The 72,089-nt window shown below is 45.5% G+C and overlaps 1 protein-coding gene across 1 annotated transcript; it reads right to left on the bottom strand.

Annotated features, from left to right (window-relative positions):
* Positions 1-21,804: 21,804 nt before the first annotated feature.
* LOC129187244 (alpha-tectorin-like) lies at positions 21,805-24,755 on the bottom strand. Its single transcript, XM_054786213.1, has 11 exons — positions 24,746-24,755; positions 24,216-24,324; positions 24,064-24,126; positions 23,780-23,982; positions 23,502-23,633; positions 23,247-23,431; positions 23,020-23,168; positions 22,693-22,938; positions 22,400-22,562; positions 22,020-22,118; positions 21,805-21,943 (listed from the first exon to the last, which is right to left on the bottom strand). Exons 1-10 carry the CDS (start codon positions 24,753-24,755, stop codon positions 22,020-22,022), a joined length of 1,359 nt encoding a protein of 452 aa, XP_054642188.1. The 3' UTR covers positions 21,805-21,943.
* Between the last annotated feature and the right edge of the window lie 47,334 nt (positions 24,756-72,089).

The raw sequence follows: 72,089 nt of genomic DNA on the forward strand, positions 1-72,089 counted from the left end.
AAACACCGAGTATAACCCTCATTGTGCCGCCGGGCTGATAGACTGTTACGCAGGATGTGTATGCATAATGTGTGTGCACCGCAGCCAATGATGGAGCCATCCGTCACATTTGTGCACCTCTGAAATGACGATGGTCTTCTCTTTAAGCTGGAAAATTCTGAGGTCTTGCACCCTTGTCTCGGTACGGTCCATCGCCTTTTTCATTTGTGCAATCCATGTGTTTTGTTATCCAATCCAATCCACCTTATTTATATACTGTAGCACGTTTTATAAACACTGGGCCTCATTCACGAAAGCCTTCTTACGAAGATTTTTGGCATTCATGAAACGTGTTCTGAACTCCCAGTTCTTAGATCTAAGAACAAATTCCACGAACGCTCAGGAGGACTCTTACGCACAAGCAAAGCTTGCACTTTCAATGCGCAATCGCCCTCATGATGGATTTTGCAACCTGATCCCAAAAAATGTAGTGCAAATAAAATATCCCAACAATTATTTATCATCAAAACAACTAAAATATACTCCATGGATAAATATATATTCAAATCCCAATTCATCAAAAAAAAAAAAAGTCTGGCTGGACGTGCGCTGCGCAGAGAGAGAATGTAAAGGGACCATTAGATTTATTTGCTGAAAGCCACCAATATTTGATGTCCCGCTTCAGGCTTCAGGCTTCCCTCTCTGTTCTTGCAGGTGTGCAGGATCATCAGAATAACATCGCAATGAAACGTGGTGTGCCTATTGCGCACGTAGCACCCCCAGATAACGACATGCGCCCCCAGCCGCGTCTTGAGCCAGAGCACGGGGCTGCTGTATTAATTAGGCAGCGTCTAATCAAATGTAACCACAGAAAAAATACATTGTCACACACAAACTATGTATTTTGACTTTATTTTTCCATCATGATTGTGTAAATATTTTCTAGAGTTTCCGAAATGGTTTGGTTTCTGATTGATGGCCCACCTCCCGTTTCCTCCAGATCCCTCCGGTGCAGTCCAATCTTTTTTTTTTTTGAGTCTATTTTAAGTCAAAACACTTCTTTTTAACCTCTGCGGTGGTGCGTTTCTCCGTGGAAACGGCATTTATGTTTCCTGCAATGGTGCTCCATGCCGACTCTTTTTGGATGGCCTGATGACCGGTGGATACACGTGAAAATAAGGTGGTCTTGTGTTCGCTCACTCCTTGTAAAAGCACCTCTATTTCTGTACAATTGAAGTTTTTCTTCTGTTTGTTGTCCAGCTGCTCCTCAGTCTTGCCCTTGCGCGTTGCCATCTCCGCCTCCAGCTGCCCGTTGTGCACGGCACATTTTTGACCTTATATAGGAAATAATAGGCGGTGCAAATTAGAGCTCACATGCACGGGCATTGCAGTTGGCATTCATCAACCTAAGAACACCGGTGCCAACGATTATCCCTACTTAAGAACGTGTCGTGAATGTGGCGCAGTTTCTTAAGAAGACTTTTAAGAAGATGTTCGTGAATGAGGCCCAATGTTTCCAAAGTGCTGCACAGACTAGCAAAACCATAAATAATAAGTAAAAGTAAAAATTACTACAGTAAAAACTAAAAGATCAAATAAAAACAAAGAAACATACAACAGTAAAATATTTAAAACAAGAAGTAAAAACAATAAAAGCAAAAAATCCAAGAAGTAGGTAAAAACATAAGTAAATTAAATTAAAAAACAAAAATAAATAAAACCACTAAAAATACAAAAAAGAAGAATAAAAGACACAGAGGACCACACGACTCACGCCGAGTTAAAAGCCAGAGAATAAAAGTGGGTTTTAAGACGAGACTTAAAGCTTTCGATTGTGGGGGCCGTTTTTACATGAGGGGGGAGAGTGTTCCACAGCTTTGGGCCGACTACAGAAAAGGCCCGGTCTCCCCTGGTCTTAAGTCTGGTCTTAGGCACCACCAGTTGGAGCTGGCCTTCGGACCTCAAAGTGGCGCTGGAGTGTAAATTTGGATGAGGTCTGAGATGTACTGGGGGGCCAGCCCATTCAAGGCCTTAAAAACAAACAATAAAATCTTAAAATCAATTCTAAAATGCACAGGCAACCAGTGCAGGGAAGCTAAAATTGGGGTAATATGCTCCCTCTTTTTGGTTGCTGTTAAAAGCCGTGCTGCAGAGTTCTGGACTAACTGGAAGCCAGAGAGTAATTTATGGCTTATTCCAGAGTAAAGGGCATTACAGTAGTCCAGACGTGACGAGATAAAAGCGTGCATGGCTTGTTCGAAATGTCGCAATGATAAAAATGATTTGACTTTGGATAAAAGCCGAAGATGATAAAAACAAGATTTTACAACGGCATTGATTTGTTTATTAAGTTTAAAATCACCATCAATGATGACGCCAAGGCTGGTGGCTGTGGGACTGACATGGTTTTTCATGGGGCCCAAGTCCAAGTGGGGGTCATTATTATTAAGGATGATAACTTCTGTCTTCCCCTCATTGAGCTTTAAAAAATGTTGAGCCAACCAGACCTTGACGTCACTAAAGCACTCAAGAAGGGGAGTCAGGGGGGCATGGTCATTTCTTGTAATTGGTAAATAGATCTGGCAGTCATCTGCATAAAAGTGATAGGAGATGCCATGCTTTCTAAAAATTGTGCTAAGTGGGATTAGGTACAGAACAAATAGGATGGGCCCCAGGATTGATCCCTGGGGGACTCCACATTCAAGGGGGGCAGTAGATGAGGTGGAGTCACCAAGTCCCGCAGTAAGGCATCTCCCTGACAAGTAAGACCTAAACCAATCAAGGGCAGCCCCCCTGACACCCACACAGTTTTCCAAGCGAGATAAAAGAATAGTGTGGTCCACTGTGTCAAAGGCAGCAGTCAGGTCTAAAAGCACTAAAATGGCTGAACCACCAGTATCAGTCATTAAAAACAGGTCATTAAAAACCTTTAAAAGTGCAGACTCAGTGCTATGAAAGGCCCTGTAACCTGACTGGATGGTGTCTATAATCCCATTTTCATCTAAAAAAGGCTGCATCTGTGCAAGAACACTTCTTTCTAAAATCTTTGAGATAAAAGGTAGTTTAGAAAATGGCCAATAATTTGATCAAATTGAAGGATCAAGACCTGTTTTTTTAAGCAAAGGTTCAACAGCAGCCTTTTTACAAAAGGAAGGAACAATACCAGAGGACAGGCTGCTGTTGATGATATTGCACACATAGGGACCAATAGTTGCCCACACCTCCCTAAAAAAGCGAGGGGGGAGTGGGTCAATGAGAGAGGAAGAAGGCTTAAGAGCATCAACTATCTTGGTAATAAAGGGTTCAAACTGATCAAAAACTTAAGAACACTGTGTCACTGTAGACAAATTAAAAGAGGGGGGTGATATATTGGCTATAGACGCAACCTTATTATTAAAAAAGTGCAGGAAATGTTCACAAGTGTCAGATGAGACTTCCAGTGTCGTGGATGGACTGGGGTTTAAAACAGAGTCAATAGTTTTAAAAAGAACACGTGGGTTGTTCATATTTTTTGATATCACATCTGAGAGGTATTTTCTTTTCTCAGCCTTCACTATGTTTTGATAACGCCTCCAACTGGCTTTGAGGGTTTCAAAGGAACCTTGCAGACCATCTTTCTTTCCACCTGCGCTCGGCCTTTCGGCATTCGCGGCGTGCTTCTCGTGTGACATCGTTGAGCCACACATCCTGTTTAGTTTTAGGGCGCATGGTCTTACGCGGGGCTAGACTGTCCAGGACATCAGCACAGGTACAAGTAAAGGAGTTCAATCGCTGCTCAGTATCAAGAGCAGCGTCTGGAGCCATTGCAACCCGAGATGCAGTGGCAAACAGAGAGGCAAAGGCAGAGGCCGTGTCAGGCTTGATGAAACGGCCAAGGCGAGCAGGAGCAGGCAGGGTGGCACTGCAGTGCCAACCAAAGGACTGGACTGTGGTCAGAGAACACTGCATCCCCTACAAAGACATTATCAACAGCCTGTCCATGAAACAATACAAGGTCTAAAGTGTGTCCATGTATTTGTGTAGCTCCTGTAACATTTTGTACTAAATAAAGCCTCCACCAACTCTAAAAAGTCTTTTGCCATAGGCGTAGAAGGGCAGCAGACATGAATATTAAAATCACCCACAATTAACATTCTGTCAAACTTTACCAACATTGCAGCAATAAAGTCAGAAAAATCCCGGATAAAATCATTGTTGTGTTTGGGTGGTCTGAAAATGACTGCGCACAACAGCGGCTCAGACTGTCGCAGTTCGAAGTAGCTCACCTCAAATGAGGAGAAAGACACCATAGACAATGGCTTATGGTGTAAGGACGTTTTTAAAATAGTAGCGATGCCTCCTCCACGGCCGGTAGTTCTTGGTGTGTTAATGAAGGTACAATCGTAAGGCAACAGCTCAGAGAAGGAAGCGGACTCACTGGCATGAATCCAGGTCTCAGTGATGAATAATAAATCCAAAGAATGCTCCTTAAAGAGGTCCTGGAGGATAAAAGTCTTATTTGAAACTGACCTCGCATTCACCAGTGCACACTTCGTTGCAACCTTAAGAGCCGCTGAAGCTGCCCGGTTCAGCGGCCAGTGGTTGCCGGGGTTCACACTGAAGCCTCAGGAGGGCGGCGAGGGCGCAGTGCAAAACGCTCGTCACGCCGCCCAACGATGTGCACCAGCCAGGCCCCAACAGAGGTGAGAAAACGCCAAGAGATGAAGCGGCGAAAACAATCCTCAAAGCTCCTCGGAACATTACGTGGGAACCTTACCACCTCGGGAGAAAGTGCCAGCCAAGTTTTGAGCTTCACCAGTTTTCCACCTCGTGCCCCCCGGCGTCTACGTTTCCTAGGAAGTGACGGCTCTGCCCGAAGCAGAAATTCTGGTTCGTCAGACTGGTACGAAGGATGCGGTTTATTTGGCCCCCATTGCTCTTGTTTCGCACAAGCGGCTACAATGTCCTGGATTTCAAGTAGTTCCTGACGGTTATACACCAGCAGAGAGTCGATGGTCCTCATGACAAATGAAAAAATAACAATAAAACCGATCACAGTGAGCTGAGGGATGCGGCGAGCCAGACACACCGGCGCCATCTTATGTCGTGTACAGTGGGGCAAAAAAGTATTTAGTCAGCCACCAATTGCGCGCATTCTCCCACTTAAAAGATGAGAGAGGTCTCCAATTTTCATCATAGGTGTACCTCAACTATGACAGACAAAATGAGAAAACCAAATACTTATTTTCCACCATCATTTGCAAATAAATTCTTTAAAAATCAGACAATGTGATTTTCTGGATTTTTTTTTCTTTTCATGTCACATTTTGTCATGTCACGACTTGTCTTCAAAGATGACTGTAGTACGGCCTGCGACAAGCCAGTGTTACTTGTAGGATGCACACATCAGCCTACACTGAACTTAGAGTGAGTGAGTCACTTAAAAAATATGGTAAAAAATTCCACCCATTTTCTATACCATGTCTTCATTAGGGTCACGGATAAGCTGGAGCCTATCCCAGCTGAATGCAGCAAAATATAAACTGTGAAATTATTTATTTATTTATTTTATTCCCCCTATTACTGTATCAAGACATTATCGGGTGTCGTATCATGAGGTACCCTGATATTCCCAGCACTACTCCCAATACTTGATGCGGCCCAGCCTCACTCAGACTTTACCTCCAGCGGCCCCCAGGTAAATTGTGTTTGAGACCCCTGGTCTAGAGTAATTATTCCTATCCACTGTGATGCGGGCACAATAGTGTGTCATGAGAGATCAACAGGTGTGCTCCAAAAATGACTATTTACCACAAATTATTTATCTTTGTTCATCTACTGTATCTAGACAGTATGTCCAGTTTTCAAGGTGCGGCTGATCCACTTCCATTTTACGTGTACTATTTGTTGACTGATAGGGTTTGTTTGCTGCCATAGTCTGTTGTTGCTCATCCTGATGTTAAGGATGAAGCATAGGTAGCCGTTAATGAAGGTCTGCAGTTTGTTGGATATGGTGTTGCTTACGTAACAGGTTTACTTTGGTTATGGTGATTCCACTTGTTCTAACAGTGGTTGGAGTAATGGCTCAATAGCGCCCTCTCTCACTCGTGCGCTGTATAAAGGGCAGAGTGTCATTACAGCTTTAGTTCATCAGCCCTGTGACCCGAGGTCAGTAGAGGAGGACTTCTCTATGCAATTGTATGCTTAGCTAAGATGCTAATGTTACTCATTGTCGGAAGATTGTACTGTTGTTTGGATGAATAAGCTTCTGCTGTTACTGGCTACATTAGCACATGCATAGAGACTGTTACCACCACCAAGTATTACAGAAAATACCTTAATCAAAAGCCTTGGATGAACTGTGATGTAAGGGTTAAGCTACGTGCCCGTTCGACTGCATTTGTCATGGGCACCGCTGAGGACTACAAAAAGGCCAGATATGACCTGAGGAGATCCATACGAGAGGCCAAAAGACAGTACAGACAGAAGCTGGAGGGCTACTATTCCACCTCAGACCCTTGGCGCATGTGGGAGGGACTCCAGCGCATCACAGAGTATCGACAGCGGAGTAGCGTAGCCACGTCCAGCCAAACCACACTTCCAGATGAGCTGATTCTATGCCCGCTTTGACACCCAAACTCCTGATGAGCAGAGAGGGTGGCTGGACTTGGGGAGCACACAGGACTCACCTCTCATGGTGACATCAGCTGATGTGCGCAGGGTTCTGAACAAAACAAACCCACAAAAAGCAGTAGGCCCAGACAACATCTCAGGACGTGCACTTCGGGTTTGCTCATCAGAGCTAGCTGATGTGCTTGCTGACATATTTAACCTGTCGCTTGCACAAGCCTCTGTACCGACCTGCTTTAAGTCCACCACCATAGTGCCCGTACCCAAGAAGAGCAACGTGACCTGCTTGAATGACTATCACCCTATAGCACTCACTCCTATTGTTATGAAGTGCTTTGAAAGAATAGTCATGACCCACATCAAAAAGAGCATCCCGGCCACTGTGGATCCTCGACAGTTTGCATACCACCAGAACCGGTCTACTGATGATGCAGTCAACATTGCCATCCACACAGCCCTTTCTCACCTACAGGGCCAGGACACATACGTCAGAATGCTATTTATAGACTATAGCTCTGCATTTAACACAGTCAGCCCCCACAAACTCACAGATAAGCTCCTCACACTTGGCCTGTCACTCTCCATCTGTAACTGGGTGTTTAACTTTCTAACAGGCAGGCCCCAGTCAGTCAGAGTCCACAATCGCACATCCAGCTCAAGAATTGTGAGTACTGGGACCCCACAGGGGTGTGTGCTGAGTCCGCTCCTCTACACGCTCTTCACCTATGATTGCGTGGCCTCCCAGAACAACACCAGCATCATTAAATTTGCGGATGACACTACAGTCATCGGCCTGATCACTGGTGGTGTTGAAACATCATACAGAAGAGAGGTGGCGGACCTCATAGCTTGGTCTCATGATAACAATCTTCATCTCAATACAGAGAAGACCAAAGAGATGATCATTAACCTAAGAACAAGGGAAAAGGAGCCGCATAGACCCCTGTTTATTGATGAGACTGAGGTGGAGAGGGTGAAAACCTTCAAGTTCCTTGGCACACACATCAGCGAGGACCTCACTTGGTCTCACAACACCCAACAAATTATCAAGAAGTCCCAAAGGAGACTTTACTTCCTGAGGAGACAGGAAATTTGGCATGTCCACCACAATCCTGAGTTGCTTCTACAGATGCACTATCGAAAGTGTCCTTACCGCCTCCATCACTGTTTGGTACGGTAACTGTACAACACGTGATAGGAAGGCACTCCAGCGGGTGATCAAGACCTCACAGAACATTGTTGGGGCAGTCCTCCCCTCATTGCAAGACATTTATAAATCTCGAGTCCTACGAAGAACAAACAACCTCATCAAGGACAGCACACATCCACAACACTCATTATTCACACTCCTACCGTCAGGCAGACGCTACAGGAGTTTGAAGTCCAGGACCACAAGGCTGGCAAACAGCTTTTACCCACAGGCCATCAGGCTTCTCAACGAAGCACTCTCACACGCCGCACGCAACACACGCACACACTCATAGCACTTTATTTATTTTATTTATTGATTTATTTATTTGTATTAATGTCTCTTCTGTTGTTGTTGCTTAATTTATTGGTATTTATTTTTCTGATGTTCGTATTCATTTTCTTCTGGTTTTCTTTCTTTCTTCTTTGGGAGAATGAACAGAAAAAGAATTTCATTGCATAGCAGAACCACCAGTTTTACTGTGCATATGACAATAAAATCTTGAATCTTGAATCTTGAAAATGTCGGTTAAAGCAATGCTTGACAGCGGCTCGATGGCTTGTACACCTCCTCCCCCTTCCTCAGTTGGTGGAACAACACTTGATTAAGGATGCAGCCCTTGAACCCACTGATGTTGTCTTAATAGGATGTGGAGGCTTGAAAACTGTACCAATGGGTGTGTGCGACTTGGAAGTGGAAGCTTATGGATGCAAGGTGATTGTACCGATGCTTGTGTTGGAGGGCCAGGTTGATAGTCTCATCATTGGCAGCAATCTACTGAGGTTCCTGGTACACCACCTGAGGTTGGAGAGGGGTCTTCATGTCTGCGGCTCCACTCCAACTGGATGTGACAATGACCCTCAGAGAGAACTGTTGAGTTTGGTTGCTGATGTAGTGGAGTTTCCTAATGGTATCTCAGAAAAGGTTGGTGTTGTGAAGTTAAAGAGAGTTATCACTTTGCAGCCAAGGGCTGAACATTTGGTCTGGGCCAAGCTACAGAAAGTGAGTGAGTTGCCTGTTGGCAGCATAGTCATGTTGGGTCCCACAGTCAGTCGCAAGGTCGAAACCAAGATCAGTCATGGTGGAGAGGTCAGTGGCATTGATTGCTGATGAGGGATGGCTGCCGTTGAAAATAATGAATCCCACAGAAAACATAATGGTACATATGCTTCTTATGTTCTTATTCTCTTTCTTGTGTTTTCTTTCTTTTCTTGGGAGAATGAACAGAATAAGAATTTCATTGCATAGTATAACTGCTGTTTTACTATGCATATGACAATAAAACTCTTGAATCTTGAATCTTGAAAAGCCTGTGACTTTGAGGCGGATTGCTAAACTGGCTGATGCACATTCATGTGTGGCCATTGAGAGCTTTGATATTTCTGAAAGTGTCAGGCCTCTTCATTCCAGTGTACAGCAGAACGTACAGTTACCAGTAACTGACATGTTCACTGACCATGACATGCATAGCCTGACCACAGAGGCCTCTAGTTTGCCTGACTCCCCAGGTTTAGAACAGCCAGATCCGAAAAATGCACCACATTCTGTTTTACACAATATTGACTCTGACATTGACACTGATGCTTGTGAAGTGTCACAGACTTGTAAAGACCGACTTGTTGACCTCATAGCTGAGTATGAGGTCATCTTTTCTAGACACAAGATTGATTGTGGCAAAGCTGTAGGTTTTCTCCATCGAATTTGTGTTGTAGATGAGGATGAGACTCCTTTCCGACTACCATGTAGACGTATATCACCAATGCAGTATGAGAAAGTGAGGCAAGCCTTGAATGATATGGAGGAGCGGGAAATCATCAGGAAGTCTAGCAGTGAGTTTGCATCACCTTTGATTTTAGTTTGGAAAATGTCGGATGAAAAGACGCTCATCCCCTCTCTCACCCAGCTGACGCACTTGCTGCTCTAGGTGGTAACGCCTATTTCTCAATGATGGACCTCACTTTGGGGTACTACAATGTTGAAATGCATCTAGATGACAAAAAGTACACCGCATTCACGTCACCTTTCAGGTTGTACGAGTACTATCGAATGAATCAAGGTCTGTTTATGAGGATGATGCTAGAGATATTTGGAGATCAGAACTGCCTTAGTGTGCTGTGTTATTTGGATGATGTTTTGGTGTTCACCCCTACAGAAGATATCGCGCTTGAGAGGCTGGAGATGGTGTTTCGACTGCTCAAGGCTCACAACCTCAAACTTGCCCCAAGAAAATGCCCTTTTCTGCGAAAATCTGTGAAATTCGTAGCACATATTGTTGACGCTAACGGAGTTCGTACTGATCCGGACAAAGTGGCAACCAATAACATCCCTAACTGAGTTCGACCTCATGGAGCCAGGTACCATGGTTCCCTCACAAAAAGTCAGAACATTCCTGGGAATGGTGGTGTTCCACCAACAGTTTATCGAGAATTGTTCTGCGATTGCCAAGCTGCTATTCGGCCTGACGACCGGCAACAAGGGTCCTCGTAGAAGTGGAAGGAAGTGCAAACAGTTGCCGAGAAGGTTAAGGGCTGAGGACTGGACCGAGGAGTGTGCCCGGGCCTTCGACTTTTGAAACAGGCACTGTTGGACCAGGTCGCTCTGGCCCACCCCAATTTCAATGAGCCATTAATTACCACAATTAAACACAATGCAGAGCTCAGGAGACCTGCACCACCCAGAACTACAGTGCCTTCAGCGGGGGTTACACTTACGCTCCAACTTTCTTAACCATATGTAAATCATAAGCCGCTTAAATAAGAATAAATGCACATTGCGAAGGATGAAGGCCCTGATTTGGGACACGGCTAAATATTTCTTACTAAATATTTCTAACTAGAGTTAGGAAATGAAGTGTGTGTTGATCACTTGATCCATTGTTTGCTCCACTTGTCTCCTTGCTGTGATGCAGGCCAACAACACAGAGCTTAAACTCAGCGATTCACCTGAGGAGCATCACGGTGTGGACTTTCTTTGAAGGATGAAACTGGGGTAACCGTCAACATGACTCACTGCAACTAGTCCACCTTGGTCTTCTTTGATGCACACCTACACCACACATTCGAAGATGTTAAAAGGTTTCTTTCTTTGCTCGTTCTCATCAATTTGGTATTGCTACTTTGTCAGTTTGGACTTTAGAAAGCTATCTATTCAAATTGTCCAAGAACAAATGAGTCAGTTGCCCTAATTGATAATCTGGAGGAGTTTGCTGGTTCTACTCCTCATGTTACTGACTTTACTGTATTTACAACCTGTAAAGTGCACTGACAAACACTTTAGAACCCTGGGTTGGGTTAGGGTTACCAACCCAAACCCCCTAGCTGTGAGACACAGCTATGAGATACAGTTTCACGACACAGCTCACAATAGCATCAACTGCAGTGCAGAGACACAACTGAAAGCCTTGTCTTGACATGGTAGTCTTCTAGTCGTCACCCTAACTTGATCCTTCCGTCTAACACAACAGCTGTGGCCTTCTGAGAGGATGACACTTCAGTGACTGCCAGGCTGACATCGATCCAGAGCCATACATCATCGCCTGCAACAGCACACTGTGCCAATACCCCGATGTGGATGGTCTTATGTGCCAGTTTCTAGAGGCCTACACTAAAGCCTGCAGCCTGAAGAACCACACTGTGGACGACTGGAGGACAATGGCCAACTTCAAGACCATCTATTCATCAACTTGTTACAAGCCCTCCAAATGAAGTCACTTTGGTTGTCAATACAATCAATTGACTATAAGAATTAAAAATATGTGATAGAACTTGTGAGACATTCATAAATAAGTGACAGTAACAAATTCTTCCAGCGACCACTCAGGCCTTCTGTAATGACACCCTGTGTGGATCATGAATTCTGTGCTGAGGGCCTCAGTGGTAATAGCAGATGCTTCTGTCGAGCCATTTTTTTGTTTCTAACTACAGATCCAACAACTCTTTAGGTAAGAACCGTAAGTGGGGCATGGCCTCACAGTGACAACCTTGAGCAATCAAGGACAAAAATGAAAATTTCATTTCATTGGTTTGTTCAGATCAAGCGGTGGTCTGCATTCTAAACTCTGCTTCAATCATTCTGCTTGGTTGTCTCCTGGAGGAAATAGATGTTGACCATTCTTACCGCACGGTGGTATAGTGGTTAGCACGTTGGCCAATACAGGAACAGCCTGGAGATCGGGAAGACCTGGGTTCGATTCTCCCCTGGGCATTTCTGTGTGGAGTTTGCATGTTCTCCCCGCGTGCGCGTGGGTTTTCATGCAGGTGAGGTTAATTGGCAACTCTAAATTGTCCATAGGTATGAATGTGAGTGTGAATGGTTGTTTGTCCATATGTGCCCTGCGATTGGCTGGCGACACAGATGTAATGAGGAAGGAGATGGATATTCTGACTTAAATTACACCTCAATTCAAGATTCAAGAGTTTTATTGTCCTATGCACAGTAAAACAGGCAATGGAATGGAATGGAATGGAATATGCAATGGAATTCTTATTCTGTTCATTCTCCCAAGAAAAGAAAGAAAACACAAGAAAAAGAATAAGAACATAAACATAAATACCAATAAATTAAGCAACAACAACAAAAATAATATACAAATAAATAAATAATAAAGCGCTATGAGTGTGTGCGTGTGTGCGTGTGTTGCGTGCGGCGTGTGTGAGTGCTTCGTTGAGAAGCCTGTGGGTAAAAGCTGTTCGCCAGCCTTGTGGTCCTGGACTTCAAACTCCTGTAGTGTCTGCCTGACGGTAGGAGTGTGAAGAATGAGTGGAGGGCTGCCCCAACAATGTTCTGTGAGGTCTTGATCACCCGCTGGAGTGCCTTCCTATCACGTGTTGTACAGTTACCGTACCAAACTGTGATGGAGGCGGTAAGGACACTTTCCATGGTGCATCTACAGAAGCAACTAAGGATTGTGGTGGACATGCCAAATTTCTTCAGTCTCCTCAGGAAGTACAGTCTTTTTTGAGACATCTTGATAATTTGTTGGGTGTTGTGAGACCAGGTGAGGTCCTCGCTGATGTGTGTGCCAAGGACTTGAAGGTTTTCACCCTCTCCACCTCAGTCTCATCAATAAACAGGGGTCTATGCGGCTCCTTTTCCCTTGTTCTTGGGTCGATGATCATCTCTTTAGTCTTATCTGTATTGAGAAGGAGATTGTTATCATGACACCAAGCTATGAGGTCCGCCACCTCTCTTCTGTATGATGTTTCAACACCACCAGTGATCAGTCCGATGACTGTAGTGTCATCCGCAAATTTAATGATGCTGGTGTTGTTCTGGGAGGCCACGCAATCGTAGGTGAAGAGCGTGTAGAGGAGTGGACTCAACACACACCCCTCTGGGGTCCCAGTGCTCACAATTCTTGAGCTAGATATGCGACTGTGGACTCTGACTGACTGGGGCCTGCCTGTTAGAAAGTTAAACACCCAGTTACAGAGGGAGGGTGACAGGCCAAGTGTGAGGATCTTGTTTGTGAGTTTGTGGGGGCTGACTGTGTTGAATGCAGAGCTATAATCTATAAATAGCATTCCAACATATGTGTCCTGGCCCTGTAGGTGCGAAAGGGCTGTGTGGGGATGGCAGTGTTGACTGCATTATCAGTGGACCGATTCTGGCGGTATGCAAACTGTAGAGGGTCCACAGCGGCCGGGATGCTCTTTTTGATGTGGGTCATGACTATCCTTCCATTGAAAAATACCTTATTTAAAATTCATAAAACTAAAGGAAAAAAAATTAAAATAATAAATAAAATAAATATATATATTTATAGCCTTAAGTAAATAAGATTTTTGTTAGTGTAGTTGTTAAATCTATTTTTATAATTGCTACAGAAGATCTGGTTAGGATAGGAAGTTAGACTCACCAGCACACCTGGGCGTGCACCAAAGACATGCAACTTCCTTTTAAGCAGGCAACGCTGCAGACAGGTGTGGTAATTTGGTGTGATTAGAACTTTACCCCCAAACTTTGTGCAAGTAGAGCTACAAGTCTGAAGAGGCAGCCGGTAAGAAACTGAAATCTTCTTTAAAAAGTCTTATTACTGCTGTTTTGATGCGCCTGCGCTACACACGGCTTGACTTTCTTTAATGGTGTGTGCCTCATTTGTGAATTAGGAATATAAAAAAATTGAAAGCCTGTGCTCGCTGTACTTATTTTGTTGAGGATGTTGAATTAAGAATGCTGCCGATCGTTTGTGGCACATGTGGGCATGTGGCGGTCCATGTTTGGTTAAATGATTGATTAGTTCTTGATTGTAATTTTGCCAAGGCACGAGCAGCATGTTTCGGGCATTAAATACAAATTATGAATATTTCTTTTGCCCATTTAATGTACTTGTTAAAATGTTTGTTAAATCATGGTATTTATTTAACAGATTTTTATTTAATCCCACAGTTTGAGAAAACAAGCATGATGTAAAATACAAGACTAAGTTAAACACAAATGTTAAATTGTAAAAATAGTTAAATAGCAGTAAAAGTGGTAAAATATAATTTAAATTGTTGCCATAGAAATTAGTTCATATATTGCAATACAATATAATATTGACTTTATATTACATGTTTGTCCTTCTTTTGAAGGTTTTCAGTTGTGCTTTGCTGTGCTGTGTTGTGCTGTGCAGTGAAAAACTTGAATGTGCATGAAAACTCATGATTTGAACCACATTGAATAAACTTAAGGAAAGCAAAGCATCGAGTGGATCCAGTTTCTTCAGCTTAGCAAGTGAAGCCCTTTTGTCAAGTTCGAGGGATGCACAAAGTGGAGAAGAACTTGACAATTGGAGTGAGTGCTATAAGGCGATAGTCATTTAAGCAGGTCACGTTGCTCTTCTTGGGTATGGGCACTATGGTGGTGGACTTAAAGCAGGTCGGTACAGATGCTTGTGCAAGCGACAGGTTAAATATGTCAGCAAGCACATCAGCTAGCTCTGATGAGCAAACCCTAAGTGGATGTCCTGAGATGTTGTCTGGGCCTGCTGCTTTTCGTGGGTTTGTTTTGTTCAGAACCCTGCGCACATCAGCTGATGTCACCATGGGAGGTGAGTCCTGTGTGCTCCCCAAGTCCAGCCACCCTCTCTGCTGGTCAGGAGTTTGGGTGTCAAAGCGGGCATAGAATCAGCTCATCTGGAAGTGTGGTTTGGCTGGACGTGGCTACGTTACTCCGCTGTCGATACTCCGTGATGTGCTGAAGCCCCGCCCACATGTGCCGAGGGTCTGAGGTGGAATAGTAGCCCTCCAGCTTCTGTCTGTACTGTCTTTTGGCCTCTCGTATGGACCTCCTCAGGTCATATCTGGCCTTTTTGTAGTCCTCAGCGGTGCCCATGACAAATGCAGATGAACGAGCACGTAGCTTAGCCCTTACATCACAGTTCATCCACTGTTTTTGGTTAGGGTATTTTCTGTAATACTTGGTGGTGGTAACAATCTCTATACATGTGCTAATGTAGCCAGTAACAGCGGAAGTGTATTCATCCAAATCAACAGTACAATCTTCCCTCCCCGCTGCAGTTTTAAACACATCCCAGTTTGTGCAGCCAAAGCAGTCTTGAAGTACTTGATCAGTTTCTTCATTCCACACTTTAACTGCTGTACTTACAGGGGGAGCTTGCTTGAGGAGTTGTCTGTAGGTTGGATAAAGGAATATGGAGATGTATTCGGCCTTTCCAAAATGGGGTCTTGGAACAGCCTTCAAAGCACCTTTCATGTTGCTGTAGACTTGGTCCAGGATGTTATTTTCCCTTGTGGGAAAGCTCACATGCTGGTAATATTTGGGGAGAACAGTCCTGAGGTTACAGTGGTTGAAATCGCCAGATATGATGAATACAGCGTCCGGGTGTTTGGTCTTGTGTTTATCGATGACATCATGTAGGAGGCCCAGTGCGTTAGCGGTGTTAGCTCGTGGTGGAATGTAGACAGTTGTGAAATACACAGAACTGAACTCACGAGGCAAATAAAAAGGTCTGCGTTTTACCATAAGCAGCTCAATGTCCGGTGAACAGTGTTTTTCCATCGTCTGTACTTCTGTGTGCCACCGTTTGTTTATGTAAACACAGATGCCGCCACCTCTCTGTTTACAAGACGCTGAAGATCTCCCCGGTAAGCGGCAAATGTTTCCAACTGGATCGCCGAGTCCGGTATATCCTCCGTCAGCCAGGTTTCTGTGAAGGTGAGCACACAGCATTCCCTGATCTCACATTGAGCTGTAATCCTTGCTCGTAGCTCGTCCATCTTGTTTTCAAGAGAGCGGACGTTGGCTAGCAGAAGACTTGGTATCCGTGACCTAGTCGCTCTAGCTTTTAGCCTAGCATGCAGGCCGCCCCTCTTGCCTTGTTTCCGCCTAGGAGGCTTTGCTCGCCGGGTATTCAGCTCACCAGTGCCGAAGGCTGCTGCGTCCTCACGACGTAGAAGAAAGGCAAAGTCTGAGAGGCTGAATGAAAGTTCATGGTGAACCTTGCCGATGTTCAAAAGGGTCTCTCTGTTGTAATGTACAGCATGAGTGCGTTGAATGTCCAATACCCATATATATATATATATATATATATATATATATATATACACACTGCTCAAAAAATTAGAGGAACACTTCGAAAACACATCAGATCTAAACTGGGGGAAAAATAATCTTGAATATCTTTCCTCATTAGTGGGTGATGTATTAGTAACAAAATGATGCCACATAATTTGATAGAAATGAAAATGATCACCCTATGGGGGGGGAAATCAAAGACACCCCAAAAATGAAAGTGAAAAAATGATGCAGCACACTGGTCCATTTTGCTAAAATGTCATTGTAGCAACTCAAAATGATTCTCAATAGTTTGTGTGGCCCCCACGTGCTTGTACGCATGCCTGACAACGTGGGGGCATGCTCCTCATGAGACTACGGATGGCGTCTTGGGGGATCTTCTCCAAGATCTGGACCAGGGCATCAGTGAGCTCCTGGACAGTCTGAGGAGCTACCTGGCGGCGCCGGATGGACCTAAACATAATGTCCCAGAGGTGTTCTATTGGGTTTAGGTCAGAGGAACATGGGGGCCAGTCAATGGTATCAATTCCTTCATCCTCCAGGAACTACCTGCATACACTAACCACATGAGGTCGGGCATTGTCGTGGACCAGGAGGAACCAATTTCCCACTGCACCAGCATAGGTTCTCCCAATGGGTCCAGATTTCATCGGTACCTAATAGCAGTCAGGGTGCCGTTATCTAACCTGTAGAGGTCTGTGCGTCCTTCCAGGGATATGCCTCCCCAGACCATTACTGACCCACCACCAAACCGGTCATGCTGAATGATGTTGCAGGCAGCATAACGTTCTCCACGGCATCTCCGGACCCTTTCACGTCTGTCACATGTGCTCAGGTTGAACTTGCTCTCATCAGGGAAGAGCACAGGGCACCAGTGGTGTAGTTGCCAATTCTGGTGGTCTATGACAAATGCCAGTCGAGCTCTACGGTGCTGGGCAGTGAGCACAGGGCCCACTACAGGACGTCGGGGACTCAGGCCACCCTCATGGAGCCTGTTTCTGATTGTTTGGTCAGAAACATTCACACCAGTGGCCTGCTGGAGGTCATTTTGTAGGGCTCTGGCAGTGCTCATCCTGTTCCTCCTTGCGCAAAGGAGCAGATACCGATCCTGCTGAGGATTGACGGACCTTCTACGGCCCTGTCCAGCTCTCCTGGAGTAACTACCTGTCTCCTGGAATCTCCTCCATGCATCCAGGTACTGCAGTGATGCCCTGGTCCAAATCTGGGAGGAGATCCCCCAGGACACCATCCGTAGTCTCATTAGGAGCATGCCCCGACGTTGTCAGGCATGCGTACAAGCACGTGGGGGCCACACAAACTACTGAGAATCATTTTGAATTGCTACAATGACATTTTAGCTAAATGGACCAGTGTGCTGCATCATTTTTTCACTTTCATTTTTGGGGTGTCTTTGATTTCCCCCCTCTATAGGGTGATCATTTTCATTTCTATCAAATGATGTGGCATCATTTTGTTACTAATACTTCACCCACGTATTATCAGGAAAGATATTCAAGATCACTTTCCCCCCAGTTTAGATCTGATGTGTTTTCGAAGTGTTCCTCTAATTTGTTTGAGCAGTGTATATAATATAAAATATAATATAATATAATATATAATACCGATAATACCCTCACTTCAAAACAAAACAGCCACAGTGATCACTGTGGCTGTTTTGTTTTGAACTGCCTCCCACGCTCATAGATATTTTGCTTGACTATGCTCCATAGGTTCTCAATTGGGTTAAGGTCAAGGGAAAAAGGGGCTACAGGATGAATTTCTCTCCTTTTGTGCCCATAACAGCCAGTGACAGAGAGGTATTCTTTTCATCATGAGGTGGTGCATTGTAATGCATGAAGGTCATTTTGGTACGGAAGCTACGTTTCTTTTGTACCATGCAAGAAGGTGGTCAGCCAGAAACTCTATATACTTTGCTGAGGTCATTTTCACACCTTCACAGTTTGGCGGTTTGATCCTCGCTCCCTCCACCCAGTCACTGTGGTTGTGTCCTTGGGCAAGACACTTCACCCCCCTTGCCTCCAGTCATGCCCACATCGGTGTATGAATGTGCATGAATGTTTGGTGGTGGTCAAATTGGCAGCCATGTTTCAGTCAGTTGAATATTTATGATACTTAAATCTGACAGTCACATTTAAACACCGTTCATTTGATTTTGTATCTTATTAGTGACATTTTGTTTTTTGTTTGTTTCTTATTCATTATGTGTTGTTGTTTTATGTTTGACTCGTATTGGTGACGTCTTGTTCTTTTATTGGATGATGTCTTGTAATTCTGCGTGTTTTATTTTAGACCTCTTGCCTGCACCTGTTTCTGTTTTATTCTGCTTTTGAGTTCCCCAGTCTTAACAGCAGACATCACAAAATGCTTTTACATTCGGAAGTGCTCATAGAAGAAAAGTAACACAAATAATTTGTTGAGGTAGTGCCAAGACGCAGATAAAGATGCAAGATGGCGCCCTCCATGGCAGACGTCTCTGTGACACTCTCCCGTTTTTTTCTGTTTTTTGCTATTTTATTGTTCATTTTGGACATTCAACACACTCACGCAGTACATTACAACAGAGAGACACTTTTGAACATCGGCAGGGTTCACCATAAACTTTCATTTAGCCTCTCAGACTTTGCCTTTTTTCTGCGCCGGGAGAACGCAGCAGCCTGCGGGCCTGGTGAGCTGAATACCCGGCGAGCAAAGCATCCGAGGCGTAAACGAGGCAAGCGGGCCGGCCTGCATGCTAGGCTAAAAGCTAGAGCGACTAGACCACTGCTACCAAGCCTGCTGCTAGCCAACGTCCGCTCTCTGCTCTAAAACTGCAGCGGGGAGGGAAGATTGTACTGTTGATTTGGATGAATATGCATCTGCTGTTACTGGCTACATTAGCACATGCATAGAGACTGTTACCACCACCAAGTATGACAGAAAATACCCTAACCAAAAACAGTGGATGAACTGTGATGTAAGGGCTAAGCTACGTGCTTGTTCGACAGCATTTGTCATGGGCACCGCTGAGGACTACAAAAAGGCCAGATATGACCTGAGGAGGTCCATACGAGAGGCCAAAAGACAGTACAGACAGAAGCTGGAGGGCTACTATTCCACCTCAGACTCTCGGCACATGTGGGCGGGGCTTCAGCACATCACGGAGTATCGACAGCGGAGTAGCGTAGCCATGTCCAGCCAAACCACACTTCCAGATGAGCTGATTCTATGCCCGCTTTGACACCCAAACTCCTGATGAGCAGAGAGGGTGGCTGGACTTGGGGAGCACACAGGACTCACCTCTCATGGTGACATAAGCTGATGTGCGCAGGGTTCTGAACAAAACAAACCCACGAAAAGCAGCAGGCCCAGACAACATCTCAGGACGTGCACTTCAGGTTTGCTCATCAGAGCTAGCTGATGTGCTTGCTGACATATTTAACCTGTCGCTTGCACAAGCATCTGTACCGACCTGCTTTAAGTCCACCACCATAGTGCCCGTACCCAAGAAGAGCAACGTGACCTGCTTGAATGACTATCGCCCTATAGCACTCATTCCTATTGTTATGAAGTGCTTTGAAAGAATAGTCATGACCCACATCAAAAAGAGCATCCCGGCGGCAACTGTGGACCCCCTACAGTTTGCATATCGCCAGAACCGGTCCACGGATGATGCAGTCAACACTACCATCCACACAGCCCTTTCTCACCTACAGGGCCAGGACACATATGTCAGAATGCTATTTATAGACTATAGCTCTGCTTTTAATACAGTCTGCCCCCACAAACTCACAAATAAGCTCCTCACACTTGGCCTGTCACCCTCCCTCTGTAACTTTGTGTTTAACTTTCTAAAAGGTAGGCCCCAGTCAGTCAGAGTCCACAAATGCACATCCAGCTCAAGAATTGTGAGCACTGGGACCCCACAGGGGTATGTGCTGAGTCCGCTCCCTTACACGTTTTCACCTATGATTGCGTGGCCTCCCACAACAACACCAGCATCATTAAATTTGCGGATGACACTACAGTCATCGGACTGATCACTGGTGGTGTTGAAACATCATACAGAAATTTGGCATGCCCACCACAATCCTAAGTTGCTTCTACAGATGCACGAAAGTGTCCTTACCGCCTCCATCACTGTTTGGTGCGGTAACTGTACAACACGTGATAGGAAGGCACTCCAGCGGGTGATCAAGACCTCACAGAACATTGTTGGGGCAGCCCTCCCCTCACTGCAAGACATTTATAAAACTAGAGTCCTATGAAGAACACACAACCTCATCAAGGACAGCACACATCCACAACACTCATTATTCACACTCCTACCGTCAGGCAGACGCTACAGGAGTTTGAAGTCCAGGACCACAAGGCTGGCAAACAGCTTTTACCCACAGGCCATCAAGCTTCTCAACGAAGCACTCACACACGCAACACACGCACACACTCATAGCACTTTATTATTTATTTATTTATTTATGTATTTATTTATTTATTTATCTATCTATTTGTATTAATGTCTCTTCTGTTGTTGTTGCTTAATTTATTGGTATTTATGTTTCTTATGTTCTTATTCTTTCTTGTGTTTTCTTTCTTTTCTTGGGAGAATGAACAGAATAAGAATTTCATTGCATAGTAAAACTGCCTGTTTTACTATGCATATGACAATAAAACTCTTGAATCTTGAATCTTGAAGATAACAACTCCAGCTCCAAGAGTTACTAAAGTCCGGTAAACAAGTACAGTATGCTCTGAGATCATAAATGAATGATTTAGCTGCCAAAGAAAAATGTAGCATCATCAGGCCTTTGGTCTCTGTTTTTCCTGTTGAACAACAGCAGTGCTGTGAGACACCTTCAGCAAGAGAACGTCAGTCAAACATTCACCATTTGTTTTCTAGAACTGTAAAGGTAATATGGGGGGAGCGAGGTTCAGACACAAATTAAACAGGAATGGTGAGGTGTCAAAACCTTTGTTCTTTGTGACGTAAAGAGACGAGAATGAGCCTTTATTTATTAAAGTCATCAGAATTTTAAAAATGTATCCTTAATATTGTTCCACCGCAGTCAATACTTAAGACATCATCATTTCTTCATTTCAGTGCCATTAAATGAATAGTAAGTCACAATAGTAACTATTAACCTACTACTACTAGTTTTTTCAGTTTGGTTACTGCTAGTAGTAGTTGGTAACTAGGAATATTAACATTGATACCCATCCGTAGTGAGGAAGGATTTCTCTTTTCTTCTTTTATGTTAAAATTTTGCCTTCATTAGAATTTTTTTTAAGTGTGTTTGTGTGGATTTGTGAAGTGTGCAGTCTTTATGCCATTTGATCACATTAAAAAGAGTAAAATTAAAATTAGACTTTTTATATTCAGACTGCTAACCTCTTCTTACACTTTCCGAAACAACTCAACAGCCAATGTCATAAAACATTTTTAGCACTCTTGTGTGATGTTATGTAATGACCGTAGCACTTTAATAACAAGTCATTTTCCCCTCACCGTGTTACAATAATATAGTAGCTATTGGACACTCGGAGCCTCCCAACTTGGTCTAAACGCTTCAATTAAAAAGTTTTAAAAGACATTCCCATCAGGACCAAGTCTGGTATCTGAAGGTCCACACTCTGAGTCGCCATGGAAACAACCTGAAAATACAAAGAGAACAACTATCAGGTTATCAGACCTCACCAGTCACATGTCAGCAGCAGAGGCTTGTCTTACCTAATTGGTCCAGGACATGCTAATGAGGGCTGGACTTTCATCCACATATTCAGACCTGGCAGACCTGCGTCGTCTTCTATTAGTTGGAACAGCACAACTCTGAGTCAAAGTGTTGAGATAGGTTAGGATGTGGATTCATGATTGAACATGGAGAGTGTTTCATCTTGTGGAATATGGTCGGATGGAATGAAGGCAGGCGTGTTCTTGGTTAAGGTAAGGTGATGTGATTGTGGTCAAGGGTGATCAAGGCTAAAAGTTAGGGTCTTCATTACAATTCTAGGCTTGGGAATCTAGTCCTATTTTCTCAAGAGTGATGAGACTTAAGAACAGAGGTCTTGTGCTTTAATGCCATGTGATCAAAAAGGTGTCAAGCAGCGTACCGGCTGGCAGCCTCCGCTTTGGTTGGGACACAGTTGAACTTTGCAGTGCAGGTAAACCTCATAGCTGTCGCCAGTGAAGTGGAACATGTTGAAGGAGAAGCTGTTGGACACTCCAACTCCATTGTCCATCACCTTCACTGAGGGCTCCACAGAGCTTGGACAACTTTCCAGAGACAGGAAAATAGAGGTTACAGCTTTGATTCTCTGGCCTGCTTAGACATAGAGAGCTGAAAGTTAACGGTAACTGAGAAATGTCCAAGCAGCAGTGAGTGGCCACAGACATATTGTCTCACCCATCAGAGATCAGGTCGTATCTCAGACCCTCATTGGGCGATGAACCGTTGGTGGCCCAGCAGGAGTTGGTTACCAAGGAGACCAGGTTGCCATCCAGACCGTACGTCACCACCTCCAGCCAGACCCTCTGGTTCAACTGAATGTCTTTGTCTGACATCACAGGTTCTCTGTGTTGGGCGTCCTTGTAGGCTGTCATCTTCAGAGTGTAATTCCAAGATTCTGATACAACCTGCTGGAAGACAGAGCTGCACACACACACAAATACTCTAACCTTTGTTTTTTGGGTTTCAAAAGCAGATGATACTGGTAAAACATGTTGAACTCACTTGTCTTTGATTCTGAAGGTCATACTCTGGACTTCCGGCTGGTAGTAATAGCAGGAAAAGTTCACATGAAATTTGTCAAAGTTAGCAACAATTTCAGAGGTGTTCAATCCAGTGACAGCATTCTTGTACAGAACCACGCTGTCGTTGGCCTGCAGGGTAAAGGACATTCAACAATTCATTACGTGGATCTTAAACAGTACGAGTGTCAGGACAAGAGAGTTGCCCACCGTGACCACCGTTCCACAGGCGTTGCTGTCACTAAAGTTAAAGGTCACCATGTGGTCCATGTCCCTCTGACCTCTGCAAGAGTCGTCGTTGAGGTGCAGGTCCGTGTATCGGAAACCTTTCTCTTCCAGGAGACAACCGACCAGAGTGAGTGAAGCAGTATTGTCCATGCAGACCTCTTGATCACCTGAAGATCAAAACAATTTTTTTTTGTGACCTGTTGTTTCATGTGCAACAAACCCCCCAACTCGTCTTACCCAAAGTGTTGTTGGACCTGTAGTCGGAGGCAAAAATGGCCCGACAGAAGCACATGATTTGGTTGTTGATGCCGTCAGCACAGAACTCGTGATCAACACACTGTGTGTCATTACAGAAAGCCTTGGGGGCAGCTGAAACACAAACAACATCATCATGCCTGAACAAATGCTTATTGTCATAACCAAGGACAGCATTATGGTGGTGCCTCAAGGGAAACCACTTGCATGAGTTCTTCTGATCTGACTTTACTTAGAGGACTTGTTACAGAAAGTCTTACGGCAGTTGGCATCCGTCCTCCAGTCGTCCAACATGTAGTTCTGCTTCAGGCTGCAGGCATGAGCGTAGGCCTCCAAAAACTCACACCTGAGACCATCCACATCTGGATAATGACACAGCGTGTAGTTGCAGGCAGTGATGTACGGCCCTGGATCGACAATGGAGTGACAGTCGGTGAAGTCGGGGCCATTCAGGACTTGACAGCTGTATTGGAAAGATGTAAGGATGGAGTCCAATTCAAGACCGAAGAGGAGCTTGCTTGTGTTGTGGAGTGTTTCTGCTCACTATTCAGTCACTGTGGTACAATTGATGGACTCGTCAGCTGACTCACTGTACTGCATCTCACAGCTGGGGGGTGACAAACAACAAGCTCATAGAAGCAAGCAAAGTAGAAAATTATGAAGCTTCAGTCAGAAGGACTAGTGATGAGGTCTCACCCCTCAGAGCTGAAATCAGTCGACTTTACGTCACTTAAAGTCACACTGGCGCTGACACACAGACTGTCCAGTTGGTCTATAATGGTGAGGAAGAAGAAGATCAATATGGCTTCAAAATGTCAGTAACAGTTTATGGAACAGTTTATGGAATGAGGAGCTTCCTGCTGTTCATGTTGATGTAAAACTAGTAGTTCAGCCATTTAAATAATTTCATTTCCTCATGTTAGAGGACTGTGTACTCTACCACTCTACAAAAACATTTTAGGAATGGTTAGGACAACACAAACAGTTCTAGGAGTGAAGACTGCCTCAGATCCTTCATCTGTCAGTCCATCTGAAGTATGTCTATCACAGACAAGTCCAATTCATGTAGGTCCAACCTTGAAAAATCATCTCCTCAGCTTGAAATACATTGTGGGCGGATGAAAAATCTCGATTGGTTTTCATTAAAATTCTGAGCTGTATCAGGTAAAACAGCAAAGATGCTGCAAACTGTCCCCAATCCCCTCGAAGCTTGTAGAAAATGTTACCTGTCAACATCCTGTGTTGTGTTTGGAGGATCTGAGCAGTGTCTCCATTGAAGAATACAGTCATGTTGTAGTCGGACTGATATATGGTGACTGTGACTCCAGTGTGGTCCTGGTGGAGGTCCAAAACTTCATGTTCCTCAGACACACTGCTGATGTTCATAACAGTGTTGTTCACCTGCATGATGAACAATGGATCAAACACACTCAACATCCATCCATCCATCAATCCATTTTCCTCCGCTTATCCGGGTCTGGGTCGCATGGGAAGCAGTCTCAGGAGGGAAACCCAGGCTTCCCGGTCCCCAGCCAACTCCTCCCTCTCCACCGGGAGGACTCATGACCATAGGTGAGGGTGGGAACATACAGTAGATCAGCTCTCTCTTCACCATGACGGTCCGGTACAGCGACCGCATTACTGCAGACACTGCGCCGATCCGCCTATCGACCTCCCACTCCAACCTTCCCTCACTTGTGAACAAGACCCCGAGATACTTTAACTCCTCCAACCTGGGGCAGAACCTCATTCCCAACCCAGAAGGAGGAATCCACCCTTTTCAGACTGAGAACCACGGCTTCGGATTTGGAGGTGCTGAGTTTCATCCCAGAAGATTCACACTCAGATGCAAACCGCCCCAGTAAACGCTGAAGGTCACAGCCCGATGTGGCCATCAGGACCACATCGTCTGCAAATAGCAGAGACGAGATCCTAAGGCCACCGAACTGGACTCCCTCCATGCCTTGGCTAGAAATTCAATCCCTGAAAATTATGAAGAGAATGGGTGACAAAGGGCAGCCTTGGCGGAGGCCAACGTTCACCGGAAACAGGCTTGACTTACTGCTGGCAATGCGAACCACGCTCCTGCTCCGGCTCCAGTTGTACAAGGACTGAATGGCACGTAGTAGCGTACTACCAATCCCGTACTCCCGCAGCACCCCCCACAGGACACCGCAAGGGACACGGTTGAATGCCTTTTCCAAGTCCACAAAGCACATGTAGACCGGTTGGGCAAACTCCCAAGAACCCTCCAGTACCTTTGCAAGGGTGTTAAGCTGGTCCCGTGTTCCGCGACCAGAATGAAATCACATTGCACCTCCCGTAGGCGAGGTTTGACTAACGGTCGTACCCTTCCTTCAGCACCCTGGAATAGACTTTCCCAGGGAGGCTGAGGAGTGTGATCCCACTATAGTTGGAACACACCCTCCGTTCACCCTTCTTGAAAATGGGGACCACCACCCTGATCTGCCAATCCAGAGGTACTGTTCCGACTTCCACGCAATGTTGAAGAGACTTCTCAGCCAAGACAACTTCCACTTGAGGAATTCAGGGAAAACTCGTCCACTGCCGGAGATTTGCCACTGGGGAGCGTTTTGACTACCCCAGATACCTCGGCCACGATGATGGAACTGTCCGCGTTTGTGTCCTCAGACTCTGCTTCCTCTATGAAAGGTATGTCAGGGAGATTGAGAAGTCCTCAAAGTATTCCTTCCGGCGTCCGACTATATCCTCAATCGAGGTCAGCAGGCTCCCGTCCCCACTCTAAACAGTGTGGACCGGACACTGCTTCCACTTTCAGAGGCGCCGGACGGTTTGCCAGAATCTCTTCGACCAAACTCCTCCCACAAGCCATCCATGCTCGATAGGACTCCTTCTTCAGCTTGACGGCAGCCCTGACCTCTGGTGTCCACCATCAGGTTGGGGGCTTTCCGCCACGACTGGCACCGACCACCTTGTGGCCGCAGTTCCGATCAGCTGCCTCAGCAATGGAGGCACGTAATAGAGTCCATTCGGACTCAATATCCTCGTCCTGCAACCCCGGGATGCAGGCGAAGCTCTGCCGGAGGTCTGTCCGGCATCCTCCACCACCATCTAATCCAACTCATCACCAGGTGGTGATCAGTTGACAGCTCAGCCCCTCTGTTCACCCGCGTGCCCAGAACATGCAGACAAACGTCTGATGATACGACTACAAAGTCGATCATAGACCTGGGGCCTAGGGTGTCGTGGTGCCATGTGCACTTGTGGACATCCTTATGTTCGAACATAGTGTTTGTGATGGACAAACTGATGTTCGCACAGAAGTCCAACAACATCACACCGCATGGGTTTAGATTGGGGAGGCCGTTCCTCTCAGTCACGCCCCTCCAGGTCACACTGTCATTGCCCACATGGGCGTCGACGTCTCCCAGTACAACGACGGAGTTGGTCGACATCTTCGATATCTTCTGTTCATTTATGAGAAGCAATAACTTAATAACACATTCAGTCTTTTATGACCATTCATCTGCTGATGAAGGTGACTTACCAGAACTTTCACACCTGGGCCAAGTTGAATGACAGAATCGGAGTCTAGCAGCTTGATGGTGACACTGTCCAAAAACCCAACATCTTTTCGACGACGTTCCTTGAAGAGGCCCACTATGTGGACACTTGAATTGGAGTACAAAGTGTAGGCACAGCGATCTTTCACAGAGGAGGAATTTCCAAAGTAATCAATGATGGTAGAGCCGGTCACAGTGCACACATAGCTCACTGGGCACCTAACAGAGGCAGGGATGGTGGTCAGTAGGTTGTTGGCGTGGCATCGGTGATATGAGAGAAAGCACAAAAGCCTACCTGTCATCCTGAGATATTGTGAGGAAAGCAGTTAAATTACAAGTCAGCAGCCCTACTGCTGGGTGACAGCTTGTTGTGTTCGGTAGAAGTAATTGATCTGGAAACAACACACATGACTTCATCACATTCAAACTGTGAGAGTGTCTTCAGACACGTCACAAAGTCATATTTTCTCCTATTTGTCCAGGTATGGAAAATATTTCTGCCTCTGACACAATGGCAAGAAACACATTCCAGTTGTTCCTCAGAAGTGATGCCACCAAATGCTCTGCATTGAGGTCTGCCTTCAAACAACGCTCTGCGAATAACATAATGTTGGCTGATTGTGTTTTACTTGGACAGGACTGGGGAGGACTGTGCATCGAACCAGCGAAATCAAGTCTACAAGATTGACACTGAACAGTACAGTCTCTCTACTGTACTTTTCAAACAACCGATTCATTGCTGCGTCACTCATTGAATCTTGCAGCTCTTTAACGGGGATGTATGCAGGATGCTAATGTCGAATGTCTCCATTCAAATTAATGTTTGCACCCCAAAAAAGTAACATTGTCCCAGAAACAACAACGTGTATCATTGTGTGACAGCTTTGGGGGATACCTATTCATTCCCCCAAAATATACAGAATATTCTAGGTTTTTGGGCAGATGCACCAATATGTTGGGAAGAATTGTCTTAACATTGCTCCAAGAAAAGTTGTCTAAGTGGGATTCATGCAGCGTTTTGACAATTGTTGGCTTCTCATCAGAATAGGTAACGCCCCCTGTTGCCCATAGGCTGGTGCACATTGGCAGTGAGCACACTTCAGGAGCAGGTACTCACGGTAGTGCAGGATACAGGTAATAAAAAGCAACAGAGGGAAAAGCTCTGTCAAAAACACGTAACGGGAATTCTTGGGCAGTAGTAACAAGTAAGGAAACAGTTTAGGTGACAGCACGGACGAGGAGAACCGAGACAATGAACCAGCTCCGTTCATAGCATGAACAGCTATGAACTCAACAAATTGCAATTCCAAATAGCAAATATCCACTGAGGTAAAGCAGCTGCATACTACACCCAGCAGGAAGTCCACCACACAAAATAAGAGCACTAATCAATTGAATTGTTTTATAAATGTAATGTATTGTCTATAAGATTCCAATTGTGTTTAACATTTTCTTAAGTAAAAATTCACGCATTTCCTTATCAAATACAAGGCAGAAATCTCAGATGGGCGTCTCTTCTCGGTGTAATGTGCAAGCCCTGCCAACCATCTGAGAGCACACTGAGTTGGATCATGGCGCTTGCCAGTTCGTGTTTGTCAGCATGTCGCCAATAATATAATGTTGCAGAAACTACGTCATTTCTGCCATTTGCAAAACAGTGCTTCTGCGACGTCACGCGCTGTGGTGTTTATCTTTTTTTAGTTTTGAACATAAATGGTGAATAACCATACCTCATATCTAATATATTAGGGGATATTTTCTTTGTGACGCTTATTTATATACTTCACCAGCATGAGGATGTTTCTATCGTCTTTGTTCACCAAGAATGACCCTACGTAAACACTTAAACAATGCGTGTAGCGCATGTGCCACAGATGTAAACATCATATCCAGTCAAGTGTAGTATACTGTACATGAAGAAATACAAATACATATGACGTATATTGCACATGTGAAGTACAAATCGTGTTGCCTAACATATGACTGACGAAAAATAGGCCGACCGGATGTAGCCGCATTCTGCACATGCGCAGAACCAATCATGTTTATAGTACCAATTGTGTAGTGACAGTCACCAATGATGCTGCTTGTCACTGCCGTCCTTCTGGTGAGGAAAAGCCAATGTTTTTGTTTGTTTAACTTTACACAAACAGCAGTTCCAGCCAGAGCTCGATTCACAAACAAGTTAAACGCAAGATATTTTTATGCACTACTGAATGAATGAATGAATTTGACTGCCAAGATGGTGGATTATACACCCAAGCTCATCAGGAGGTGATCAGACTTATACAACAAAGTATGAGAACTTTTCTGTGAGAAGAATAGGGCGAATAGGGTAAAAGCTAAGAACACAAATGTTTTCCAGTTAATAAAAATTATGGGGACTAAGAAGTGTCTGAAAAAATGGTTTTAACCAAAGGAAATGCTTTGCTTTTAGGTTATTTTCTTAATGATTAACCTGTATTAACATGTTCACCAGCGATGAACCTCAATGCATGTCACTGATATACTGATATTTAAAATCATGATTTTCTTCATCACATAGAGTTCCATCCATTTTCTATGCCGCTCCACACAGAGGTGCCCAGCGGAGATTCGAACCTGGATCTTCCCGATCTCCTGACAGTGTGGCCTGTGTGACTGTGTGCTAACCATGTGGCCTCATGTAGACGTAAACATGCGTAACAAATATCTGGGCTGAAAAAATGCGTTATTCTGTTTGGCCATTGAGGATGTGGCCTACTGCACTTGTAGATCAGGTTACAACAGTAATAATAATGATGGAACACGTGCACCAGTCCGCTGTGCTGTTACAATGACTGAGGTGGTGTGTTTACTTGTGAATCTGCAGCCGCTCAGGTAATCATATACAGCCGTACTGGGCGACAGCTGCCACTCGTCCACCAGCTGTCCCTCCACCTTGGCTGTCACGTTCTACATGGACACATGAGGATGTTACACTTATGAACAAGTTCAATTGTTACATATGTCATTGTGGTATGTTATTAGAAGCTAAAGTGTTCAGAGTTACAGAGAAGCTGGAGTCTATCCCAGTGGAGCTAGAACCAGATCACCTGTCAAACGTGACATTCACACCAACCGACCATTTAGTGTTTCTTCAAAAGCTACCTAGCTTTTGGTCTTTTGGTAACTTTGGACTTTTATGGCAAATCAGGTATGGAAAAAAGACATCCAAGTGAACAAAGGACTGGAGTCCACCACTAAAAAGCATTCATGTCCGTCACACTTTATGCTCTGCAAAGCTGAAATGATCGGCTGTGTAGCAACAGAATGCAAGTTGAATGCACTTTCACTTAAAAACATTTGGAGTTTTTGGAGTGCCATTAAATAATGACTTTTATTTGAGTACACGTTGATGCTTGATGATGCTTGATTAAAGCAGCACAGCACATTATTCCTTTCAAGTATTTCTGTGTGGCTGTTGAGCACTTTCCAATGTGATTGAGCACTTCCATGACTATTTCCTTATACACTGCTTCGATGATGAGAGATTTGTCCATTGGGATGATTCAAGATTCAAGAGTTTTATTGTCATATGCACAGTAAAACAGGCAGTTATACTACGCAATGAAATTCTTATTCTGTTCATTCTCCCAAAAAAAGAAAGAAAACACAAGAAAATGAATAAGAACATAAGAAACATAAATACCAATAAATTAAACAACAACAGAAGAGACATTAATACAAACAAATAAATAAATAAATAAATAAATAAATAAATAAATAAAGTGTTATGAGTGTGTGCGTGTGTTGCGTGCGGTGTGTGTGAGTGCTTCGTTGAGAAGCCTGATGGCCTGTGGGTAAAAGCTGTTTGCCAGCCTTGTGGTCCTGGACTTCAAACTCCTGTAGCGTCTGCCTGACGGTAGGAGTGTGAATAATGAGTGTTGTGGATGTGTGCTGTCCTTGATGAGGTTGTGTGTTCTTCATAGTACTCTAGTTTTATAAATGTCTTGCAGTGAGTTTAATTATTATTACATGAGTTTATTTTTATATTTATATGAGTGGTACCTATGGTTTCTGTGCAATGGATGGACTTGGCAAATGATCATTTTGCATCACGACGGATCGCTCAGCTCACTGGAGATAAAAGGCTCATCAAAAAGCAACCACTGATGGTCATTTTATGTTCAGTGAGGATGTTTCACTGCTAAACCTTTCGATTCGGTCTAAAATGAACAATAAAAATTAGGAATGCTCCGATCGATTTCTGTGGAAAAGCGTATGATTGACATATGCTGATAAATGCCTTTCAACGCCGATCACTTCTGGCTCATACCATTGAGGCCTGCAACCTGTAGCGATCCCTGTGTGCAGTATCTTGTCTTGGGTAGGGTCCCCCTCCCCTTTCCTTCACACTGCGCAGGTCTGCGGCCCCTAACCAAACATATCTGCCGTGTGGAACTTACCTGTCATTTATGTGAGTGATATAAAGGTTGCATTCTGCAACACATGCCATAAAAATGTCATGTGTATATATATTAAATATATGTTCTTTTGAAAAAGTAAATAAAATATGTTTTTGTCTAAATTAAGGTGATTTTATGGTTAATATATCGTATAGCCGATAGCACAGGTGCAGCTAGGAATTTGGGCCCCATGGAAAAAAAAAATACTTTGGGTCCCCCTTTTTACTTTTTAAAAATTACCTATTTTTTGGGCCCCTGGAAGGCAGACCTAACTTTCCGCTTTATACGGTACCCCTAGCTAATAGCACTCATCAGAAATAAATCGAAATATTCCCAATTAAGTCATGTGATCGGTTTTGGCCGATTTCATTCATGGATACTCTGCATAAAATGCTGATCAGAGCATCCCTAATAAACATTGATTGACTAATATTCAACTTGAATTTGTTCAAACAACCGTGGAGTTGCGTTTAAGACAGTACAGAGTTAAAAATATCCCATTGCAAGAACCTCTGCTGTTTTCCTGAAGACCACAGGAAACTCCGTGCTTTGAGAGCAAATGGAAAAAAAAACCCAAAAGAATATGACTTTAAAGACAGAATGGCTTTTTTGCATATGTAACCTAATAATCACAGTGCAGTTAAACACAGTCCAACTCAAACAGGGATTATGAGAATGATCAAAATCTATTTTGGAAGCGGTGTGGTCACTATTTTGAATTTATTTTTTAAAAATTTCAGTTTCTTACATCAAACATGTAGACACCTAAATCAATAAAAGTTGATATTCTCACCATAGTAAGATTGAATGTGGAGACAAATCCAACAGCTCCTTGATTTCCAAAAGTGCGGAATCTGACCAGGACCTGTAAAAAGAAAAATAAATAAGACCCCCGAAAACTTTAGTAAAGCACTGAAGAAGGTCTTCGAAATAAACACTAAAAAGCATGACTCACCCCCTTAACGGCCCTGATCGATATGTCCGAAACGCATGGTGATGTCGCTACAAGCTCTGGCAGATTTGTCTTGAAGACTGACCCATCGCCAGCTTCAGAAGTCTCGTTTGATATGATAACATTCTGCAGAGCTTCAGGACTTGAGAAGGTCATGCAGTCAGGCCCATCCTCTTTGCCAAAGTACACCGTAGCTGTAAACATATCTACATTCACCTGTTAACAGGACAAAAAAAATCAAATACAAAATAAAAAACTTCCAATTTCTTTGATGTTGCCACTACAGTTTGTAGCCTCATCTTCTCTCCACAAGTGGAGAATGCTACAGAAATACCGTCCAGCAAAGTTACTTACATGTACTTCTGTGTATGTCTTTCCATAGTAGTTAATGGAACAAGACAAAGTTGCTGACTCTGCAGACAGAAAACCTGAAAAAAGGCAAATGTTGTGAACGGAGAGCCAGCATCTTCATGCTGTTGTACTCCAAAGCTGAACATCTACTGCATGTGTCAAATCAGTTTCAAGTCATCGTCTGGTTGGGCATTGTTAGTCATCTTCACACCGGTGAACATCCAGGGAGCGGACATAGAGTTGGTAGACAGCTACAAATTCCTGGGTGTTCACCTTACCAACAAACTGGACTGGTCCGTCAACACCCACGCCCTCTACAAGAAGGGCCAGAGTCGCCTCCACCTGCTGAGGAGACTGAGGTCCTTTGGTGTGTGCAGGACTCTTTTACGGACCTTCTATGACTCTGTGGTGGCCTCAGCCATCTTCTATGCTGTGGGCTGCTGGAGAGGGGGCAGCACGGACAGGGACAGGAGCAGGATCAATAGGCTGATCAGGAGAGCGAGCTCTGTCCTGGACGGTCCTTTGGACTCCGTGGAGGAAGTGGGGGAGAGAAGGATGTTGGCTAAGCTGACATCCATCATGAACAACACCTCTCACCCGCTACATGACACTGTGGGTTCCCTTAGCAGCTCCTTCAGCAGCAGACTGTTACACCCACGGTGTAAGAAGGAGAGGTTCCGCAGGTCCTTCATACAGACCGCTGTCAGGCTCTACAACACCTGCACCACCTGAACCATGTTGTAGTCAATATGTATTCTTTACACTGTACTCTTTACTTGCGTATCTTGCTTGCTGCTGTAACAAGTGAATTTCCCCGCTGTGGGATAAATAAAGTACAAATACCAATACAATACAATACATGCAGTGTCGCTCCCGCACAACCATCGCAGGAATTTTTGACGTTTTTCAACTCATAGACATCCTTTCACAAAGTTGATAAATCGTATGTAGATATCATGTGAAGAGTAATTATATGAGCAGTTACTGGTTTGTTGTTTTTAGCATAGGATAGAATTGATTGTTATTGTTATTATTGTTGTGATTATTGTAGTTGTTATTGTTATAACTGTTTTTTTTTGTTAGTTTTTTTGGTGGTGTGCTTGTGTATCTTCTCGTATCGATTGTTCTGTGGAGATTTTTGTCTCTTCGGGTGTTGTGGAGCTGGACTGGGTTGGAGTTGGTGTTGTTTGTTTGTGATTTTTCCTTTGTTAATTAAATACAATTGGATTATTAAAAAAAAGCATAGCATGGAATTGAGTCCACAGACATCTACAGTACAAATACAGTATATTTTAGGGGTTGTCATGATGCACTCAGCTCACAAAATGAGACGATACACAATAGTGGGTTCAGGAGAATAAGACAAGATGATATTTTAGAACTGGACAAACAAACTTTCATTTAACTGAATCACGAAACAGTCTTTTCATCTTACATATCTTAAGTAAGTTTGATCAAGCGTAGAATTAGTACAGCTCCTGCTTGGACATTGAAGGCTTAATTATGCTACAGCATCTTGATTCACGAGTAGCGCTTCTGCCGGGGACAAGCGCTGAACTTCTCCAATGAAACATTTGTGAGAGTGTTTTTCTGAGAGTTAGCAACCATAACGCTGCTTTTCTCGCTGACTAGCTGGCTTCCAGTGGAGTAAAGAACAGCAACTGGCAACATCCACATAAACCTAACCCATTGTAATGACCTGTTGGTGTTGTAACATTTATTTTCTGAATTCTGGGATTCGTGAATACATGTCGCTGTGGAGCGTGGAAAGGAAGACCCGTCAGTGCAAGCTGACTGTGTTGGAACTGAGCACGACTCCACAACTTATTCCGTTTCTTTTGTTATGGTGGACTATTTGGCACTTCCCTGAGGGAAAACCCAGAACTGATGTACGGAGAAAAGCTGACCAGTCACAGCTCTGCGGTCTGTGTCGCCAAGATTAGAATTTTTTGGGAGGTGCACATCAAGCTCCCGAGGAGGCGGAGCTTTGGAGCGCTTACTCTGGCGCTTTAAGCTTTATAAAAATGTTATTATTCTGTTTACATTAGTTAATTACTACAAACATTTTCAGTTCCATAATGTACAATAACGTTGTCAAAGTATCGGATTGGGACTTGAAATTGGATCAGATTTGCAGCCAAAAAATTGGAACCGTATCACAGGCCAGAAATGCTGATCTGGACATCCCTAGTTGAGAACCACTGGTTTAGATGAACTCAAAAAGTAATCCTTTTTCCACACATTATCAACCCTTTTTATGATGAAGTCGACTTTCTGGTTACCTGGCAGTAGGCTGGCTGACACCGTGACGAACAGGAGGAAGAGGTGCATGTTGGACACAGAGAGATCTGCAAGACAATCACAAATTCTTTAGCGCGTGTACAAGCACCCAAGCAAGTCTGTACTCCTGATGCATAAAAGCAAACAGGTCCCTGTCTGATGCATTAATAGAGGCCGTCATACTGCAAGATGGTGGGAAGCGCTTGTCCTCTTGGAAATACTGTGACAGGTGCTCATGAACTACAAGCATGTCACCAACATTATCAGTCTCCAAAGTCTAGCAGAACACAGCCTTTATTCCAAGTGATGCAGAAAGAAATGTGTTTTACCAATGCTAGAATGTAGCTCAGTAACAAATCATTGTTATCAGTGTTGACCGTGAGCCTGGAAGCCTCCTCTACCTGACATTTCAAAAGTTGTACCTGACATTTTGCCTTCATCAGGAACATAATGACAGGCACTGTCAAAACACTATGACTTAACCTGTATTTAGCTAACAATCTTCATTATGCTAACAAAGAGTTCATTGCAGCAGTGTTTCCCAAGCTTCATTGAGGCCAGACACGTATTTTACATTTGGAAAATGTCACTGTACACCACCAAGCGTGCCATAACTTATGCTGTTGTATGAATGGCAACATTTGAACACAAAAGTTAACTCTTCACCTTCTGTCATCTACTGGAAAAGTGTTTCATTATTTTGCCTGTCACCACAGCCTGTCACGCTGCTATATATACAACAATACAGTATTTGGAGTAAATAAATCATTATTTTCGGACCAAAGTGAAATGAAATTGGTTCATTTGCTGCGGCACACCTGATGAGCTATCACTGCACCCTATTGTTAGTCAAAAATATACATGTTTCAACAAATTTGACACATTCTTGGCTTAAATTAAGCATTTTCAAGCATACAAATGGCTAAATCAACAAAACCACAAATAGGCATTCAGAAGACGCTTTCAAATGTAGTATTCAGAATTCTACACTTGTCTCTACGTGTCAGTAATGTTACATTGATGAGCAAATACTGTAGCCACTGCACGAAGTATGCTGTCCAGAAAAAAAAAAACAAGGAATTCTCCCAATGCTAATGTGTGAGTCCAAATTATGTCTCATTGATCACTAATATATCTTATTTTCTCTTATTATGTCTACTATATTGGTAAAGGTGACTATTAGGGTGTTATTTCATGTCTAGAGGGCTCTAATAATGTTAAAAACCTGTCATAAACAGGTTTTCTATGCTCTAACTATGAACATATTCCATTTATAAATAAGCAATCCTATTAGGCAGAAAGTCACATATCACGGTCGGGGCTGGAGCCAATGAACCATGATAAACGAGGAATTAGTGTAGAAGGTTCTGGAACATGCCCTCCGTGTGTCTTTGAATGTGACCAAATGTTGGTGTACAGCACATTTACAGTATGTACATGTTGTCTGCCCATTGTGGACACACTCCAATGTTTTCCTCATCTGGTTTGAAACAAAAATAGGACTACGAGGTAGTAAAGAAACTTGAGATCGCCTGCATCATCTTGAGGCTCTGCTACACCTCCAGCATTGCATCGTGTGTTCACTGTACCAGAGCTTATTCCAACATGTCATCAGAGGCTGCTTGTTCCCTGAAGTAATTTACAGACCAATAAAAACAACTCTTCTACATGAAACAATGAAGTCACAAAGTTGCTTGACAGTGGAACCAAAAGCTTAATGGTCCATAAAAGAGGAGGACTTACGTTCACTTTGTCTATCGTCTTTGTCTGCTGTGTGGATGAAGATCTTCTCACAGCACTGACACTTTCCTCTCTAGGTGAACTGCTCTCTTATATACTGCTCTACTTGTCATCTCACAGGTGACATTCTTATGCATTGCATACGTTCTTGGAAACCTCATCACTGGTTTCACAACATTCTGAAACCATTTGGACTTTTAAGTACAACTATTACAAACATGTGCAACGCTTTGGAAAAAACCCACCCTTCCAGCACTTGAAGTTAACGTTCATGAGGAACCAGAGTGGATCACCATCATCAGGCCAGTCACAAACACTGGAACACACTGAGCATATTTAATCTGATATCGACTCTGATCGCCATTCATGTTTTTGTCTTTTCGTGGCTCACAATGACATGTAAGCACCTTCCATTTGTGTTTGTCTCTTATTTGTATCATATTGTTGTTCTGTATGTCTCTTATTAGGTGACGTCTTATAATTCTATGTGTCTTGTTTTAGAGATCTTGCCTGCACCTCTTTCTGTTTTATTCTGCTTTTGAGTCCGCCAGTCTTAACGGCAAACAACAAAACAAGTTTTACAATTAGAATCGCTCATAGAAGTGCAGCAAATAGCTTAAAGCAAAACATGTTCTCAGCCTCGTGATCGTGAAAGACACAGACACCTTCAGCAAGAGAACATCAGTCAAACATTCACAATCCATGTTCTGGAACTGTAAAGATGATGCGAGGGGAAGAAGGTTCAGACGCCAGTAAAACAGGAATGGTGAGGTGTCAACACGTTTGTTCTTTGTGACGTAAATAGACGAGAATGAGCCTTTACCTTTTAACGTCACCAGGATTTGAATATTTTTTATATATATTGTTTAGCCACAGTCAATACTTAAGACAATCAATAGCAGGAGGGATTTCCATTTGAAACAGCTGTAGCAACATCACAAGAAAAAATGGACCTGCTGCATCAACGAAAGCTCTAGGATGGGCGATGCCTGTCAACAGATTTATTAGCTCCCGAAGATAAATGGACACAATTATATATCTTTAATATGAGTGTCACAAGACACTCGGTTTACCAGATGACACGATACACGAGACTGGGTCTAAGAGATGCAATTTTAACTTTACAATGAAAAAATATCAAAAATATATGACACTGAATGAATGAAATGCAATCTACTGCAACGTTACTCTTCTCTGCACTCCGTGTGTATGCTAGCAGCCCTGCCTCCACCCACGGAGACAAAGGGCTAACTCCTTTCATGCTATTGTTGTATGGAACAAACGCGCAAAGATGCTGAAACCAACACAGAGAGTGAACCCTTTTCTTGCATGCTTGGAGGCGAGAGACGAGGAAAACAGACACACATGCACATGGCAACGCTACACACGATATCATTTGTTTGATTCTTTAAGGGGTGTCTTAGAATAGTCTAAGACAACTATTCGATTTGGAGGAGTCTGTCAATTTGGCCGTCTAATCATATAAAAATGTCATGTGATCAAGACTGTACCATTCTGACTACACGGGGGGGTGGCCACAGCTGCTGCTGAGCATACTTTTTCTTTTTTTTTTTTTTTTACAAAGAATGTCTTTGTGGTTGTTATCAATAGCTTATTATGTTACAGAAACTGTCCAATGTATGTTAATAAAGAATTGGAAATGATGTGTTTATTTAACAGAAGAACTATACTCACCACGCATGAATAAAATCGCCCGCTTTTCAGTGATACAAACCAGAGGAACTGTGGTGAGCGCTAGCTTCGAACGATAGGAAGACCGTCAACAACGAAGGACTTATTGACTCATAATGGCTACGAAAAAATTCATCCAAAGTGTGGAAGTATTTTGAAAAGGTTAAAGATGACTCCAGAGTGTTAAGTGCAACTTATGTCGGCAGAATTTTATCATATCACGCGCAGTGGCGGAGCTACGGGGTGGCCGTCGCCACCCTTGGTCACTCTCCGGCCACGCCCACGGCTGGGGGACAGTTTTGTCAAACGTGGCTCTTTGGTGCAGAATATTAGTTCAGCCTAACCGATGTTTCCGCTTGGACGCATTTCACTGCAGCACACAACTTTCAGTGTGAGAGCAGCAGAGAGCTGGCCATTTTATGGTGGAGTGTCTTGCGATTCTGTGATTACTTTGGTCGGTTGTGGTCAAGTTTTCTCGCTACGTTGATGTTAATAATGGAAGCTCTCTGTAGCAGCGTGAGTGGGCATGTAAACCTAGCAGTCTGGAGTTAAAACGGGAGTACCGGTCGGCATACAATTTTGTATTATGTCCTGCATGGGTTTGGCCGCCATGATGGCGAGCAGAATACAGTAACTATGCATTGAAAAGTGTCTGTGTAGGCTCTCAGTCGTGCAGGAGTTGTCCTTTGAGGGAAAGGCTTCTTGAGACGTCATCTGTACTTCTGTGAAGAAGGTGTCAGACGTTTCGCTCCTCATCCAAAGAGCTTCGTCAGCATACTAATAAGTGCTGGTAGCCTAGGCCTTAAATACAGTAAGAGTGGGCGGAATTGGTGTGCCAACACCCTCCTCCTATTGGTTCCTTACACTAAGCCTGGGCAGAGATGTGGTCTAATCCTCTCCTGTATGAACGACTCTGATACTGGCTCGTTAGCATCTATTGTTCTGGCTCGGCCCTGGCTCCACCTCATTTGCATGACTAAGAGCTGTGGGTTTTGGTCTCAGTAACCTGCTGAACACAGGGTCCAAATTAAACCTCAAACCACCATTCCGATTCAATGATGGGTTCTGTTGTTTGACAAAAATAGCTTCCCTTACTCCTCTTTCAAACCATCTGTTTTCTTTGGCCAAAATCTTTACCTTGCTGTCTTCAACAGAGTGATTGGTTGCTTTAAGGTGTAGATGTACTGCTGATTGAGGCCCACTAGAATTGTCCCTGCGATGTTGATAAAGCCTTTTTTGGAGCATTTGCTTAGTTTCCCCAATGTAGTGCTCTTTGCATTCCTCATCTTTACAGTGGATGGAATAGACCACATTGCTCTGTTTTTGGTTTGGAGCCTTGTCTTTAGGATGCACAAATTTTTATCTCAGGGTATTTACTGGTTTGAAATAGGTAGGAATTTTGTGTTGCCATAAGATCCTCTGGAGTTTATGCATTGAAAACATGTCCTCGGCACACTGATCAGCTGTTAATTGCTCTAATAGACCGTCCAACAGCAGTGGCGAAGCTACAGGGTGGTTACTCTCCGGCCACCCCACTGTCCAGCTAGACAATTCAGGTGTTAACTTATTGCCACCCCTATGTGAGTAATGGTCTCACCTTGGCCACCCCAATGAAACATTTATGGCTCTGCCTCTAGTCACGTGACAATAACCACCATGGCATATAATTTCAAACAGGTAAGACTGTTAAGCCATAAACATAATTTTATATCCCGTTCGGGATGTGATATGCGCACTTACAGAAAGCGACCGTGTTTTGGTTTTGTTCGTCTTGCTATCTGCGTTGCTAAATAAATGATGGTACCGTTGTTGCACACCTATCATGCTTATTTGTTTATCTGAGTGTTTTAGCATGTTTCTTTGAGGTGGAAAAAGTCGAAAAGGAGGTTTGTTTATTTGTAGGGATCGCCATGAGCTCTGCCCTTAAAAAAAAAAAAAAAAAATTGACTATGAGTTGACTATGTCCAAAAGCCAATGTATCACATTCGACTATGATTCAGGTTCGACCTGACTCTTTGCCGTGTTTCTTGCATGTATCTCTGCAATTGCACTGAACTAGGCAGGAGTTACAGGTATTTAGAATCTTTGTCCTTTACGCCTGTCTATCTGGGCTCCCTGACAAGGAGCTCTGTGTGAGCACTTAGAACACTGCTCCATTCTTACGTGGGACCTTTCTGTGTGGAATTGGCGTATTCCCCGCAGGTATAGAGTGTTCTGTCCCCCCGACAGGTTCTCAGACACAAGGTCAATCTGGTCCTCACCTACTGCTGCGCAGATACGTTGACTTAAGAGTGGCACTAACGTTTTCTCAAGAAAGAGAAGATCTGACAAACCTGCATTCCACATTCAGGACGCTGCCTTCATGCTGTTCCCCTCCAGGGTACGATGCTCATTGCACGTCAGCAAAGAATGTTGGGTGGCAAAAAGTCTTGCAGTTCTGTCACATACTTTGTTTTTTCTTTCAGAGGTAGTTAGTGTTGCATCATTCAGGTGTCAGAAAAGCTCAACGTGAATTTTATAGGTGTTTTTTAATTTGACTTAATAAGGCACCCAAATCTGTAAAGAAAAAAGCAAAAATGTGCTAATAAGCTGTGTTTATAGAACTCCAAAGTCAAAGATTGGAATGTTTGAGGATTGGATTAAGACAACGCACGCACATACACACTCCTGCACACCCACGCGGGCACGCACATGCACACGCACACACGCGAGCGCGGACACGCACTCATACACGCGCACACACACAGTGGTCGACTGTCCGACACCCGGAAGCCTCGCTCTATCCCCCGTTGGTAACCCAAGGAGCAGCGGAGCCGGGGACCCCGGGGTCCGAGACATACAACCCAGAACCCGCGGCGCGGAGAGCGCAGACCACCGGGGAGCAGGAAGACACCAGGCCACCCCATCCCAACGGTAGGATGCCACCAGCAAGGCAGACAGAGGAGCTAGTGAGGAGGAAAGCGGGCAAATGAGCAAACGGGCGAGCAGCCAGGCGAACCACCACACAGCGCCAGCCGACACCCGCGGGGCAGCAAATTCCGGAGAGGGAGCGGGAGTGCCGCACCCCAAGCCGCAAGGAGGCCAAGCACCAGAGCCGAGAAGGCGAGACCAGCAGCAGACCAGTCGACAGACCCCACCAGCCACCAGAAGCCAGACCAGCCACATGCCACTAGAGCTGACGGCGCAGACAGACCGGGGGAGGCGAAGACACAGACAACGGCCCAGCAGAGCACAAAGAGCAGCGGCGACAAACACCCCCAGCAGGCCCGGCCCCAGTGTGTCTATTATGCAATTCAAAAAAGTAATTAATTAAATAAAATCAAAGAGGACAGCTATGAAGAGCTCGTCTTTGTGTCCCTGAGGGGTGTATCGGTGTGCATGTATATGATAGGGGTGTATGTGGATGATAGCTAATGATGCAATTAAAATCGGGGGACAGCTGCCGCTCGGTGGGCCCCTCACCTGACCAGCCCCCCCAAACCCTAAGTGTCTACTGTGCGATTAAAATTGGGGGGCAACAGGTCAGTTGCATGACAGGGGCAAAGGAGCCCCTGCAAGGCAACTCCCCCCCCCAACCACGCCCCACCATAGGCCACCCCCCAAAGTCCTATGTGTATGTGAGGTGGTGCAGTGGAACAGGAAGGGCAGGGGCCCCACATGCCCACACCCCAACGCCGCCCAAACCGAGCAAGGGGGGACCAAGGATGCATGACTGACTGGCCACCCACCACAGCTCGGGCGAGGCCTCAGGACACACCACAGGCCCTACCCGGCCCGCCAGGACGCCCAGTCCGGCCCACCCAATCCCCCAGAGGCGATACCCCCAGCGTCCCCCCACACCGGAGCCCCACCGGAGGTAGCGTCCACAGCGCCACCCCTAACCTGCCAAACACCACGGACCAGCCACAAGCCCTGAGGCAGACCCGACCTCCACCAGAACAGCGGGAACCGCGCCATGCGGCCCCCGCATAGCACCACGGCCAGCAAGGGAGCAACACTACGGCGACCACAAGAGAACCGGACCCCACATAGAGTGGAGCACGGCCACACCCACGAAGCACGCGAGCCAGAGGCGCCAAGGAGGGACAGAGAAGCAAGCACCGCATGACCGGGCCCACGAGAGGAGAGACCTCCCACCCGGCTCCCAAGCAAACGCCCCCGCCCGCCCCGCCCCCTGGCCCATCCACCAACACGCTAAGGGAGAAATATCAGAGGGAGGGAGACAACCGCCAGCCAGGAAGCAGAGACTAGCCATACACCAGCAAGTAGCAGGGACCGCCCTTCAGCCCTCCCCCACAACAGTATTACCATGTGATGAAGGTAGTCCAGTAATAAAATCCAGTGCGATGTGTGACCACGGGCGTGATGGTTTTGGAAGCAGGTGTAGTAGTCCAGAAGGAGGGCGATGGGAGGACTTACTGCTGGCGCAGACAGAGCAGGCTGCTACGAACTCCTTCACGTCCGCTATGAGTGTGGGCCACCAGAATCTCTGTGAAACCAGGAACTGGGTACGACGGGTCCCTGGATGGCATGACACCTTAGATTCATGGCCCCACTGTAACACTTCCGTCCTCAGGTGATCCGGGACAAAAAGCCTGCCCTCGGGGCATCCCTCTGGAGGGTCCACGTCAGTAGTAGCTTCGGTGACTTTCTTCTCCACCTCCCACTGGAGCGCCCCCAGTACTCTGGCTACAGGTACAATGGATTCCGGGCTTCCCTCTCTCTCCGCCGGGCCAAAGACTCGGGATAACGAGTCGGGCTTGGTGCTCCGAGATCCGGGTCTGTATGTAATAGAGAAATCAAAACGGGTTAGGAATAGTGCCCAACGTGCCTGTCTGGAGTTGAGTCTCTGGGCTGAGCGGATGTATGCCAGGTTTTTATGGTCGGTGATGACGATGAATGGCTGTGAGGTGCCCTCCAGCCAATGTCTCCACTCCCGCAGCGCCAGGACGATGGCCAGCAATTCCCGATTACCCATGTCATAATTTACCTCGGCAGGGGTGAGGCGTCGAAAGAAAAAAGCACATGGGTGAAGTTTCTGGTCGATTGGGGATCTCTGAGACAGGATGGCCCCCACTCCTGTATCCGATGCATCCACTTCTACAACAAATTGTAATGAAGGGTCAGGATGAGTAAGAACTGGCGCCGTGATAAATAATACTTTAAGTCTAGGAAAAGCCTCCTCAGCCTCGGGGGTCCATCTAAATTTTATTTATTTATTTAACCTTTATTTAACCAGATAAAAACCCATTGAGATCAGGATCTCTTTTACAAGGGTGACCTGGCCAAGAGGTCAGCAGCACACGTCACAAGTGATAAAATATACAAATCTAAAAGATTACATACAATGTATATGAACACACATACTTTGTAAAGTACAAGTGATTAGCGATAAAATACATAAAAAGCTATTTAAAACAAAGGCACTGTTCTGTGGTCTCACGCGCTTTGTCCAACAGCAAGGACCGAAAGGCTCCAAAAGGGATGAGTTCCGAGAGCTTTAGTTCAGCCTGTAAAAGATTCCACACTGAGAGGGCTGCAAAACAGAACGCTTTCTTCCCCAGTTCAGTTCTCACACGGGGAACAGAGAGATGGAGGCATACTGACTTTCAGTTCTCTGGAGTAAAGTACTTAAGTATGTTGGGACTAAGCCAAGCAGAGCCTTATAAATCAGGATCAGCCAGTGTGTATACCTATGCGCACTTAAAGAGGGCAGTCCTGATTTTACATATAAGTCACAATGATGTGTAAGGCTGCCATCACCAGTGACAAACCTCAAGGCACTGTGATAGACACTGTTTAAAGATTGGAGACACTTGAGAGGAGCCCCCATATACAGCACATCTCCGTAGTCGATCAGAGGGAGAAACGTAGCTGAAACAAGCAGTTTCCTGGCTCCAAGCGAAAAACAAGTTCTATTTCTATAAAAGAATCCCAGTTTCACCCTGAGTTTAGAAACTAATTTTGTAATGTGTGCTTTAAAGGAAAGCTCATGGTCAAGAAGGAACCCCAAATACTTATAATTAGAAAGCAGCTGGATGGTGTTACCCTGAAGCGTTACAACGGTTGGCATGTTTACTGGTAACACACTGGAATTTGAAAAGACCATGAGCTTGTTTTTTTTCTGTATTTAAAACCAATTTCAGGGTCCTCAGACGAGACTGAACAACATTAAAAGCAGCTTGTAAAAAGTCAAAAGCCTGAGTTAGTGAGGGTGAACAGCAATAAATAATGGCATCATCGGCATAAAAATGATAAAATGCATTTGACACATCAGTACACAGACTGTTGATATATAATGAAAATAAAATGGGACCCAGAACTGATCCTTGGGGCACCCCTTTCAACAAATCCAGAGTAGTGGAGGTGGATCCTGCCGTCTGCACAAACTGAGTTCTGTTGGTTAAATAATCAGAAAACCAATCGGTGGCCGATTTTGAAATACCACTGCTGCGTAAAATTTCGACCAAGAGTCCGTGGTCTACTGTGTCAAAGGCTTTGGATAAATCTATAAAAAGAGCTACACAATGTTTCTTACTGTCCAGAGCCTCAATAAAATCATTTAAAACTTTAAGACCGGCGGTAACAGTGCTGTGCTGTTTTCTAAAACCAGATTGAAACAATGATAAAATATTATTTGACACTAAGAAGGCTGTTAATTGATCACTGACGATCCTTTCAAATACTTTCGCTAATACACATAATTTAGAAATTGGTCTATAATTATTTATATTAGAAGGATCACCTCCTTTTAACAGGAGAAGAACGAATGCAGACTTCCAAACTTTGGGTATTTTTTTGCTGATTAAAAATATGCGCTTGAGGCTCGGCAATAAAATCAGCAGCCAAATTTAAGAAAAAAGGATCAACATTATCAGGTCCAGCAGCTTTTTTTGTGTCCAGTCTCCTCAGAGCACTCTGAACCTCAGAGGTAGTCAAAGCAGTGAACTCAAAAAGACAGGCCATACCACCACTAACTGATGTTGGGACCAGGGGTGAGTTTATATAGGCTGGATCAGCTTTCGACAGCTCGGGATGTAAGGTCTCAAACAAGGAGCCAGCAGAAATAAAATGATCATTAAAACAATTTAAGATGGCTTTTTTTATCAGACACGGGTCCTGAATCAGAAATCAGAGAAGTTGGCAGGTCACTAGTCCTTTCATGATTAGTTGATTTTATGACCTGCCAAAATTTTTTGGGATCTTTTAGATATTTTGTTGATTCAGTCAAATAAAAGTCAGATTTAGCTTTTTTGATTAAAAAAGTACATTTGGTTTGAAGTTGCCGAAAACTGAGCCAATCTGCCTCTGATTTAGTTTTTCGAGCCCTTGCCCAGGCAGTGTCCCTGTCCTTGAGAAGGTTTCCTAAATCAGATGAAAACCAGGGATTTTTTCGTCCCTTCACCCTAAATTTTCGGATGGGAGCATGCCTATTTATGATGCGACTGAACTCATCGTAAAAATAATTCAAGGCCAGCTCAGCATCGTTGAATAAGGAGATTCTGCTCCATTTAAATGCGGCCCAGTCATGCCGAAAAGCTTGCACACAAAAATTTTTATAATCTCGTTTCAAGAGAATATGTGGCTTAGATTTGGGGATTTTAGTATTTCTTGTTGCTGCAATGGCACAGTGATGTAGTAGTAGTAGTAGTACTTTATTAATCCCACAGCAGGGAAATTCACCTGTTACAGCAGCAAGCAAGATACACAAGTAAAGAATGCATAGTGACATAGTGAATACAAAATGATTCAGGTTCAGGTGTTGTAGAGCCTGATAGCGGTCGGTATGAAGGACCTGCGGAACCTCTCCTTCTTACACCGTGGGTGTAACAGTCTGCTGCTGAAGGAGCTGCCCAGGGAAACAACAGTGTCATGTAGCGGGTGAGAGGTGTTGTCCATGATGGATGTCAGCTTAGCCAACATCCTTCTCTCCCCCACTTCCTCCACGGAGTCCAAAGGACCGTCCAGGACAGAGCTCGCTCTCCTGATCAGTCTATTTATCCTGCTCCTGTCCCTGTCCGTGCTGCCCCCTCTCCAGCAGCCCACAGCATAGAAGATGGCTGAGGCCACCACAGAGTCATAGAAGGTCTGTAAGAGAGTCCTGCACACACCAAAGTACCTCAGTCTCCTCAGCAGGTGGAGGCGACTCTGGCCCTTCTTGTAGAGGGCGTGGGTGTTGACGGACCAGTCCAGTTTGTTGTTAAGGTGAACACCCAGGAATTTGTAGCTGTCTACCAACTCTATGTCCGCTCCCTGGATGTTCACCGGTGTGAAGTGGGATGTTTTCCTCTGGAAGTTAATGATCATCTCCTTTGTCTTGCTGGTGTTGAGTTGCAGCTGGTTAAGCTCACTCCAGCTGGCAAAGTCCCTGATGACCGTCCTGTATTCCAGATCATTCCCCTCCGAAACACAACCAACAATGGCTGTGTCATCGGAGAACTTCTGGATGTGACACTGTGTGGAGTTGTGTGTGAAGTCCGAGGTGTAGAGGGTGAAGAGGAAAGGGGAGAGCACCGTACCCTTGATTTGTCTGGACATTGCCTGAGAGCAAGAGTAAAAGCAAAATAAGATAAGATTTTTTCCTAGTGATACATGATGCCACAATGACATTACTGTATTTGGCCTCACAAGCTTAAGAGGTGTATCTTCAGTGAGGGTAAAACAGGTTTTTAAGACAAAAGAGCACCATAAACAGAGCTGATTAAAATCATTTTGAAGTAATCCATAAGATAGTAACAGTGACAGATTCGGCAAATTAAAAAGAGCCAATGACCCAGTGTCTGTGACAGAACTTGGCAGCCACAGTGGTGGACGAGGCACCTGGTCAGGTACACCACCACAACTGTAAAACACTAATCCAGAGGAAAGCACGAAAGACAGCAACAGAAACAGTGTCATAGTCATTGTTATTGAATGAGATGAGTATATATAGCCAGTATATTTAGCCAGCAGCCGGCCCTCCAATTCGCCGATTGGAGCTAATGCACAAGCCAATGTCCGCACCCAAGCCGTAGCCTATCTCCTGGGACCGAGGAGGCTAGTTCGCCACTGAGCGCTAACAAGCTGGTTGTTTGTCCGGCCAGTAGTTGTAACTTCCGGAGTCCGATGCTAGCTACGAACAGGCTAGTAAGCGGCTAGCAGTAATCACACCCCACGAAGACTGAACAGCAACAGGGGAGTGACTGAGAGACCGGAACATTCATGTGGGCATTGGCAACAACAAGCGAACTCACGGTCCTTACGTCCAGGCAACAGCACACAGCGCAACCAGGGTCACCGCTAGCCAGTCCCAGAAGCCGGGACATCCCCAGGTAGACTGTCCGCCTAAGTCACCTGGAGTCGAGGGCCGGAACAGCTGAAAGCCTGCGAGGACTTCCGCGGGGCTCCACAATCCCGCAATCCTGTATCAGGATTACTCTGGCGAGGCAGAGGGATCCAGTCGACAATCTCCAACAGGAGCGCTCGATGCCAGAACACTGCTAGCCCACAGCCTTGAGAAGCAACCAGTAGTGACAGTTCAGCAAAAGGTAAAGTAGTTAACCCAAGAAGTCAGTAGTTAACCGATAATAGTCACGGAATCAGAGAGTGAACAACGCGGAGACGTGTGCGTGGCCATCTTGGATTGAGTCATGTGCGACTTGAAAATGTAAATGGATTCAAGATTCAAGATTCAAGATTCAAGAGAGTTTTATTGTCATGTGCATAGTAAAACAGCAGTTATACCATGCAATGAAAATCTTATTCTGTTCATTCTCCCAAGAAAAGAAAGAAAACACAAGAAAGAATAAAAACATAAGAAATAGAACTCTTTCCAACAAAGCATCCTGATGCCTTGACGGTGGCAAAAGCACTTTGTAAAGATATTATACCACGATATGGTATACCTGAAACGATTTATAGTGACAATGGCTCTCATTTTGTAAACCGGATAATACAAAAAATAGGAACAATGTTCCATATTAACTTAAAAAATCATTGTGCTTACCACCCTCAAAGCGCAGGACTAGTGGAATGAATGAATGGAACAATAAAATATAGACTCAAAAAGTGTATGGAGGAAACAGGGAGACCATGGACACAAAGTGTCACAATTTGCTAGTGACTACCGTTTGTTATGGTTGTCACTGCTTTGGTACCTGCCTTCTTCTGGCTTGTTTCTCTTTTTGTGTTGCAGTTACACCTTAAGCGGGCTGGAGACGGGGACGCTGGGCACACCTGTTGCTAATTCTCGATACTCATTTAAGCCGACTACCCACAGCTGGCAGCCGCTGGTTTATTGTTTCGCCTCTGCTGGCTACACACCCGAGTGCCTATGCTCCCACTCCTTGTTCCATGCCAATTTGGACCTGCCGCCTCCCTGCCGTCCAGCTACCTTCTGAGTTTGTACTTTTCTTCATGGTGTAACTTTCATTTCCCTTTTTGTCTCTGTTTTTGCCACAACACCATCGCCTTCTGTTTTTGGAACTACTCTCTCTTGCATTTTTGTTATTAAACGTCCTGTACCACCACACGAACTCTCAGTCTCTGCATCTGGGGTCCTAACCACACCAAGAACCTGACACAAAGTCTTGATCTTGTTAAATTATATATTAATATAACTGCTTCAAATGGATTAAAACCATACAAAATTTGATTTGGAAGACCATATAGATTACCATACTTCAAAAGTCAATGGGAAGCTAATGATGACGCTAATCTCGCTGACTATATGAGGTGTTTATTGGAAAGGCAAAATAATATATGTCAACCTGCTGAGAATTCTTCTGTCTCCCAGCAGGAAATTCAGTTAGTTCAACCAGGAGATTGGGTCCTCATCAAAAGCATCAAAAAGAAGCACTGGCATTTACCCAAGTGGGAAGGTCACTACTAAGTATTATTGACAACAAACAGCCCTAAAAATAACTGAAAAATCAACATGGATTAATTTGAAACATTGTAAAAAGGTCCTTTCAGCAGAAAACCCCGACGGGAAAGGTGAGCAAAGGTCTGACAATAAGGTGGGTGCAGACATATAGAGTCTGTAAATACCTGACGGTCAGTGAAGAAATTACAAGACACCAATCCTAGTAGAGGCGGAACTCCTAAGGTTCTCTGTGAAATGACGGTAATAAGAGCAAAGTATTTTGTAAGTGATAGATAACTATTATGTTCATAATGGACATCGGGCTGTTTGTATGGGATCAGACTAATAACCTCAACTTGGGCCCTGGCCATAAGCACTTCGATGGCCGCCATTCGTACCTCATTACCACTATTTTTAGAGGAAATAAGAAAGGTGTTTCATCACCCTGTCCGGGGTTTAGAAGCCGCCAATCGTTTGTTGGACTTAAAACAAAGAGGACAATCTGTGGTTGATTTCTCCATTGACTTTCGTGTGCTCGCGGCAGAAAGCGGATATCCCGATACCGTGCTCCATGGTATCTTCCGGAGGGCACTCAGCGCCCGCATTAAGGATGAGCTAATAGCCAAGGATAATACAACGTCTCTTAACGACTTGATAAATTTAGCGATTTGTTTGGATAATCGTCTAAAGTAAAGAATCAGGGACTATGCGGAGGAGGAATACCAGGGTCGAACGCCGATATCGCATCCAGCAACGGAGCGGAGGATGACTCATCCCATCAAACTACAGTAGATGACGAGACAACTAATACGGAGGTGCCGATGCAGCTGGGAGGACGACGACTGGCCACCGAGGAGAGAGCCCGTCGCCTGGACCTGTGCCTGTATTGCGGTAACCTTGGTCATCGGCTTCTTCAATGCCCCATCCGTCCAGTTCGCCGCCAAGGATCGACCCCAGGAGTACCACCGGCACAACTATTGGGACCCAGTATCGACCCTCCTGTCGCCAGCAGCCAGTCCTCAGCTGGGATTTGTGAGTACTCCCAGGAAATAACCGACACAAGCAAGAAGGAGTCCCTGAGACGACTCCAGGTCAAGGGGATTATTACAGGAGGGGGCAGAAATGTGACTGTAACCGCGCTAGTTGAATCCGGCGCAGATGACTCCTTTTTGGATACTTCCTTTGTTAAAGAACATAATATCCAAATGATTAAGCTATCCTCTCCTAAGGAGGTTCTGTCCTTAGATGGGCGTTTTCTAGCAGCTGTTACGCATCAGATCGAACCTCTTTCTCTACACTTGTCGGGTAATCACTCAGAGAACATTCGTTTTTATGTCATGCCTTCCCAAGCAGCACCGCTAGTATTAGGTCTACCATGGCTTAAGCTCCACAATCCTGCCATGGATTGGACTAAAATGAATATAGTCAATTGGAGTACGTTCTGCCACGCTAATTGTCTTAAGTCAGCCATTTCCGAGGTGTCCGTTAACCCACTTCCTGGAAAGGAGATCAATCTCACCAGTGTGCCTGAGGAATATAATTATTTGAAACAGGTATTTAGTAAGGACCGTGCACAGACACTCCCACCTCATAGACCATATGATTGCTCGATAGAATTACTAGCCAACGCCACATTACCTAGCGCCAAGCTCTATAATATTTCTGGGCCGGAACAAAAGGCCCTTAAAGACTACATCTCTGCCTCGCTAGCTTCCGGTCTCATCTGACCTTCGTCCTCTCCTCTCGGAGCCGGATTCTTTTTTGTTGCCAAGAAAGACAAATCCTTGCGCCCCTGTATCGACTACCGGGGTCTGAACAGTATCACGGTGCGTAATAGTTATTCACTCCCCCTCATGGACTCTGTTTTTTCTGCTCTCCATTCGGCACAGATTTTTTCTAAGCTTGACCTCCGTAACGCCTACCACTAAGGATGGAGACGAGTGGAAAACCGCGTTTAATACTCCGCTGGGGCACTTTGAGTACCTCGTCATGCCTTTCGGTCTTACTAACGCCCCAGCGGTGTTTCAGAATCTTATTAACGACGCTCTAAGCGATATGATTAACCTGTTTTGTTTTGTATGTCTTGATGATATTCTGATTTTTTCCAGGAATCTACAAGAACACACTACGCATGTCAAACTCGTTCTTCAACGCCTCCTTGGAAATAGGTTGTATGTTAAAGCTTACAAGTGTGATTTCCACGTCACATTAGTGCCGTTCCTGGGGTACATCGTGGAGAAGGGTCAATTACGCGCCGATCCCGCCAAGATTCAGGCGGTGGTCGAATGGCCAACTCCTAAATCAAGGAAGCACTTACAGAGGTTCCTAGGGTTGGCCAACTTCTACAGGCGATTTATCCGCAATTTCAGCAGTAAGGCAGGACCTCTGACTAGGTTGTGGTCGACGCATCGGATACGGGAGTGGGAGCCGTCCTGTCCCAGCGATCCTCGGTTGACCAGAGGCTGCACCCCTGCGCCTTCTTCTCGCGTCGCCTCACACAGGCGGAGAGGAACTATGATGTGGGGAACAGGGAGCTGCTGGCCATCGTTCTGGTGTCATTGGCTGGAGGGTGCTATACTCCCGTTCATAGTCATCACTGACCATAAGAACCTGTCCTACATCCGCACCGCTCAAAGACTCAATTCTTGACAAGCCCGCTGGTCATTATTTTTCACCCGCTTCAATTTTTCAATCACTTTCATACCCGGTTCACGCAATGTCAAGCCCAATGCCCTATCAAGAGTCTTCAGCTCCACGGAGGAGAGAAAGGCACCAGAGACTATCATACCTGTGGCTCGAGTGTTGGGTGCGCTCCAGTGGGAGGTGGAGAGGAGGGTGTCGGAGGCAACAGACGGGAGGAGACCACCAGAGGGTTGCCCTCCAGGAAGACTGTTCGTCCCAGAGGATCTCAGGTCAGAGGTACTACAATGGGGTCACACGTCTAAGTTGACTGCCACACGGGACTTAAACGGACATTATGGGCACTGGCGCAAAGATTCTGGTGGCCTTCTATGGCGGCGGACGTCAAGGAGTTCATCGCGGCCTGCTCTGTCTGTGCCAGGAGTAAGTCTTCAAACCGACCACCAGCCGGCCTGCTCCAACCATTACCCATCCCCGCCCGGCCCTGGTCACACATATCCTTGGACTTCATTACTGGTTTACCTGCCTCTAGGGGGAACACGACAATATTGAAAATTGTGGACCGGTTTTCCAAAATGGCTCATTTCATTGCACTACCTGGACTACCCACATCCCTGGACACAGCTCGTCTGCTGGTGAGACACATCTTTCGTATTCACGGCATTCCTATGAACATTGTTTCAGACAGAGGCCCCAGTTCATGTCCATGGTCTGGAAGGCTGTACCTGTACCTGTACCTACCTGCTTAGTATTTGTAATCTACTCCTGTAAGGTTTGCTATCAGTGTATTTTTGTTCTTGCTAGTTTTTGTCTGAACAGCCTTTTGCTGTTAGCGTTTTTGGTCATTGATTCTTACCATTACTGGATTTTCCTAATTTGTACTTTGTGTTTGCTTTTTAGACTCTTTTTGTACATTAAATTTTGCTTTTTGTATTTTTCGCCTCACTTGTCTGCATTTGGGACCCTAAGCATTTGCCGTGTTCCACGGCCTCCCATGACAATAAGAGCACCAAGCATCACAAAGGCCAAAATCATTCATGTATTTCTTCAGTATCAATGTTGATTGAGACTCACGATGTCCCCCAGCTGGGCTAGACCTGTCCACTTCTGGGTTAAATACTAAGTTGAGGTCCCCTCTCAAGATCATACTTGTATCCAAATGTGCAGAGAGAGAAGAAAAGAAGGCATGAAAGAAGGAGGGGTCGTCAACATTAGGACCATATATGTTGGCAATGTAGAAATGTACATTATCAACAGATATGTTCATTATTATATATCTCCCTTCTGTGTCTGTAATAGTGTTGTGGAGTGTAAAATTCACCCTCCTGTTCATTAAAAAAGCTACCCCTCTCTGTTTGGAGTTGTAACTTGCTAAATATGTGTGTGGGAACTGTGGTGAGTGAAGTGTATGGACAGCTGACTTGGATATGTGAGTCTCTTGTAATAAGACAATGTCTGCTTGGGTGTTCTTCAAATGGTTAAAATTTTGTTGTCTTTTTTTCTATTGACCCAACTCCCCTGACATTCCAAGTGACAAACTGTAGTGAGTTCATCCTAGACTAACTTTAGTGATGTGTGTAAACAAGATCAAATGTGAAGTATGTGTACCTGGAAGTAAAAATCATGGGAGTATATACAGTACATTTAAATGTATGCTTAATTTGTACATAGGCAAAGTGTAACATAGTAATCCTGAATGAACTAAGCCAGCCAAAGTGAGGATGTGATGTGGGTTTATGCATATGTGAGATGAGCGTGCTTGTGAGTGGGGTGATATCCATATCAATCGTAGAATATGATGTGTATGTGTTAGAAAGTGCGTGCTCGTGTATTTATTTGTGTGAATTGTTTGAATTTGGTTGGGTTTGGACTTTGAGGGTGTATGATGTCACTGTGAAGAGATGCTGATGAAGGAGACAGCTGGCAGACAAGAGGATATGTGACAATATGAGGAGGGGAGAAACGGGGAAAGCATGACACAGAGGGAGGATGAGGAGAGGAAGAAAGAAAGAGAAGAAAAAAAAAAGGAAAGAAAACTGTGCATACATACAGTGGGATAGGGGAAACAAAAGGGGGGGTAAAGTGGGAGCAGACAGTAACATTGTAAAGGCTACAGGTGTGCGCGCTGCGAGATCGAAAGAAAAGTTAAAGTCAAACTTGTCTATAGCGGCCACTAGAGAGAGTCTGCAAAAATGGCCGCTATAGACAGGTGGCCTCTATAGACAGGTTGGCGTTCAGTTTGAATATTGACCAGTAGAGGAAAAAAAAAGAAAAAAAAGCGAAAAAAATAATAACAATGTTGACCAGTAGAGGGCACTGCGGACTGCGGATAAAAGTTGTACAGCACTACTAGGCTTGTTATTATCATGGTTCATGGTTTTAATTCATCCTGAACATGCATGAGTCAAACAGTAGCACATCACATAGTACAATTCACAATTTTGCATGTCCAAAAAGGAGTAGGAAGAAGCAAAGCTTATTTAACCCTACCCCTCATCAGTTTCACATCAGTTGCAATACATTTATTCACCTCTTGTTCTTCCAAGTGTACTTTGTAGGTCTACATGACAATGTAGTGCAATCATAGCCAAGGCTTTTACTTCCTAAAAGGAAGCTACAGGCTTAATAATAACTGATAGAATATATCCACGACCCACAGAACAAAGCTGTGCTAGTAATGTCTTACGCTTGTTTTTAATATTTGACTTTTTATACGGCAGAGTGTCATTACAGCTTTAGTTCATCGGGAAGTGACGGGAAGTGACAGTGGGCGTCCTGAGCAGGAGAGCTAGGCTCAGTGCTAGCTGTGAGTTTAGAGAGTTGGGAAGTGTGTTTATGTTGGCGTGGATGTAAAGTCCTACAGTGTTCTCCACTGTTAATAAAGCGATTAAAGTGCATCGGCGACGTGAGTCTCTCCTTCCCCACAACAAGCGGCATTACAGTATTGACCAGTGCACATTGTCTCACACAAGGAAATAAACGGTGTCACTTGTTACAGGCATTGCCTGGACAGCTATGTAGTGGGGCTTGTTTAACCTTTGTCTTGTGGGCAAGCAGGAAGGAGAGACGATGCTGAGAGATGTGTGTGTATCTGAGCTGCTGTATGGTGGCCACGTTCAATAAATAAAGTTGGCAGAAGCAACAGGAGAAGTTTCCTTCTTTGCTTCGGAGCTGAATAACACTGACAAGTTAACAGACTCGTAGCGAACGGAAAAGAAGACGGCTTTGTTTGTGTTGAATACAGAAGATGAGGACTTTGATGGATTTGTGGATGAGGATTGATGAAAAATAATGTGAGTACATTCTGAAATACTTCAATTAAGTACAAATGAACTCAGTTCTGCTCCCGCTGCCGCATGCATGCTAGCGTATGTTTTTTTTTTTTTATTATTATTGTAGCGTCGCTGGGAGCACGTCCTGTTCCCAGCATACTTTGCGGTAATGTTTTGGTGCAAATGCTCTTAAAGTTACATGTTTGACCAGGAAATAGCAAGCTCAAAAGAAGACGGCTTTTTTATGTGGAACAACTGACAGTTTGTGTGGATCTTGTGAATGATTGTGACTGAGCTACGACTCAGTAATTAAAGTCTACACACGACAGCTTCATTGATTGAAAAACGAAACTTTTTCGTGCATGAAGCTTCTACTTGAGTTGGTAATTTGGCCGCTATATGCGATGTCAATGGAGACAAAATGGGTGGTCGCTGGCCGCGTTGGACAGGTGACTGCTATACACAGGGTCTATAACATGTAAATTTGCTGCGGGGGATTTTTCAGTGGCCGCTATAGGCAGGTGGCCATTCTATAAAGGTGGCCGCTAAGACAGGTTTGACTGTACCTGGTTGAAATAGTTGATTAGTTGCCATATCAATACAGCCATGGTGTGACTTCCCGGTGGTGGTAAAGTTGTCCACTGATGAAGAGTTTATCCACCGTGATGACAGCTCGGCATCCCTCGTCAATGAACTTCCTCCGAACAGGGAACAGGCGTCGAGGATTTCTCTGGGAAATTGATCGTTGACACTGAAGTCCGTCCCCTTCCTTTCAGCTCCCGGCCTCGGCTCTTCACCTGTTCCTTCTGCTTAGAATGTTCGAATTTCGCCACGATGGGTCTCGGCCATACGGTTCTCTGGCTTCTTGGCTCCCAGGCGATGTACGCGGTGAAAAGTGATGTTTGGATGGCGTCCGCTGGGAGTTTGAGCTGTCGCGCCATGAAGGCCCTCACCGATTCTTCAGGGTCTTCCTCTGATTTTTCGGGAATTCCAGCGAAGACAAGATTGTCCTGCATGCTCCGGGCCTGGAGGTCAAGGATCGTCTCCTTCATGGTTTTGTTCTCTTGGGCAAGATGTGAATCTCCGTCGGTGAGGGACTTCACCGACTCCCGGAGGGCTGCGTTCTCCGTGACCAAGGAGATGATCTGGTTTTGGCTGAAGGCCAGAGATTCACGGATGGCCTTGATTTCTTTGTGAAGCACCTCGACGAGAGTGAGGCGGCCGTCCAAGCAAATCAGCCTCTTATCGATGGAGTCAAGGATGTCTCTGATGTCAGTGCCTGGTGGAGATATTTCTCCAAGTGGGTCCTCCGGGCGGATCCGCTTGGGTTGTGGTGTCTTGGGTGACTTGTCCGATTTGCCCATAACTACGCGATCGAAGCACCCGTCGATGTACTACTCCAGATCTTCCAGTTTTTTGCTTGGTTAGGCGTTTAGGGTGTTTAATATGCTGGTTTTGTGTCGAAATACTTTGTGGATGTTTTAGTAGTTGATTGTTTTTTTTCAGAGCGCTATGTTACGCTTGTCTGTGTTCCGCGCGTCGCGCACACTCGCGAGATTACAGCATCACGTCAGCTCCAATCAACTCTGTGTATCTGGCATCTGTGCCTTCAGGAAAGGCCTAGAAGAACAAAGTTGGGAGAGGGTTTACAGTGCAAAATATGTGGATGAAGCATATGACAACTTTCTAGGTACTTATATGGAGCTCTACAATAAGAACTGTCCCTGGCAAGAAAAGTCCAAGAAGCAAAAGAAAAACCAGCAGCCATGACAAAAGGACTAAAAAATCATACAGGACATTCATCATCCAACAAACTACAGAAGCAGAACAAAAGTATAAGACTTACAAAAATAAGCTGACAATTATCTTGAGAGCGTGTAAGAGGGAATATTATAGTCATGTACTTGATAAGAACAAAAATAACATGAGAGCAACTTGGGGCATCTTAAATTACTCTGCCCTCACAACACGTACTAAGCTCTGTGCAGCTAGACAGATAGATAACAGCATACAGGAAGGAAGGGAAGGTCCAGAAGTTTGGTTGAGGACTGATGCTCCTTCTTTTAGATCCTTTTTTGTCCTCAGTTTTATTTCTTTACACTTTTTCCTCTCTTTATAGACTGTAAGACTGCAAATATAAACACAAACTAAATATTACAAAGTGTGACATCCTTTGTGCGATGTAAACAAATATGAAAAGTTAAGTGCTTTGATTATATCACACATTATAAACTAAACCTGTTCCTTTCATATACAAATAAACAACATTCACAGTACAATTGCTATATATATCAAACGTGACATAACAGACATAATCGCAATTAAAACGTAGCTCTGTCGACCTCTGCTGGACGAATTAAACATTACACATTGCCAACACATTTCACCGCGAGAACAAGCTAATTAGAACAACACGATCACAAATAATGAAAGACATCACTGTATATGCAAATACTATGCAGAACAATATACAATCTTACTATATTTTACTCACAAAGATCTGACCACGTTTTCGTGACTTAGCTCTCACGTGTGACTGACTGCCTTACTACTGTTCGTCTGATACGTCCGTCACTCAAAAAAGATCCGACAGAAACAATGACTGAACTACGCAAGGCGGAACATAAATAGTATTATAAAGAACAACATTAAGAAAGCAGACTACCCCCACTATTTCATGGTTGGAAACACCAACAGGAATGACATGAAGGAGGTAGTTGAAATGTTTAATGATTATTTTGTAAAAATTGGACCCAAAACTGGAAGAACAAATTCCAAAACAAGACACAATTGACGAATGGAATAATATTATTGATAGGAATCTGAATTCTATGTTTCTCACTGTTGGAACTAAAAAGGAGATCACTGACATTTTAAGGCAAAAACATCAACTGATTGTCATGGAATGGAAATGGAAACAATGAAAGGGTCATCAATGAGATCGTAGACCCGTTAACATATATTAGTAACTTATCATTTCAGACTGGAATATTTCCTAGCAAAATGAAAACAGCCGAGGTGGTTCCAATTTTTACAAAAGGAGACAAACACCAATTGACAAAGTATCGACCAGTTTCCTTGTTACCTCAATTTTCTAAAAATTATGGAGAAGCTATTTAATAATAGGTTGGACAAATTTATTAATAAGAATGAATTATTTGCTAGCAGTCAATATGGATACAGAGCCAACATTTCAACTTCTATGGCACTGATGGAAATCACGGAGGAAATCACTACTGCTATGGACAACAGAAGATGTGCAGCAGCAGTATTCATGGATCTGACAAAAGCCTTCCATACAATTCATCACAATATTTTAATATAAAAATTAGAAAGGTACGGAATTAGAGGATTAGTTTTGAATTGGGTTAAAAGCAAAGACCTAGAAAAGAGGAAGCAATTTGTAAAGCTAGGAGAATACACATCTGGGAGTTTAAATACCATGTGTGGAGTACCCCAGGGGTCCATACTGGGACCAAAAGTGTTTAATTTGTAGATCAACGACATTTGTAAAGTAACAAAGGACTTAAAGTTGGTATTACTTGCGGATGATACCACCGCCTTTTGTTGTGGTGAAAAAACACAAGAACTCATTAAAAAGGTAGAGGGTGAAAAGGTCGACCAAATACAAATTAATGGAGTGGACATTGAAAAAGTGGAAGAATATAAATTCCTGGGAGTTATAATAGACGTGGGCATTAAAAATATACAACAAAAGGTGGCGAGAAATATTTCTATATTGAATAAAGCAAAATATGTTGTTGATCAAAAATCACTCCACACTCTGTACTGTTCCTTAGTATTAGCATATTTAATGTATTGTGTGGAGATATGGGAAATAATTACAAAAGCAATCTTCACTCACTCACTGTACTGCAAAAAAGATCTGTTAGGATAATTCATAATGCCAAGTATAGACAACATACACACCTTTATTTTTAATATCACATATTAGTGAGGATCATTCATAATACCAAGTATAGAGAACATACAAACCTTTATTTTTAAAATCACAGATATTAAAATTAGCAGATTTATTATTCTTTCAAACCGCTAGAATAATGTATAAAGTTAATAACAACTCGTTACCCAAAAACCTCATACAGTATTTCTCAATCAGAGAGGAGAAATATGATCTTAGAGGAAAATTAAAATTAAAACATTTATATGTGAGAACTACGCTGAAAAGCCACAGCATTTCTGTGTGTGGAATTAAATGATGGAAGGGATTGAGTAAGGAAGTCCAACAAAGTACAGAGATGAGCACATTCATAAACAATACAAGCAGTTGATGTTTACTAAATACAAGGTAGAAGAGTCTTGATCATCACAATGATTGTTTTGTCATACTTGTTTGGTTTTTTTTTAAGTTTTTTTTTTAATTTATATTTATTTTATATATATAAACATGACATAGAAAACGTGACATGGAATGCAGGAAGTGAACAACATGTACTGTACTAGATGTAGAATAGATGGGGGGTAGGATTAAATAAGCTTTGCTTCTTCCTACTCCTTTGGACATGTGGAACTGTGAAAAAAAAATTATTCATGAGATGTATTCCATTGGAACTTTCCTGTTCAAATAAACCAATGGTTGGATTGACACTTTGAACTGTAAACTATTAAACATTCAACTTTGAAATTTCATTTAGGCATTGTGAACACAGTGCAATGCTGGAGGTGTAGCAGACCCTCAAGATGCAGGCGTTCTCAAAATTCTCTACTACCTCTGAGTCCTAGTTTTGCTTCAATCTGGATAAATAAAACATCAGACAGACAACATGTACATCCTGTAAATGTGCTTTACACCAACATTTGGTCTGATTCAAAGACACATGGAGGAAATGTTAAAGATTCAGGATTCAAGAGTTTTATTGTCATATGCACAGTAAAACAGGTAGTTCTGCTATACAATGAAATTCTTATTCTGTTCATTCTCCCAAAAAAAGAAAGAAAAACACAAGAAAATGAATAAGAACATAAGAAACATAAATACCAATAAATTAAGAAACAACAACAGAAGAGACAATAATACAAATAAATAATACAAATAAATAAATAAGTAAAGTGTTATGAGTGTGTGCGTGTGTTGCGTGCCGCGTGTGCGAGTGCTTCATTGAGAACAGGCGCGGCTTTAGAGGGGGGTGTGTGGGGTGTAATGCTCCCCGTTTTGAGGCACCCCCGATTTCTTTGCCACAATAAAAGCTAATAAAATAATAAACCATCCTGGATTACAGTCACCCAGTACCAGTGAAGGTACATGTATGTCTAAATGATCAAAGATGGCGCCCTCCGTGGCAGACGTCTCTGTGACACTCTCCCGCTTTTTTCTATTTTTTGCTATATTATTGTTCATTTGGGACATTCAACACACTCACGCAGTACATTACAACAGAGAGACACTTTTGAACATCGGCAGGGTTCACCATGAACTCTCATTTAGCCTCGCAGACTTTGCCTTTCTTCTGCGCCGGGAGACCGCAGCAGCCTGCGGGCCGGGTAAGCTGAATACCCGGCGAGCAAAGCATCCGAGGCGTAAACGAGGCAAGCGGGCCGGCCTGCATGCTAGGCTAAAAGCTAGAGCGACTAGGCCACCGCTACCAAGCCTGCTGCTAGCCAACGTCCGCTCCCTCGAAAACAAGATGGATGCCCCTTTTTATTTATTTATTTTTATTTTATTTTTTTTAATTATTTTATTTTATTTTATTTTATTTCACTGATTTATGTGTGTGGTGTATGTGTGATAGGTGGGAGCTGCCTGTTATCCTCCGGCGCCTGTGGCTGTCCCCCGGGTGACGGGGGGCGCGGAGGTGGGGGTCGCGGATGTGCGGTTTGGGCTCGGGGTGGGGGGTGCGTGGTGCTGGGGTGGGGGGGATCCCTTGCTTTCTCCCCTCAGGGACGGGGCCGCTGTGGCTCGGTGGGTGGGGCGTGTGGGGGCCGTGGGCGGGTGGGTGGGTGGGTTGCGCGTGGGGGCGGGCGGCGTGGTGTCCATCTGCGTGGTGCTTCCCGGGATCGACGGGGGGATGCTTGCTCCGGGGTGGGGCGGTCGGGGGGTGGCTTTGGCCGGGGGCTTGGGGGTCGGGCTGGCGGGGGGCTGGCGGGCGGTCCCTGCTGCCTGCTGGTGTCGGGCTGGTCCTTACTTCCGGGCCGGCGGTTGTCTCCCTCCCTCCGGGGTTTCCCCCTTGGCGTGTTGGTGGATGGGCGGGGGGTGGGGCGGTGGCCGGTCTGCGGCGTGGCGGGGGGCGGGGCGGGCGGGGGCATCTGCTTGGGCGCCGGGCGGGGGGCCGCTCCTCTCGTGGGCCCGGTCGTGCGGTGCTTGCTTCTCTGTCCCTCCCTGGCGCCTCTGGCCTGCGTGCTTCGTGGGTGTGGCCGTGCTCCGCTCTATGTGGGGTCCGGTGCTCTTGTGGTCGTCGTGGTGTTGCTCCCTTGCCGGCCGTGGTGGTATGCGGGGGGCGCGTGGGCGCGGTTCCCGCTGTCCTGGTGGCGGTCGGATCTGCCTTGGGGGCGTGTGGCTTGTCCGTGGTGTTTGGCGGTTTGGGGGTGGCGCTGTGGACGCTACCTCCGGTGGGGCTCCGGTGTTGGGGGGCGCTGGGGGTATCGCCTCTGGGGGGTTGGGTGGGCCGGACTGGGCATCCTGGCGGGCCGGGTAGGGCCTGTGGTGTGTCCTGCGGCCTGTGGCACGCCCGAGCCTGGGCTGTGGTGGGCGGCCGGTCGGTCATGTGTCCTTGGTCCCCCCCCTGCTCGGTTTGGGCGGCGTTGGGGTGTGGGGCCCCCGTCCTTCCTGTGCCACTGCACCACCTCACATATATATAGGACTTTGGGGGGTGGCCTACGGTCGGGCGTGATTGGGGAGGGGAGCTGCCTTGCGGGGCTCCTTTGCTCCTGCTGTGCCACTGACCTGTTGCCTACCAATTTTAATCGCAGAGTAGACACTTAGGGTTTGGGGGGGCTGGCCAGGTGAGGGGCCCTCCGAGCGGCAGCTGTCCCCCGATTTTAATTGCATCATTAGCTATCATCCACATACACTCCATATACATGCACACAGATACACCATCCTCTTTTATTTTATTTTATTTATTTATTTATTTTTTAATTGCATCATAGACACTATCACACCTTATCACATACACGGGTGGGGCGGGCTGGATTGGGGTGCCTCGTGCACCTCGGCGTCTGCCCGCCAGGGTCGGCGGTGTGGCCGGGGGCCTGGCCGTCGCGGTGGCTCGCCCGGGGCGGCCTGGCCTGTGGGGTGCCCTTGTCTGGTTCGCCTGCCCTTCCCTGGGGTGGCCCTCTGGGGCCTGTTGATGCCGGGGCTTGCGCCGGGGGGGGCGGCTTGCGGTGCCTCCCCTGGACTGACACGTGCTGCGGGCGCCTCTGCGCTCTTGGGGCGGGTTCGGCGGTCTCCGGGGGGCGGTGCTGGTGCTGCGGGTGGCCCGTGTGCCGTCGCGGCGGCCGGTGGTTGCTGCGCTGTGGCGGCTGCTGGGGCGCCGGGCCAGTTGGTGGGTTGGGGCTTGGTCATGCTTGCGGGTACTGTGGGCCTGGGTGGCGGGGTGGGGGTGGGGGGGCGGGTGCCCTGGGGCCGGGCTTGCTGGGGGGGGTCGTGCTCTGCCGGGCGCTTGGGCGTCTGTCGCCGTTGCGCTTTGTGCGCTGCCGGGCCGCTGTCTGTGTCCTCGCCTCCCCCGGTCTGTCTGTGGGCTTGTCGGGGGTGGGGCTCCGGTGCGCGGGTGGTGCGCTGTCGGCTCTGGTGGCATGTGGCTGGTCTGGCTTCTGGTGGCTTGTGGGGGCCGTCGGCTGGTCGGCTGCTGGTCTCGCCTTCTCGGCTCTGGTGCTTGGCCTCCCTGCGGCTTGGGGTGTGGTGCTCCCGCTCTCTCTTCGGGGTTTGCTGGCCCGCGGGTGTCGGTTGGCGCTGTGTGGTGGTTCGCCTGGCTGCTCGCCCGTTTTTCCGCCTGCCTGCTCAGTTTCCCGCTCTCCTCCTCGCTGACTCCCCTGTCTGCCTCGCTGGCGGCGTCCTGCCGCTGGGGGGGTATGGCCGGGTGTCTTCCTGCTCCCCGGCGGTCTGCGCTCTCCGCCCCTGGGTTCTGGATCGTATGTCTGGGACCCCGGGGTCCCCGGCTCCGCTGCTCCTTGGGTTACCAACGGGGGATAGGGTGGGGCTTCCGGGTGTCGGGCAGTCGACCACTGTGTGTGTGTGTGTGTGTGTGTGTGTGTGTGTGTGTGTGTGTGTGTGTGCGCGCTTGAGTAAGTAAGAGTGTGTATGAGCATGCGCGTAGGGGTGTGTATGTGCGTAGGAGTGTGTATGTGCGTGTGTGTGGGTGCGTAGGAGTGTGTATGTGCGTGCGTGTGTGTACTTTTATTTATTTATTTATTTTAGTTATTTATTTTTTGGGGGGGGTGGGGGGCATACAGGGGTTTGCTCCATGGGGTCAGGTGCTGGGCGATACATCTCTGCCGCCCGTGCCTCCGCCGGGTGGGTGGAGGGTGTGCCTCCTGCATCCCTTGGCGGGGCGGCCCTGTGTCGGGGGTCGGGCGGGGGTTGGCCCGGGGCGGGCCGGGCTCCGCTCCCTGGGGGTGGGGGTGGCGGTGGGCGGGAATTGGCGCTTCCGGCGCGGGCGGGCTTCTTTCCGGTTGTGGAGGCGTCTCTGGGCCTGCCGGTTTGTGGCCCCCGGTACCCGTCTGCCTTTGTGGGGTGTGATCTCTCGCTGGTCTCAGGGGTTGGCAGTCCTCCGGCCCGCTGGCGCCCTGTCCTTGGCTGGGATTACCTCTCTTCGGCCCCTTACTGGTCTTCCCGGGGGGGGGTCTCTGGGCTGGCTCTTGGGGCGCTGATCTTTGTGCTGCCTGCCCCTATGGGCCTGGTGGCCTTCTGGCGGCCTACAGTTACTACAGTTATGTGTGACTGTTTCAATGCGATATTATCATTGTGATCACTATCATAATTCATCATTTCATGACTGCTATTATGTCTGATTGTCATTGACAGCTTTGTCATTGTGGTTGTTGATATTGATTTGTCCTTTATCCTTGTTCGTCTTATAGTTGTCACAGACATTTATTTGCTGATGTCGTTCTGTATGTTTCTGTCTGTCACAATTGTTGTTGTTGCTGCTGTTGTCCTTGTCTCTTGTCTCTCTTTTTTTTGTTTTTGTCCCCCCCCCGTTTCCTTTTCTCTTCTTCTCTGTCCCCTCCTGCTCCGGTCCGGTCGCTAGAAAAAAAAAGAAAAAAAAAAAAAAAAAAAAAAAAACAAGATGGATGAACTAAGAGCAAGGATTACAGCTCAACGGGAGATCCGGGAATGCTGTGTGCTCACCTTCACAGAAACCTGGCTGACGGAGGATATACCGGACTCGGCGATCCAGTTGGAAACATTTGCTGCTTACCGGGGAAATCGGACTTTAGCGTCTGGTAAACACAGAGGTGGCGGCGTCTGTGTTTACGTAAACAAACGGTGGTGCACAGACGTACAGACGATGGAAAAGCACTGCTCGCAGGACATTGAGCTGCTTATGGTGAAATGCAGACCTTTTTATTTACCTTGTGAGTTTAGCGCTGTGTATTTAACTGCTGTTTACATCCCACCACGAGCTAACACTGCTAATGCACTAGGCCTCCTGCATGACATCATTGATAAACACGAGACCAAACACCCAGACGCTGTATTCATTATATCTGGCGATTTCAACCACTGTAACCTCAGGACTGTCCTCCCCAAATATTACCAGCATGTGAGCTTTCCCACAAGGGAAAATAACATCCTGGACCAAGTCTACAGCAACATGAAAGGTGCTTTGAAGGCTGTTCCAAGACCCCACTTTGGAAAGGCTGACCACATCTCTATATTCCTTCATCCAACATACAGACAACTTCTCAAACAAGCTCCCCCTGTACATATAGCAGTTAAAGTGTGGAATGAAGAAACTGATCAAGTACTTCAGGACTGCTTTGGCTGCACAAACTGGGATGTGTTTAAAACTGCAGCGGGGAGGGAAGATTGTACTGTTGATTTGGATGAATATGCTTCTGCTGTTACTGGCTACATTAGCACATGTATAGAGACTGTTACCACCACCAAGTATTACAGAAAATACCCTAACCAAAAACAGTGGATGAACTGTGATGTAAGGGCTAAGCTACGTGCTCGTTTGACTGCATTTGTCATGGGCACCGCTGATGACTACAAAAAGGCCAGATATGACCTGAGGAGGTCCATACGAGAGGCCAAAAGACAGTACAGACAGAAGCTGGAGGGCTACTATTCCACCTCAGACCCTCGGCGCATGTGGGCGGGGCTCCAGCACATCACAGACTATCGACAGCGGAGTAGCGTAGCCACGTCCAGCCAAACCACACTTCCAGATGAGCTGAACGAGTTCTATGCCCGCTTTGACACCCAAACTTCTGATGAGCAGAGAGGGTGGCTGGACTTGGGGAGCACACAGGACTCACCTCTCACGGTGACATCAGCTGATGTGCGCAGGGTTCTGAACAAAACAAACCCACGAAAAGCAGCAGGCCCAGACAACATCTCAGGACGTGCACTTCAGGTTTGCTCATCAGAGCTAGCTGATGTGCTTGCTGACATATTTAACCTGTCGCTTGCACAAGCATCTGTACCGACCTGCTTTAAGTCCACCACCATAGTGCCCGTACCCAAGAAGAGCAACGTGACCTGCTTGAATGACTATCGCCCTATAGCACTCACTCCTATTGTTATGAAGTGCTTTGAAAGAATAGTCATGACCCACATCAAAAAGAGCATCCCGGCGGCAACTGTGGACCCTCTACAGTTTGCATATCACCAGAACCAGTCCACGGATGATGCAGTCAACACTGCCATCCACACAGCCCTTTCTCACCTACAGGGCCAAGACACATACGTCAGAATGCTATTTATAGACTATAGCTCTGCTTTTAATACAGTCAGCCCCCACAAACTCACAGATAAGCTCCTCACACTTGGCCTGTCTCCCTCCCTCTGTAACTGGGTGTTTAACTTTCTCACAGGCAGACCCCAGTCAGTCAGAGTCCACAACCGCACATCCAGCTCAAGAATTGTGAGCACTGGGACCCCACAGGGGTGTGTGCTGAGTCCACTCCTCTACACGCTCTTCACCTACGATTGTGTGGCCTTCCAGAACAACACCAGCATCATTAAATTTGCGGATGACACTACAGTCATCGGACTGATCACTGGTGGTGTTGAAACGTCATACAGAAGAGAGGTGGCGGACCTCATAGCTTGGTGTCGTGATAACAATCTCCTTCTCAATACAGATAAGACTAAAGAGATGATCATCGACCCAAGAACAAGGGAAAAGGAGCCGCATAGACCCCTGTTTATTGATGAGACTGAGGTGGAGAGGGTGAAAACCTTCAAGTTCCTTGGCACATACATCAGCAAAGACCTCACCTGGTCTCACAACACCCAACAAATTCGGAAGAAGTCCCAAAGGAGACTGTACTTCCTGAGAAGACTGAGGAAATTTGGCATGTCCACCACAATCCTGAGTTGCTTCTACAGATGCACTATGGAAAGTGTCCTTACCGCCTCCATCACTGTTTGGTACGGTAACTGTACAACACGTGATAGGAAGGCACTCCAGCGGGTGATCAAGACCTCACAGAACATTGTTGGGGCAGCCCTCCCCTCACTGCAAGACATTTATAAAACTAGAGTCCTACGAAGAACACACAACCTCATCAAGGACAGCACACATCCACAACACTCATTATTCACACTCCTACCGTCAGGCAGACGCTACAGGAGTTTGAAGTCCAGGACCACAAGGCTGGCAAACAGCTTTTACCCACAGGCCATCAGGCTTCTCAACGAAGCACTCACACACGCCGCACGCAACACAAACACACACTCATAGCACTTTTATTTATTACTTATTTATTTGTATATTTATTTGTATGAATGTCTTTTCTTTTTGTTGCTGCTTAATTTATTGGTATATATGTTTATGTTTATGTTCTTATTCTTTCTTGTGTTTTCTTTCTTTTCTTGGGAGAATGAACAGAATAAGATTTTCATTGCATGGTATTACTGCTGTTACCATGCACATGACAATAAAACTCTCTTGAATCTCTGCGTGTGCTGTACATGGCTATTCAGGTGAAGGATGACTATAAGGAAAACTGTTGTCTATTCTCAATGAAAATTAACCAGAAAAGCGATCCCCAGTGACATAAAATTATACTTGAGCTAAATGTTTCTCCTAGTACCAGTAATTTTATAAATAGGATGTTTTGGCTTAAACGATATATTCCAAGGATATAAATAACAACAAACTCTTGAAATTAAGGACATAAAATTGGCCTCAGATATCACCAGATTGCAGGAAATGAGGCCTAATTTCAAATACCTCCCGCTCCATTTCCAGCGCCTTGGCCTACGGCCTTGGCCACACCCCCCCTTTTCAAAAAGCTAGATCCGCCCCTGGAGAAGCCTGATGGCCTGTGGGTAAAAGCTGTTTGCCAGCCTTGTGGTCCTGGACTTCAAACTCCTGTATCGTCTGCCTGACGGTAGGAGTGTGAATAATGAGTGTTGTGGATGTGTGCTGTCCTTGATGAGGTTGTGTGTTCTTCGTAGGACTCTAGTTTTATAAATGTCTTTCAGTGAGGGGAGGGCTGCCCCAACAATGTTCTGTGAGGTCTTGATCACCCGTTGGAGTGCCTTCCTATCACGTGTTGTACAGTTACCGTACCAAACAGTGATGGAGGCGGTAAGGACACTTTCCATAGTGCATCTGTAGAAGCAACTCAGGATTGTGGTGGACATGCCAAATTTCCTCAGTCTTCTCAGGAAGTACAGTCTCCTTTGGGACTTCTTCAGAATTTGTTGGGTGTTGTGAGACCAGGTGAGGTCCTCGCTGATGTATGTGCCAAGGAACTTGAAGGAATGCTACTTTGGAAGCGTCCGTGACATAAGTAGTTGGCTGTTGCTCAAAGACCAACGAGCACTGGTGCAAAAATTGTTCGCAGGACGTCGACTCACCGTAAAAACGCGGAGGGTGAGGAATGTTAGGCTCCCGGCTCGGCTGACGTGGCGGGTCAGAGGCAAGCAGCGAAGCAGGAGAGTTTGTGCTCAAGGATGCCGATGGCATGTCTGGAGGTCCTGGTGTTAGAGCTCACTCAAGGCACTGATCTAATGTACCCACGCTAGTAGCCAACGCCGTGATTGCCTCCTTGATCTCACGTAGAGATATGTCATGGCTGCCGACCAGCTGTCCTTGATGACACAGCGCGGCACGCAGGTGTTCAAACTCTCCGGAATCCATTTATGGCCCATTATTCTGTCACGATCCGGCTGGGCCGGGCTTTGGATCCCAGAATGCAAGACTCAACACACAGTGTAAAAGAAAAAGATTTAATAACAAAAAGAGTGAAAAAATGCTAACAAAGGGTGTACAGAAAAGCTCAGGGCACTAACCAGAAAAGGTACAACAAAAAACACTGCCAGAAAAAACTAACGGCAGGAAGGAAACACTCACGGTAAAACTAGGAAGCTGCTGAAAAACATCAAACAGAAAACTAGCATTAGCAATAAATACCGTGGATACAGGTAGGTAGCACAGGTAACAAGAAGGGACCAGTTATAATTCCCAGGAAGGCTGTGGGTGCGCCTGTCTGCTGTCACGTAGTGGTTAATAAAGACCATTACTCCATTACTCCATTACTCCATTACTCCATTGTGCTCCATTACTCACAAAATGGAGCGCATTCTAGTGGTATGCATATTTGACCAATTATTTTCTTATATTTAAAGAGGAACTTCATCTTCCCATGTAGTCAGTGAGCAATGGCCACTGATTAAAGATCATCAGAGCAAAGATCCGACCGGAGGACACCAGACACAAAGACTGAAGTGCTTTTAAGAGGTGATGGATTGAACCACGAAGGTTTCAAGTTCAAGTTCAAGTTCAAGTTTATTAGCCATATTACCAGTATAGGTATACAGTTGCTAGGAATGTATTTGGTGTGCTCGCAGTTTGACAATACAATAATACAACTCGAGAGACAAAACTAAGGAGGGGTCAAAAACAGCACATAGAAGACAGGAATGACAGCGTACGAAAATTGAAAAAGTGCATTGGTAAAAGTGCATGGTTGGAGCAACAGCGTGCAAAATAGGCAGAAGAGGTAGCAGGTCGGTGGTGGAGTCCAGTAAGTGTTAGCGCATATTCAAGTGGCGGATGGCTTGTGGGTAGGTGCTGTCCCTAGAACGTGTGGTTTTGCATATGATGCTCTGGTACCTTCTACCTGATGGTAGGAGTGTGAATAGATGGTGTGCTGGGTGAGTGGGGTCAGAGGTGATGTTCTTGGCTTTCCTGGCAATTCTGGTGTTGTAGTGTGAGGCTAATGTGGGAAGATTGTGGCCAATGATTTTAGAGGCCCTCTGTACCACCTCCTACAGGTGGTCCCTATCTTGGCTGGTAGTATTGCCATACCAGACCAGGATGGAGAAGGTGAGCACGCTTTCTATTGTGGCGCGGTAGAAATGGATCATGCCTGTTTAACTGACCCCAAATTTCCTCAGCTGTCGGAGAAAGTGTAATCTTTGGTGAGCTTTTGAAATGATGAGACTGGTGTTAAGGTTCCATGACAGGGACTGATGGATGGTGGTGCCTAAAAATGGAAGGAGTCAACTCACTCACCTGATCATTCATGCAGATGGGGATGTGCTGGCCTGCCTTTTTCCTGAAGTCCACTATGAGTTCTTTGGTTTTTCATATGTTGAGTGTAAGATTGCTGGCTGCACACCACTGTACTAGGTGTTTGACCTCGTAGTGATATGATGTTTCATCCTCGTCGCGTATGAGGCCTATAACTGTGGTGTCGTCTGTGAATTTTAGGAGTTTGACAGATGGAGAATTGGATATGCAGTTGTTGGTGTGTAGGGAGAATAACAGGGGTGATAACACACAACCTTGTGGCGCGCCGGTGTTCAGGACCTTGGTTGATGAAATATTGTTTTGGATTTTAACACACTGTGTTCTGTTAGACAGGAAGTTGAGCAGCCAGTTACAGAGTGGGGGGTTGACGCCTGTTGGCAAATTGGTGAGGGTCTAATGCGATGTGTGACAGGAGCCTGCAGACTAGATGTTCAAATGCTTTCATGACAACGGAGGTGAGAGCGACAGGCCTATAGTTGTTGAGACAGGTGATGTTGGGTTTTTTGGGCACTGGGATGATCATAGCTGATTTAAAACATGCAAGCACAGTAGCACTGTGAAGAGACCAGTTGAAGATGTAGCTGAGAATAGCAGTAAGCTCGTTAGCACAGTTCCTGAGTGTAGCTGGTGTCACACCATCAGGACCAGCTGCCTTGTTGGTGTTTAGATGCTGTAGCAGTCTGCTCACATCGTGCTCCGAGATGGAGAGGGGAGGTTGAGTGTTCCCCGCACCTAACGGGTGAGGGAGGGCTCTGGTCTGGGCGCTGGTGTCATCAAAACGGCAGAAAAAGTTGTTGAGCTGCTCTGGTAGGGAGGGGTCACAGTCCAGGATCTGATGATTCATTTTATAGTTCGTGATTTCCTGTAGGCCCCGCCAGACCCCCTTGATGTTGTTGTCATGTCATTTCTTCTCAAGTTTGTTCCTGTGGTTGTGTTTTGCTGTGTTTATGACTTTCTGTAGTCTGAATTTGAGAAGTTTGTATTGCTCTGTCCCCACACTTATAAGCGTCATTTTTCTCCTTACAGAGGCGCTTAACTTCCCGGTTAAACCAGGGTTCGTTGTTGTTGTAGATGGTAATAGTTTTTGATGGGATACACACAGACTCACAGAAGCAGATGTAAGACATGACACAGTCAGTTTTCCGTGGTGAGGATGTGGTCAGCTAGTTGTTGTGCGGCTGACGCTGCTGCTGCACTGGGAGGGATGTAGGCTGCGCACAAGATGATGGAGGAGAGACTTCCCTTGGAGAGTAGAAGGGGATACACCTCACCATGAGGTGTTCCAGGTCGGATGAGCAGCCGGACGAAAGGGTTTTTGTATCCGTACACCAGTTCTGGTTGATGTAGAAACCGACACGCTGCTTCTGGGAGTCTCGCGTGCAGTCAGCTCGGTGGAAAGTGAAGCCCTTCTGTTGGAGCACTGCGTCCGGGATGTTAGCGGTCAGCCAGATTTCTGTCAGGCATATGGCAGCGCAGTCTCTGAAGTCTCGTTGGGAGACGATGAGGGAGGTGAGCTCGTCTGTCTTGTTTGCTAGCGAGTGGACGTTGGAAAGAATGAGGCTCGGCAGGGGTAGTCTGTGGCCCCGGTGTCCCAGCCGGACTAGCTCCGCTCCTCTTTTTCCCCTCTTCCTCGGCCGGTGTTTCAATCGCACTCGCGAGAGATTTGGTGGTAAATCCATGACAGCTGGCTGTGAAGCCGTCATGCTGGCCCGTATGTGAAGGAGTTCAGTTCTGTCGTACCGAATGAGTCCGTTGCACGGTTCCGGAATAACACAAAACGTAAAAAACAGAAAACAAACAAAGAGCAACACCGAGTCGCCATAGGACGGCACCATCTTGCTATAACTGCTATAACTCCTGCGCTACCACTCAAAATGGGCAGCCGTTGTGTTTATGTATTAGTTAGCACATAAATACAAACAATACGTTGGACAGCAATAACACAACGCAACATGTTATGGTAGCACTTTACAATAAGGTACACAAAATTACAGTAGTTCATGAGGAATGAACCTACCTAACCCCAACCCCAACCCTAACCGCTACTCAGTAACTACCTGTAGTCTAAATGTATGTGCCTTAGTCATTAGTTCTACGTTAGTTCTTCATTAGTTCCTCAGTAACTACTGTACTGTAGTGTCACCCATGTTATA

Source organism: Dunckerocampus dactyliophorus, chromosome 9 (genome assembly GCF_027744805.1).
Source record: "Dunckerocampus dactyliophorus isolate RoL2022-P2 chromosome 9, RoL_Ddac_1.1, whole genome shotgun sequence".
NCBI classification, from domain to species: domain Eukaryota; kingdom Metazoa; phylum Chordata; class Actinopteri; order Syngnathiformes; family Syngnathidae; genus Dunckerocampus; species Dunckerocampus dactyliophorus.

Coding starts and splice junctions, on each gene's coding strand:
- LOC129187244 (XM_054786213.1), bottom strand. Junction 24,127..24,215: donor ACTGATTTCAGCTCTGAGGG/GTGAGACCTCAT, acceptor GTCACCCCCCAG/CTGTGAGATGCAGTACAGTG. Junction 23,983..24,063: donor TGTACCACAGTGACTGAATA/GTGAGCAGAAAC, acceptor TTTCCAATACAG/CTGTCAAGTCCTGAATGGCC.